General features: G+C 33.9%; 6 protein-coding genes across 10 annotated transcripts in view; 5 read left to right on the top strand and 1 right to left on the bottom strand.

The window, feature by feature from the left end:
• Positions 1 to 6,862: 6,862 nt before the first annotated feature.
• On the top strand, positions 6,863 to 9,728 carry LOC130933095 (putative disease resistance protein RGA1). The gene has a single exon (XM_057862606.1). The coding sequence runs from the start codon at positions 6,914 to 6,916 to the stop codon at positions 9,374 to 9,376; it is 2,463 nt and encodes an 820-aa protein (XP_057718589.1). The 5' UTR covers positions 6,863 to 6,913; the 3' UTR covers positions 9,377 to 9,728.
• Positions 9,729 to 28,420: 18,692 nt separating this feature from the next.
• Positions 28,421 to 38,374, top strand: LOC130933449 (insulin-degrading enzyme-like 1, peroxisomal). 2 transcript variants are annotated; one of them, XM_057863065.1, is made up of 25 exons: positions 28,421 to 28,795; positions 28,874 to 28,949; positions 29,742 to 29,809; positions 30,888 to 31,053; positions 31,143 to 31,186; positions 31,652 to 31,703; positions 31,886 to 32,008; positions 32,096 to 32,208; positions 32,302 to 32,464; positions 33,198 to 33,290; positions 33,514 to 33,599; positions 33,734 to 33,820; positions 33,934 to 34,037; positions 34,784 to 34,886; positions 35,020 to 35,115; positions 35,196 to 35,385; positions 35,500 to 35,561; positions 35,953 to 36,057; positions 36,287 to 36,488; positions 36,577 to 36,785; positions 37,127 to 37,251; positions 37,335 to 37,386; positions 37,467 to 37,553; positions 37,662 to 37,784; positions 37,907 to 38,374. In XM_057863065.1, exons 1-25 carry the CDS (start codon positions 28,670 to 28,672, stop codon positions 38,147 to 38,149), a joined length of 2,898 nt encoding a protein of 965 aa, XP_057719048.1. In that variant the 5' UTR covers positions 28,421 to 28,669; the 3' UTR covers positions 38,150 to 38,374. The 2 variants fall into 2 exon arrangements, with proteins under 2 accessions (XP_057719048.1, XP_057719049.1); XM_057863066.1 differs by lacking the exons at positions 28,421 to 28,795; positions 28,874 to 28,949; positions 29,742 to 29,809; ... (1 more) ...; positions 31,143 to 31,186; positions 31,652 to 31,703 and having other exon boundaries at positions 31,890 to 32,008; positions 32,302 to 32,399.
• Positions 38,375 to 38,924: 550 nt separating this feature from the next.
• Positions 38,925 to 42,572, bottom strand: LOC130935921 (uncharacterized). Of its 2 annotated transcripts, none has more exons than XM_057865850.1 (9): positions 42,380 to 42,571; positions 41,763 to 41,909; positions 41,612 to 41,661; positions 41,456 to 41,525; positions 41,251 to 41,356; positions 40,801 to 40,867; positions 40,562 to 40,637; positions 39,505 to 39,800; positions 38,925 to 39,259 (listed from the first exon to the last, which is right to left on the bottom strand). In XM_057865850.1, exons 2-9 carry the CDS (start codon positions 41,881 to 41,883, stop codon positions 39,176 to 39,178), a joined length of 870 nt encoding a protein of 289 aa, XP_057721833.1. In that variant the 5' UTR covers positions 41,884 to 41,909; positions 42,380 to 42,571; the 3' UTR covers positions 38,925 to 39,175. The 2 variants fall into 2 exon arrangements, with proteins under 2 accessions (XP_057721833.1, XP_057721832.1); XM_057865849.1 differs by having other exon boundaries at positions 38,927 to 39,259; positions 41,763 to 41,925; positions 42,380 to 42,572.
• Positions 42,573 to 42,794: 222 nt separating this feature from the next.
• Positions 42,795 to 46,469, top strand: LOC130932686 (cytoplasmic tRNA 2-thiolation protein 2). 3 transcript variants are annotated; one of them, XR_009067515.1, is made up of 8 exons: positions 42,795 to 43,160; positions 43,352 to 43,700; positions 43,849 to 43,935; positions 44,204 to 44,325; positions 44,464 to 44,542; positions 44,841 to 45,235; positions 45,552 to 45,662; positions 45,776 to 46,468. XR_009067515.1 is itself a non-coding variant. In XM_057862080.1 (8 exons), exons 1-7 carry the CDS (start codon positions 42,865 to 42,867, stop codon positions 45,598 to 45,600), a joined length of 1,377 nt encoding a protein of 458 aa, XP_057718063.1. In that variant the 5' UTR covers positions 42,795 to 42,864; the 3' UTR covers positions 45,776 to 46,469. The 3 variants fall into 3 exon arrangements, 2 of the variants coding, with proteins under 2 accessions (XP_057718063.1, XP_057718062.1); XM_057862080.1 differs by having other exon boundaries at positions 45,552 to 45,600; positions 45,776 to 46,469; XM_057862079.1 differs by having other exon boundaries at positions 45,552 to 46,468.
• Positions 46,470 to 48,524: 2,055 nt separating this feature from the next.
• On the top strand, positions 48,525 to 49,867 carry LOC130936044 (tRNA-uridine aminocarboxypropyltransferase A). Its single transcript, XM_057866013.1, has one exon. It carries the CDS (start codon positions 48,546 to 48,548, stop codon positions 49,308 to 49,310), a length of 765 nt encoding a protein of 254 aa, XP_057721996.1. The 5' UTR covers positions 48,525 to 48,545; the 3' UTR covers positions 49,311 to 49,867.
• Positions 49,868 to 71,329: 21,462 nt separating this feature from the next.
• LOC130935144 (villin-3) overlaps positions 71,330 to 71,752 on the top strand; it is a 10,030-nt gene continuing 9,607 nt past the window's right edge. Inside the window, exon 1 of the mRNA XM_057864724.1 lies at positions 71,330 to 71,666. The gene's annotated coding sequence lies outside the window, so the exon portion shown is untranslated. The remainder of the gene's footprint in view (positions 71,667 to 71,752) is intronic.

Below are 71,752 nucleotides of genomic sequence, written 5' to 3'. Positions count from 1 at the left end.
CTTTAATCACCAACGATCTCCTTCTTCTTCCTCGCCGGTGATATCTCTATTTTAAACCAATCAGATTGATAAAGAGAGTGCGCGCCCCAAAAAGAAAAAAAGGAAGAGAGATAGAGAAAGTCAAGAATTGAATTGAATTATAAAATTCTTCTTTAAATTTATTCAGTAAGCTCTTGATTTGAAATGTTCATTCAAATTTTATGTTTGAATTCAGATCCCAAGACAGAAATAATCCGCCCAAAGCCAAATTCTTCTTATTATTTATGCTTTGAAGTCTCTATTTTATTTTTATCTTTTTGAAGGTCACTTATCATATAGTTAAATTGAACACTTGTCAAATAACTAAACTTAGCACTTGTTAAATATTTAGTTATAATACTTATCAATTAATTAACCTATTATTACTATTCTCCTATTATATATTATATATTAAGAAAAATTATCTGGTGTTCCTCCGACAAAAAGCGGAACACCATATTCAAGGTACGATCAGGTTGTCTAGACTTCTTTTGTCGTGTAGTGAGTCATAAAATGGCAAAAATATCCCTTATTATATGAATTTTTTATGTAAATACCCGCAGATGTAAAAAATTTGTAAGCTAGCGGGGTTTTCGAAGCATTCATCATACCCATAGTTTGTGGCTTTGTGTATAAAATTCACCTCTAGTGTGTACCTAGAAATAAGGTTGGAGTCTTCTAGATGCCATGATTAAGGCGTATGCAAATTTTTCTATTTTTTGGTACCTTACCTCTGTCCCTTATAAGACTTTGCTGGTGAAATAGATAAGGTGCTGCCCGACCTCATCTTCCCGTATTAGAGCCGACGCTACTGCCTTTTCAGCGACGGCTAGGTACAACACCAATTCTTCTCCTGCTTGTGGCCTGGTAAGGATGGGTGGTTCACTTAAGAATTTTTTAAATTCTTGAAAAGCCTCTTCACATTCAGAGGTCCGCTCAAACTGGCATTCTTTTATGAGCAGTGAAAAAAGCGGTAAGGATCTCAAGGCTGATCCTGCTAAAAATCTGGACAAGGCTGCAAGTCGGCCATTCAGTTGTTGGACTTCCTTTAAGCAAGTCGGACTCCTCATTTATAAGGTAGCTCTACATTTGTCAGGGTTAGCCTCAATCCCCCTTTGTGTGAGCAAAAAACCCAAGAATTTTCCTGCCTCTACTGCAAAGGTACATTTGGTAGAATTTAGTCTCATCCCATGTCTTCTTATAGTGTCGAAGACTAGTGAGAGATCGGATAGAAGGCAGGTCTCATCCTTGGTTTTCACCAGCATGTCGTTCACATGAACTTCCATTAGGTTTTCGATGTGAGGTGCAAACATCTTGTTCATCAACCTTTGATATGTGGCCCCTGCATTTTTTAATCCAAAAGATATGACCACGTAGCAGTAGTTTGCTCTGGGTGTGATGAATGATGTCTTTTCCTGGTCTGACTTATACATCAGAATTTGGATGTACCTCGAGTACGCGTCCATGAATGATAGGTACTGGTATCCTGAGGAAGAATCCACCAAAGAATCAATGTTGGGAAGGGGGTACGGGTCCTTAGGACACGCTTTGTTGAGGTCGGTGTAATTGACACACATCCTCCACTTCCCATTTTGCTTTTATACCAGTACCACGTTTGCCAACCATGTCGGATACTTGACTTCCCTTATGAACCCGGCTTCTAGGAGAGCTTGAACTTGTTCTTCGACCACCTGTGCTCGTTCAGGTCTGAGCTTCCAACGCCTTTGTTGGATAGATCGGGACCCAGAATAGACAGCCAGCTTGTGCGTCATGAGCTCGGGGTCTATTCCAGGCATATCGGACGCTTTCCAAGCGAAGAAATCGGAGTTCTCCTGTAGGAGTTTTATGAGGTCGGTCTTCAACTCCGCTCTCATATTAGCTCCTATGTTGGTATTTTTTTTGGCTTCTTCTTCGATTTGGACCTCTTCTGTCTTCCTTTCGGGTTGTGGTCGTAACTTTTCTCTTCCTCGAACTCATCCGAGTTCAATTGCATTGACCTCTTTACCTTTGTCTCATAGGTTCAAGCTTTCATTATAGTATTTTCTTGCTAACTTTTGATCTCCTTTGATGGTGGCGATCCCTTCCTGTGTTAGGAATTTCATGCAAAGGTAGAGAGTAGAAACGACTGCTCCCAACCGATTTAGGGTTATCCTTCCAATTAGAGCATTATAAGTTGAAGTTACATCGACGACAATGAAGTCAATGCTTAAGGTTTTGGACTTCAATCCCTTTCCAAAAGTAGTATATAGGGAAATGAAGCACAGTAGCTTAATGGGAGCATCTTCTAATCCGAAGAGAGTATCTGGATAGGTTTTTAACTCCTTTTCGTCCAATCCCAGCTTATCAAATGCCGGCTTAAATAGTATGTCGGCTGAACTGCCTTGGTCTACCAAGGTTCTGTGCAAGTGGGCATTGGCAAAGATCATAGTGATTACTACTGAGTCATCGTGCCCGGGTGCGATGCCATGTCCATCTTCTTTAGTGAAAGAGATTGCCGGTAGATCGAGTCCATCATTCTCGACTTGGTAGACTTCTTTTAAATGTCTCTTCCGAGATGACTTGGTTAGTCCCCCTCTAGCGAATCCTCCCGAGATCATGTGAACGTGTCGTTTTGGAGTCTGCAGGGACTGACCTCTTCGTTCGGTGTCTTCGTCGTCTCTTTTCCTTTTTTTCGTGATTGTCCGACCTTTTCACGAGATATCTGTCCAACCGGTCTTTCCTGGCTAGCTTCTCTATCACATTTTTTAGGTGGTAACAATCATTTGTTGAATGTCCATATAGCTTGTGGTACTCACAATACTCGTTATGGCTTCCTCCCTTTTTATTTTTTATTGGGCGCGGGGGAGGGAGCTTCTCGGTGTGACAAATTTTCCTGTAAACATCCATGAGAGAAACTCGTAACGGAGTATAATTGAGGTACCTTCTGGGCTTCTCGGATCCGACTTCTTTTTTCTTGGCCTCCCTCTCTTTTTCCTTTGACCAGTGAGGGTACTCAAGTCGCCAACTCGGTTCTCATAGCCTGGAATTTCCTTCATATTGATGTACTTTTCATCTCACTCTTGTACATCGTTTAGGAAAGTCGGATGTCTTTTTGATATGGACTGGGAGAAGGGTCTTTCTCGGAGCCCATTGACTAGTCCCATTATTACTGCCTCAGTGGGCAGGTCTTGGATCTCCAAGTATGCTTTGTTGAATCTCTCTATATAGTCTTTCAGAGGTTCGCCGACCTCCTGTTTGACCCCAAGTAGGCTGGGTGCATGTTTAACCTTATCTTTCTGGATTGAAAATCGTGTAAGAAATTTGTGCGAGAGGTTGTCAAAATTGGTGACCAACCTAGGGGGCAGGCTATCAAACCACTTCATGGCTGCTTTGATCAAAGTTGTCGGGAAGGCCTTGCAGCTGGTAGCGTTCAAGGCGTCGGCCAAATACATCCGACTTTTAAAGTTGATGAGGTGATGCTTCGGGTCGGTTGTCCTTTCGTACAGATTCATGCCAAGGCTTTTAAAGTTTTTAGGAACTCTAGCCCACATGATGCCCTCAGTGAAAGGATCTTCTCCTCTCAATGGGGTATCTTTCCGAGCTATGCAGGAATCCTTGCTTCGAATGTTGGATTCTAGCTTTGAGAGCTTCTCCTCCTGCTCTCTTTGCCTTTTGATCTCCTTCCTCAGGCTCCTCTCTGCTTCGTGCTGTCGCTTTAGTTCCTACTTCAGCTGCTCAAGTCAACCCTGGTGTCCATGCAGCAATCCTATGAGGTCGGCGCTATGAGGTTCTTCTGCCCCTTCAGGGAGACGAACCTCGGATGGGATTCTCCTTTGGTTTTGGTTGCCAGAAGGACCTTAATCATGTGGTTCCTCTGTTCTTGGAGGAGGTACTACTAGTGCTTGGTCGTTGTTGACTATGTCTTAGTACTCTTGATCTGACTCAGACGTTGTACGTCTGTCTTCATATTGATCGTCTGCCAGGTATTGTTAGATCCCAGGTCCCCGACAACGGCGTCAATGTTCCGAGGGTTACCTGAAATCGGATGATGATTGGGCTTGTTTGGGAGGCCCAAGCGTTCAAGGAAGGTGGTCTCCGACTTGTTCTACGTCAGAGAGCCGCTGTCCGAGTTTTGTGTTTGAAAGGATGGGGGTGGTACCTGCACGACACTCCGATACCTAAGTCAGCAAGGGGTTAAGCAAGTTTTTAGTGTATTGGAACTTAGATGTACCTGAGTATGTTAGGGTATTTATAGGAGATGAGCCAATAACCACCGTTAAAGTAGTTCCACTTCTGATGGTGGATAACCGTCCCTTTATCTTAGGGCTGTTGAGATCTCTCTTCTAGAAGTGGGTGAGAGATTCGGGGAGGCAGTTACTTATAGAGATAAGTTTAAGCTGCCCGTTTTCGTCGAACTCGACCTCCTCAAAGAGGTTGGATATGCAGTAGAGGCCACTCTTTTAATTGGGCCTTTCAGCTTTATTGGGCCTGGCTTATGTTTTGGGTTAGGGTATGAACAATACTCTTCTCGTTAGAAACAAGTAAGGTGAATAATGATACTTTCAAATCCAAATTAAAATATTTTCTTTTAATACAAATATATTTTTTAAAATAGGACATCTTTTAATTATATTAAACATAAAAATATCAAATGATTCAAGCCTTAAATTTCTCATAAAATAATCTCTAATAATTTATTGAACATTATTATTATTATTATTATTATTATTATTATTATTATTATTATTATTATATTATTATTATTATTATTATTATTATTATTATTATTATTGAGTGACTATATATATATACTTTTTATATTATAAATACATACTCTTTTTTGGACGGAAGACTGTTACGTCTAATGGAAAAAAATGTTGAAAATTAATCTGTGTATTAATTTTTCTTGAGAACTAAAATATATGTTTTTAAAATTTTTGAGATGGTAATTATTCTGCCAGAAAATGAACTGAAACTGATTTATCTATCGGAATAAAATTTTAAAGATATTTTTGTGTATTAATTTTTTTTAAACTAAAATATCCACTTTAAAACTTTTTAAAAAATAATTTAAGTAATTACTCTTTAAAATATAAAACTAGGAGTTAATGACGAAAGAGGATTTAATATTTTTTTTGTTTTATTTGTTTGTTTTTTTACTGAACTAGGTCATTGACTCATTGATCGTTTTTTAATATTGAGTTAAAATCGATTTGAGCAAGTACAATTTAACATGAAATAAAATTTGCTCTTGAATTATCTTTTTTATTCTCATAGCAAAAATAAAATAAAAAAAACTCTTATGAAGAATTATTTTTGTTAAAATCTGCTTAATTAAAATTGTTTTATATTATAGTATCATATTCATTATTGAAATTAAAGCAATATGACCAATGTTATTATTTGTTGAAATTTACCAAAATATTTTATCTATTCTTGAGTTGAAATAGCTATATTTTTACCTAAAAACGTTTCATAATTTTTTGTTAGTTTAAGTGTATAACAAAACGGCTAAAAATAAGAAGAATGCACAATTGAATATACAATATCTTGTCACAACGATAACAAACTTATTAGTCTGAAGTAATTTATAATTTATTTTCTATTTAAAAATAGATAATAAAAAATTTAATAAGAGAATATAAGATACAATTTATATGTATCATTTTTGCATAAATACCATTGTATATTTGTATATAATTATTCATGATTCCTCTGAAAAAATTCCTTGTATTTGGGTTTTTATTCCGTGTCTTAGGGAGTTTTGCTACAATTAATTCTGACAAAAAACGAAGGTAAGCCAAAAAAATGAAGAAGAAGAAGAAGACATGTAGTAACTTTCATCGATGTAATTTTATTATTAAATCTTATAAAAAAGAAATTATAATTTATAAAAAAAAATCAAAGAGTAAATAGAAACAAAATAATAATATTTTATAATTGATACAAAAAATCAAAGAGTAAAAATAATGTTTCATAGGAGAAAAAAATATTACCAAATGAAAGAACAATAAATAAAAAAATGAAATTTTCTTATAACATATATAAATTTTAACTCTGAATATGTTATGAAATGCAAAAATATGTAAAATAAAAAAGAAAGGAATGAAATTATATTTTTTTAATAAGTTGAAGAAATATTAATAAAAATATTAAATTTGATATTAAAATAAAAAAATAAAAACAATGAATAAAAATCTCAAATTTAAAATAAAAATATTTAAGATCAAGAAATAAAATAAAAAAAAATTTGATAAATAACTACTCAAATATTAATATGACAATAAATTATATCAACTATCATATAATTAAATTAATTGAATTAAATAAATAATATAATTAATTAATTATAGTTAATATGGTCAAATAAATATTATCAATAATTTGATAAAATCTCAATCAAATTAAATAAATAATTAATTATAACACTTTTAAAAGTTATTAAAACAAAATCAGTTCATTTATTTCGGTCAATCAAATAATTAATATAATTAATTAGTGATAGTTAATATAATCAAATAAAATATTAAATAATTTTATATTTATCTCAACTAAATTAAATAAATAATTAATTATAATACTTTTAAATATTATTAATGTAATCGATTAGGTATAACTAATCCGATGAAATAAAATATTAAATAATTTGATATTTATTTTAATCAAATTAATTAATTAGTTAATTATTTAATTAATATATTTAAGAAAACAAAAAAAGTATATCAAGAAATATCTTAAAAAATATGCCACATGTGACTATGTAGGATATGCTATTAAATTTTTTTTTTGGTGACTAGGATATGCTATTAATTAAAGAATCTCAAATGCATGCTATTACAGTATTATTTATTTTGACTCGCCTTGATCCTATTTCGAGCATTCGGGACTAGCATTTGGTCTTCTTGGATCAGAAACAATGGCGGAACCTGTCCCCTTCGGCATCATGGAGAGACTGATAGCAGATCTTGCTTCACCTGCACTTGATGAAATCCGTTTGAAGGGCGGTTTTTCCGACGAGATGAATCAGTTGAAAGACACTCTTGTATTGGTCAAATCTGTGCTGCTGGATGCGGAGAGAAAGCAAGAAAATAACCGACCTCTGACGGTGTGGCTCAGGGAGTTGAAAAATGTCCTCTGCGATGCTGACGACTTCCTTGATGATATTCAAACCCAAGCAATACGCAATCATGTGGATAGAGCCTGCAAGGTACGGCAATTCTTCACAACATCTAATTCTACTGTTTTTCGCGTTAAGATGGCTCGAAAAATGAAGTCACTGAAGAAGAGACTAGACATGGTTGCAGCTGATATGAGTAAGTTTGCTCTAGAAGCAATTGATGTTGATAACCACGTTTCGCATAGGAGCAGGGAAACGACCTCTCCCGTTGTTGCAGATGTGAATGTAATAGGACGGGAGATTGATAAAGAATTTATCATAGACCTCCTAATGCAGCATAATCCTGAAGATGATGACGAACGTATCCCAGTTATTCCCATTGTGGGGACGGGAGGACTAGGAAAGACCACACTTGCTCACCTTGTCTTCCGTGATGAGAGGATAACTCAGTCTTTACCATTGAAATTGTGGGTGTCTGTCTCTCTGGACTTTGATATCCAGCAATTGATTGTTAAGATCATCAACTCTGCGAGTCCTCATTTGCGCCAATTGAATTTAAAAGAATTGGACATGGAGCCTTTGATACGTCTCCTGAAAGATACGCTTGCTGGTCAAAAGTTCCTGCTTGTCTTGGACAATGTATGGAATGAAGATCGTGTTAAATGGATGGAGCTGAAATTTTTAATTGAAATGAGCAATAAAGGTGGTAAAATCCTGTTGACAACACGGAGTTCTAAAGTTGCTTCTATGATGGGTACTGTACCTGCTTACAAGCTACAACCTCTTTCCGAAGGAAACTCAATGTTTCTCTTTCTTGAATGTGCATCCAGAAACAGGGAAGAGAAAAAGGACCCGGATTTGGTTATGATTGGAAAAGAAATTGTGGGAAAATGTAAAGGGCTTCCTTTGGCCATCAGAACACTGGGGAGTCTACTACTTTCTAATCGTACCAAGCATGAATGGGAGTCGCTGAGAACTAATGATATTTGGAATTCGGAAAGCATTCTTCCTGCACTTAAACTCAGCTACGGTCAAATGCCAACTTATTTGAAGCAATGTTTTGCTTTGTTCTCCCTTTATCCAAAGGGTTATATTTTTCTTAGTTTTGATGTTGCTTGTCTATGGGGGGCTCTAGGTTTGCTTCTACTGCCAAGCCAAGGTAAAACTTTGTTAGATGTTTCAAATCAATATTTGAGTGAATTGAGTTCCAGATCTTTCATTCAGGTTGTTGAAGACTGTGGCACTTTCTTTTATTTTCAAATTCATGATTTAGTTCATGATCTCGCATTACTTGTTGCGAGAAATGAATGCGTGCTAGTCAGTTCAGACATGCAAAATATATCAGGAAATATTCTGCATCAATCTTATATTGAAGATGATTTGCGTGGCATTTTATTCACACAAGGAATATTTCGTGTGAGAACCATACTATCTCCTGTTCATGGAGTGGGAGCCAAGGATGAAGTTTTGTTGAATGCATGGATATCTAGATACAAATCCTTGCGATTTTTGGATTTGAGTGATTCTACTTATGAGACTTTGCCCCAGTCCATTGCTAAGTTGAAACATTTAAGATTTCTCTCTCTCAGGAACAATACCAAAATTCAGAGGCTGCCTGCTTCAATTTGCAAACTACTAAATTTGCAATCTTTGCTTCTTGATGGGTGCACGAAGCTTGAAATATTGCCAAAAGAATGGAGAAATTTGATCAATCTCCGACAGCTGGGGATAACCACAAAGCAATCTGTTTTGCCTGAGAGTGAAATTGCAAAGCTGAGCTCTCTTGAATATTTGTGTATTAAAAAATGTGACAAGCTGGTGTCCTTGTTTGTAGGGAGAAAGTTGCCTAATCTTCGAACTTTGGAGGTTGATAGTTGTGAGAGGTTGAAGTCTTTACCACTTAATGTTAACCATTTTCCTCAATTGGAGACTTTGGTAATCAACAAGTGTGGTGATTTGGAATTCTCTGAGGAAGTGCAGAACTCTACCCTGAGATTAAAAGTCCTTTATCTTCATTCTTTGCCACAGCTGGTGGAGACCTTGCCTAGTTGTTTTCAAGGATCGGCAAGCACATTAGAAGCTTTGGCTATTAAAGAGTGCAACAGGCTGGAGTCACTTCCTGAATGGCTGTCAACTCCAAGTTCATTGAAATCTCTTCAAATAACAAATTGTCCTAATTTGAAGTCTCTCCCCGGTGACCTTCATCGCCCAGCACTTAAATCATTCCAAATCAGTGATTGTCCTAGATTACAGGAGATGTAGACTATTGGCAGGAGATATCTCACATCAAGAAGACATCATAAAAGGAAGATGAAGAAAAATTGGAGGAAGATCCAACTCTTCATTGCCGAAATTAAACTATAAGTGCCTTTGTTTGTTCAAGTTTTCCATTTTAAATAGTTGTTCTTGTTTTGTTTTCCATAATGTACACTTGATCAGAACTGCACTTGGATTGTCTGTTTCATGTACGACATTATGACAACATCTCTTTTAGCTTCGTGTCTTCTATTCCTGGGTTGTTCTTTTTCCATCAAACTGCAAACACTCCTTCTTAGTGTTGCCTTCTTTGAAATTTGCTACTAATTAAATGTAAAGTTACAACCTTCGGGTCAGGGAGGGATATCTATGAGAAATAAAGTTTTTTTCTTAATTTATTTTAACCGGTTTCTTTAACATGATTGAGTAAATAGACAATCAATATAGAGAAATTTTGGAAGAATTTGGATAGCACTATTTGATTTATTGTGATAACTAAGACTGATGTTCAAATGTCTTGTATTTTTCTTGTTCCATAATGTGTAATTGATGTTCTTGTTTCTTTTTGGTTGATGTCTTTGATGATTGTTTCAGTTTTTGTTTGTTGGTTTTTGTAATAATTGGGAATTTTCTTTATTATATACGGTAATTTATTGAATCTGATTTAAATGTTTGTCTATTGGTTGAAATTTTCTGCAAAACAAAGTTACAATTTCAAAGGGGCATACATATATGAAAAATTTATTTAATTTGCTGAAACCCATATTGAAGTACATAGTTAGCAATGATAATTAAATAAAATAGAATTTCTAAATATTCTTTGTGGAATTATGCCAGTACATGCACCAAAGCCATTGGTGGCTAGCTTTTCAGCTTATGCATAAGTCTGATATGTCTATCACAGACATTTAAATATGCTGCTATATGTGTTGTCTTTCTTGGCCCTGATCCTCCTGAAATTAGAATTCTTTAACTTCAAATCTTGATTGAGATAGATGGTATAACACGAAAGCTGCATGATATGGACTAGAGTTGTGAGGTCAATTGACACAATACATTAATCACCAGCTATTATAAATGTTATGGATTATTTGATGCAAGCAATGTAAAATATCTTTGGCAAGTTTCATGCTAAACTACACTAGAATACTAGTAGAGAAAGAACGGGACATGGCAAAATTTCAATGCTTCTGCTTTAGAACAAGAAGGCAATTTGGATTGATGTTAACAGCATAGAGCATTAAAATACACAATTCTAATCATATAGAAAGAAGGACAAAGGTGATGCTATCATTATAGATCTTGGTAACAAAAATACAATTTTAAAGTTATAATTCCTTGTCTTAAGGTTTGACTTCAGGAAGACATTATTCCGATTTAAAATGCTTAAAAGAAAGTCAAAGAAAAAGGAAGTGTTTAGCTTTTTTCTTAGAGTATGTAATAGTAAGATCAAAGAATAAGAGGATGAGAAAAATTGGAGAACAGCAGTGTTTGCTACTTCGATTTGATATGTTGCAGATTCATTCCATACTTGTGATTATTATTTGGAAAATATGAAAAATCACCTGAAATTTTGAATTATTATTTCATGATATTTCTTCGGTGTGTACCTTCAGTATATTTGGATTAGTGTTAATATTGTTTCTTCTCCACTTGATGCTGCTTAGGCCTATCGGGCGGATAATGAATTCCGAACTGTATTTGGAATGACAAAAGAAGCATTATATAAATTGCCAAGATGGAAGCAAGACATGCTGAGAAAGAAACATGAGTTGTTTTAGAACACAACGAGTTGGGACATTGGTGCTGCTATTGCATCCCAGTACACTATATTCCTCAAAGAAATTCATGTTGGATAGTTTGGCTTTATTGTTACAATACCATACTTGGATTCCTCCGATAGATGCTTTTTCAGCTTATTTAATGGCTTAGTTCCCCGTCTGAAGAAGCACTCTCATATGCATTTCTAAGATGATTGAGCACTTGCTTCTCAAGTTCTCATATTGTCAAGTAGCACCAACCATTTAATTTGCATTGCTCTGGGTCTAGGAAGTAGGAATTCATGGGTCTCAAAAGTCAACGCACACACAAAAATAATAATAATAATAATAACAACTAGAGCTAGTTTTGATTTTTGAAGGCATATAGATACCAAATAAAATACTCAAAATTAGAGAGCGAAAAAAAAATACTCTATCAAGTATCAATTGTAGATAGTGGATATTAGAGGAGTAACACACTTAAAGTAACAACTAACAAGTCGAAAGTTGACTAGTGTTGATTTAAATATAAAATAAATACAAATGGAATATATATATATATACTCAAAATTAAAATGTATGTATTTGTTAACCTAAATAAAGTTATATGCTCAAAATCAAAATTTATGTATTAAAAGAAAAATTATATAATCTATCTCAAACATATGAAATACACAAAAATTTATTATGATCTTTGCATGTAGTACGTTTAAGAAGCAATTCGTTTAGCATCATAATAATAATAATAATAATAATAATAATAATAATAATAATAATAATAATTAAGCAACAAATTTGCAAAATTTTGTAAAGTTTGAAATTGAAGCAAAATTTGTGGACCTTCTTAAATTTTGACTTTTAATATCACTATCATTACATTCTATATGTAAATAATACCGTAATTAAAAAAAAAAGATGTAGTAGAAAAAAAATAGTGGTATAACTTTGTTTAGGTTAACATACATAAATTTTGATTTTGAGCATATAACTTTGTTTAGGTTAACAAATACATACATTTCAATTTTGAGTATATATATTCCAGCAAAATGTGATAATGTAAGAAAAAAAGGTTTTAGAATAGAAAAGAATAAGAGAGATTTTGAGAAGAATTAAATGAAAGAGATAATTTTATTGAAAAAAATTTTAAGAAGAAAAGATACAATTGCTAATTTTTTGTTTGTCAATTACATTTCTATTAAAATTAGTAGTATAAAAAAATATTTCAAATTTAATATTATCAAGAAAAAATTTAAAAAAAATTATATAAGGACTAATTTGATTAATTTTTAAAATTTTAGGGATGAAAATGACTTACGTCTGAACTTTCAAAGACTATTTTGATTATAAATAACATTTTTACATGTCAAGTGATGTGTCATTGATCTGATACGTCAACAAATCATCTTGTGACACATGGCATTAACCCACCACGTCATCATGTGTCACGTGACACTTAACGTGACACGTCATCATTCAACTGACGGAAGGACTAACGTGACCAAGTCGTGTATCTTTCGAAGACGATTTTAATTAACTTTATCTTTTGAGAACTAAAATAGAAATGAGAGTATCTTTTAGGAACGATTTTGGCTATTAACTCAAATAAAAAAAGAATGGAAAGGTTTCAATTTCTAACTACCAAAATCTCTAGCGCGCACAAGGACTTTGGCCAATTCATAACTCCTATACCTTGTTTTCCAAGTACCTTGATCATTAAGGTTAAACAAATTTTATAGGCCACCAAAATATCCAAGAAATATGCTCCACTATTTTAGCTCTCTGCCTCTCTCTTATTTCTTCCACCACTCGTCGTTGACTCTGCCACCACCGCAGTCGTGAACACCGCCTCAACCACCACCACCATCTCGATCCTACAGTGACAAACTCTATCTAAAACAAACCCCAAAACCCTTTCTCTCTACAAAAGAAAAAACACCCGAAGAAACCATTTTTTTCCCTCCAGAAAAGCCAACCATTGAAAAAACACACTCGTGTGTGGATTTACATACGTGTGTTATAATTTAGAGATGAGCTCTTTGTATAATACTTATATGGTGAATGCTACCCAACCCCCTCTCAAATAACATGTAAGTTACCCTTCATTATGTGTCACATTGTAATTGGTCCTTATCTTAACCATAGTTGGGTTATTTTATAATTTATTATTCTTAAAATATTAAAGCTCCACTCCCGTTAATTGAAGCACATTCCACTCCTTCATTCTTTGTTTATTACTTCATCACCTAGATTTGGTCCTTCCAAGTACCGTTGCGTTCGTAACAAGAAGCGCTAACTTCATCGTCATGCCCTCCCACACAACCTCTCTTCCCAGTATAGTATAGCCAGTGCCTCTTTTTGGCGTGAATCACTGCTTACCCACATAATTAATGGTTAATTTGGTTATTAAATTTTTTTATTAAAAAAATATATCTTTATTTAATTACGTGATGGAACATATATTTATATGTAAAATATAATAAAATACATCTATTCAAAGTATTTAAAAGTATAATTAAAATCATAAACATACAAATATAATAATAAAATTTGTACTCCAAAAAAATAAACATATTTTTTATCATACATATATTATTTAAAAATAAATATATTATTAAAATTAATAACAGAAATTTAAAATGATAAAATTTAACTTTTTTACCATATTTTTTTATAGTATTTTTATTTTTTAATTTTTAATTTATTAGTACTTTATTATTTAATTAATAATTAAACAAATTATTTTTATGAAAAATTATTTTTTATATTATATTAGAGAAGAGACCAATTTAACAGTTTAAAAAATAAATTGTATAAATATTTAAGAGATAAATATGAAATACATACTTAAATAATGTTTAGTTTGGTTATTAAATTTTTTTATTAAAATAAATATTTATTTAATTACATGATAGAACATATATTCATATGTAAAATATAATATAATAACTCTATTTAGAGTACTTAAAAGTATAATTAAAATCAGAAAAAATATATTTTTTATTGTACATAAATTATTTTAAAAAATAATAAATTGTTAAAATTAATAACACAAGTTTAAAATGATAAAATCTAACTTTCTTACAAGTATTTTTTATAGCATTTTTATTCTTTTAATTTTTAATTTATTCGTACTTTATATTTAATTAATGATTAAATAAATTATCTTCATGATAAATTATTTTTTGTATTATTTTAAGGAAGAGATCAATATAACAGTCTAAAAATAACGTAAAAATGATTTTTAAATAAAAAATAGATAATATTAAAATTTTTAAATACAAAAGTAAATTATATAGATAGATATTTAAGAGATAAATATGAAATACATGCCTAAAATAAATAAAACAGACAAAAATAATTCTCTATTTCTCAATAGTACTTCCATTTTGTCTGTTTTATTTATTTTAGGTATGTATTTCATATTTATCTCTTAAATATTTATACAATTTATTTTTTAAACTGCTATATTAGTCTCTTCTCTAATATAATACAAAAAATATTTTTTTATAAAAATAATTTGTTTAATTTTTAATTAAATAATAAAGTATTAATAAATTAAAAATTAAAAAAAATACTATAAAAAATACGGTAAGAAAGTTAAATTTTATTATTTTAAATTTCTGTTATTAATTTTAATAATATATTTATTTTTTAAATAATATATGTATGATAAAAAAAATATGTTTATTTGTTTGGAGTACAAATTTTATTATTATATTTATATGTTCATAATTTTAATTATACTTTTAAATACTTTAAATATATTTATTTTATTATATTATATTTTACATATAAATATATGTTCCGTCACGTAATTAAATAAATATATATTTTCTTAATAAAAAATTTAATAACTAAAATTAACCATTAATTATATGGATAAGCAGTGATACATGGCAAAAAGAAACGCTGGCTATGACTAAGGGATAATGCACTAAAGAAATAGAGGTTGTGTGGGAAGGCAGTAGATGGCGATGATGTTGGTGCTTCTTGTCACGAACGCAATGGTGCTTGGAAGGACCGAATCTAGGTGATGAAGTGATAGAACAAAAAATGGAGGAGTGGAATGTGCTTCAATTAACGGGAGTGGAGCTTTGATATTTTAAGAATAATAAATTATAAAATAACCCAACTATAGTTAAGATAAGGACCAATTACAATGTGACACATAATAAAGGATAACTTACATGTTATTTTAGAGGGAGTTGGATAGCATTCACCTACTTATATGATAGTATATGATGGGTATACTACCATAATTGCATTTGAACGTCACTATAATTTAAAACAAAATTTGACTTTCTAAAAATGGTTCTTCTATAAAATAAGAAGTAAAGTATTAATATTTCACATTTCACAAAGTAAGGGAACTTTTTTTTTTAACGACATAAACAATAAATAAAAAAAAATAATTTTAATTTTAAAAATAAAATTTTGAATTAATTAAATATAATCCTTGTTAGTGGGCTTAAAATGCGATTCGTTGTTCACGTTGTTTGCATTTTTATTATTCACCTAACGGAATTGAAAAATAAATCAATACAAGTACATTATTTATAATTTTGATTAATTTTTTTAACAATTATATTAAATATACACAAAAAAAATTAAACATTAAATCAATTCTTTCTAATAAAAATACATATTAAAAATAAATAAAATAATATATATTTATATTTATATATAAATATATATAGTAGTTAAATTGGGTGAACACGGGTAGCGGATATTCGATTACCTATCCGAACCCGAATTGAATCAATTAAATTGGTTCTGAAACCAGCGAATAATCAGATCCAACCCAAACTAAACTAATGGCTCTCTCTAATAATTGATCCGGGCAATGATTCTGGAGATGTGAAACCCGAACCAATCCATAAACCCGACCATATATTAATTAAATAAAAAAATAAAAATTTAAATATATATATATATATGCCTTTTAGTGATTTTGAATTTCTCACCCGAAAATTCTAACACTGGAAGTGGCGCCCTCTTACCCCATAGAGTAAACACTAAAGTAGCGTTTGGTGGAGAGACAGAGACGGAAAGACTGAGATTGAGAGATAGAGATTAAGAGACTGGGATTGAAATAAATCTCAGTATTCTGTTTGGTGCAAAATGAGAGATAGGAATTGAAACAAGAATGAAACTCTAATTTAATTTGCACAAAGGGTAAAATTGGAATTAATTAATTGAAATGAAAGTATTTTAGGTATAAAATGTTATTAAAGTTTCAGTCTCCATCTCTAAAAATTTCAGTCCCCTGTGTCCCTACTTTTTGGAGGTACTGAAATACTAAAATTTTAGAGACAGAGACAGAAATTTTGGTACCAATCTCTAAACTAACAAACACGATACTGAGTCTCAGTCTCTCAGTCTCTGTCTCAGTACCTCAAAACAAACGCTACCTAACAGAACTTCTTAAAATCCCACCACCTCACCGTTACTCATGCAACCAACTTCCTCTCCATCGGTGGCATCTCCGTCAGCATTGTCTTCCGCAAGACTGTGAATATGGTCTTCTATTGATTTTACATGTTTATCGTCTTAATTGGTTTGGTTTGATTCGGGTATATACACAAAAAAATATAAATTCAAACCAAATCGAACTAATTACAATTCAATTGGTTTAGTTCTAATTTCAACATAAATCCGAACTAACTTGATCCGTGCTCACTCCTACAGTTATTTGGATAATTACTCTGTCAAAAAATAAATTATGAACTAATTTTTTTGTCAGAGTAAAATTTTAAAAATTGATCTGTCTATTAATTTTTTTGAAAATTAAAATATTCATTTTTAAAATTATTAGAGCATGATTTAAATAATTACTTTATTTTAAATTTCTTAAAATAATTTTTTTATTATGTAACAAAAATTTTATTTAATTTACATATAAAAACATTTAATGAGAAATTTGAAGATTTAAAATATATTAATAATTTTAAATATGTAAATTATTAAAATAATACTCAAAAAATTTTAACATTTACAAAAATATTCCTAAAAATATGAGCAACGCATCAGCTCCTAAAAAATGATTAAATTTCACAAAAATAACCAATCATTAATTAATCATGTATTTTTTGTCGAGAAAGTGAAAAAGAAAAAGTCTAGGGGACGAATAATTTTTATGTATTTTAACCAACATTTAACTATTAAAATAAAAATAAATAATTTTTTATTATTAAATGTAATCTCACACCAATTAAAATATATTAATGACCAATTAATAATTACAAAATACTAAAATTACTGACTTCTAGCATTCTTAAGTGAAAAACGCTAACTCGACAAAAGTTAGTAATGAAACAGCAAACCCAATTGTGACATGTCACTAAGTTTTACATAATTACAAAAGATACCCCTCATGTTTAAATTTGATAATTTAAAAATAACCCCAACAATTATAAAAATGCCTCAATAATTTAAATTCATTCACTCAAAATCCCGTCCATCAACAATTAGTTGAAGAACAATCAGGCATTCAGGCTCTTTCTCAAGCTAAAATCACCATTGCAGTTTCAGAACAATAACCAAACTTTCTTTCACTCTAAAACCACCCTCAATTTCTCTCCCAAAAGTAACAAACCCTCTGATCCCATCGTCACAGTGTCACAGGCTCCAGCTCTGATCCCTCACCGTTGCCGTGTTGCCTTCGCCAACCGCCGCCGCCACTCCATTCCGCTCTGTTCTTCGTCGTTGCAGAACTCCGATAACAACTTGACAGCACACTCTCTTTCTCAGAGTTCCCAATAAGACTATGTACAGCCAATCTACTAATACCCCGATCAAGCATTATTTTTTGGCTGTAGCTAACCAATAATATTTTTTAACAATGTGAATAATAAAATTAAAAGAATAAATTAATCTTAACTTTAATTAATAATATTAAATTAAAATATAATATTTTTTAGTTAAAATAAATTAATTTTAAAATTTATTATTTATATTATTTAAATAAATTATTAATTATTTAACATTGCCCTTCAATATACCAAAAACAAAAGGAAAATATTTCAAAGAAACATCCCAAGTTGAAATCACAGGAAAGCTATCAGCTAATTTCTAGAAGAGTTTCAACTAACAGAGCTCAAAGCATTTTACTAAGTTTATCTCGTGTAAAGCATAATCATAATCATATTTTCTTAAAAGGATTGAAATTGCAGCGACATAATTTTGTGAACATTGATTCACTTTTTCACACCTAAAAATGGAATTTATGCGTATCGTTAATTTACTCAAAATATTTAAGTCAAGGAAAACTTGAAAAGTATAAAAAAGATAAAAATAAAAGTATATTAAAATTGACGTTGCTTTCTTCGCCCTTGGCTATACCAAGTAAAGTCAATTATAGCTTTGCTTTGTTCGACGTGATCAATGGAAAACGGTTCCTCAGTCAAATGTTAAGGTTAATGATTTGAAAATTTTTTATTCAGGGATTTTGAATTTTTCGAGTAATTTTTTTTATATTGGAGGAGTGTGTGAGTTGTGCTTGGTTATGGTGTATACAGGTGTTAGACATAAGTGTGGGACAGGGAGAAATTGGACCGTCCGAGTTCTTTGTTAAAAAATTCGTTAATCATAAATCGGACCGTCCAATTAGTTTTTTTTTTTTTATTCATTTAACATGAAATCGGACCCTCCGTTTACAGTTTTTATTTTTGTTTTTTTTTTCAAAACTAAAAACGGACTCTCCGTTTTTCATTTGTTCTTTTTTTTTTATTTTTCCTTTAAAACAAAACGGACCCTCCGTCTTTTGTTTTTTTTTTTTTTATAAAATCAAAACGGACCGTCCGAGTTTTATAAAAAAATTATTTTTTTGTAAATCTCCTCTAATCGGACCGTCCGAGTTCCTTACTCTAAATCGCTCGGTCCGATTTCAGCCTCCTGACACCACATGCAGGAAAAGCACCCCTATTCTCTATAATGCTGTTACACCCCAACCCTTCTTCCATATTAAAAATAAAAAGCGGAATTTTTCATCTTGTAAATTTTAATAATAAATAAAAATATCATGTAATTATATAATATTGAGAGTTTGTCATTTCAATTTTCATCGTTAACCCTCGTCAAATCAGCATTTTATAATCAATCTAATTTTTTTGGATTTTTTTTAAGAGTTATTTTTGTTAAGATAAAAAAATTTTGAATATTATTTTAATAGTTTAGTTAATTTTAAATTTATAAAATAAAAATAAAAAAAATTCAAAATTAAAATGAATCATAAGTAAGAATTTAAGAGCCAATTTAAATTACAGTTGGATTACACATTCATATAATTTTCTACCTAAATCCATTCAAACTGGTCCAACACAAAAAAAACTCATCCCATTAAATAAGCGTGTATTCACGGACTCAATTTTTTTATTATGGAACCCATGAATGTAATGTACCTGGATATGGAAATAGGGCGTGCTAGACCAAATTGTAGGACAACTTTATGTGAGTGGCAGGGATTAAAACTCGGACCGTGTGAGTTCTGTGTTGGTAAAAATTGCTTAACAAATCGGAGGGTTCGATTTGGCAGAGGGGAAAATTTTGAATTTCACCCTCTCGCAAGCAATAGCAACAACTGGCGTCTTCAGCGACAATGAAGGCACGACAGCAGCACTTCCTCTCCGAGCGGCTTGACGGCGATGGTGACGATGCTCAGCACGACAACGGCGACCCTGACCAGCATCAACGACGGCTATGTGATGGCTCCTGGCTTTGATGGCGGCAGAACGATGAAGCTCTAGCGGCGACGAAGGCAAGGTGCGGCGACTGGGCGACACTGGCTCCGACGGGGGCGAGGCAGAACGACAACCCAGCAGCGGCGGCTCCCTCTCGCGCGTCATGGCTAGCGCTCGCCTCTCTCTCCCTTGGCTCCTTCCGCGAATGCTCTCTCTCCCTCCACGGTCCGACGGTGGCGGTGAGGTCCAGCGCACCGGCGCGATATTCTCTCTCCTCTTCTCTTCTTCTCTGATCCTCTTCCTCTCTCCCGTGTGTTTGTGTGCGCGCCCTTAGGACCCGTTTGGTTAGTGTCTATGTCTATCAAAGACATGGACACGGTTACACATGTTCAATGTTTGTTTTGTAAGACATAAAAATAGAGAGACACGGTTACACACAGAGATACACAAAATACACGTATTTTGTGTCTCACTGAAATGATGAGACACGGTGAGACACAATTTAAAATTTAATTTTGGACAAATTTATCCTTAATATTTTTTTAAAATTCTAATTTTATCCTCATTTATTTAACCTTTTTAGTCTCTTCTTCTTCTACACTATCTCAGCCTCCTTCTTCTTCTCCTTCACGCACTTTTATCTTTCACTATATCCATTTTTTTCTTCATCCTCCACTGCAACTACTTTCTTCTTCTGTTTCTGATCTTCCCTTAACCCTCGAATCTAGCCACAAAACTTCTTCTTTTTTCTTGAATTTGACCAACAAAACTTCTTTCACGTCTCACTATAAAATTCCTTTTGTCTCCGTGCCTCTTCTTTGGCAGTCATGGATGTCACCACGTCACCCCATTTTCGCCATTACAGGTCGTCATTGCCACGGGTCTCATTGTGTCACTGCCATGGGTCTCATTGCTTCACCACCATTATTTTTCAGATCTATTCCAGCTCCCTCTTTTTTTTTTTTTTGTTAGATCTGCAGTTTGTCATCACCTTCTTTGCTTCTATCACTTTTTTCTCAACCCTCATCACATCTCTCTCACTTTTATTTCTGTTTATATTTTAATTGCTGATCAATTTTTAATTTTTAAAATATAATTATTGAAATTCTTCATTCTATTTCAATTTTTAATTTGAATTGTTAAATTAATAATTAAGTTTTTTGATGATATTGATTTGGATTGAAGTTGAAAAATTAGCATTGGTGTTAGAAACAAATGATAATGATAATGGCAGTGATAATTATGTTTAGGATAAAATAGACATTTGAATTAGATATTGTGTCTTGTGTATCATCACCAAACACAATAATAAAATTTGTGTATATTTGTGTCTATGTCTACTTGTGTATTTGTGTTTATGTCTTTGTGTCTAAATGACACTAACCAAACGCAGCCTTAAAAGGGGTGTGCGGCGGAAAAGGAGAAAAAATTTAGGGTTAGGTCAAAATTAGGTTTAGAATTTTAATTCGGGGATCTGGGGTTTAATTTGAGTAAAGTAATTTTAATAAAATTGGGACATAGAATATAAATTTTGAAATCTAATTTAATTCTTAAACTTACTTAAACATATTATTTGTTGTATCAAAATACTAATTGATTAAAGATAAAATACTTTAATTGAAATTACAAGATAATAAGATTAATTTTCTTTATTTCTAAATTAAAGTATTGAATTATAAAATATCAACTATTTAAATTAAATCATATAAAATTCTTATTATTTCATAGCTACTAACGTTATAATTTAAATATAGAAAATAACTCAATAATTATAAAATTGGATAAGAATCTTAATTTATTTTAAATTCAATTAATCAAAATTTGTTTTAATTATTTTTACTAAAATAATTTTTGAAATTAAAGTTACAAATAAATAATTGAATTTGAAATTAGTTTATAATAAACTTTTTCAAAATTTCTGGATCTTACATATGGTATTCTTAGGTCTTCCTCTGCCTTTCACCCATTGTCCATCCTCCATCTTATCCCACATGTCCAACTCTCTTCTTTATATCTTCGTTCCTTATTTTATTCAATCGTGTATGACCGCTCATCCATCTCAACATCTTCATCTCTGCCACACTTAGCTTATGTTCGTGCTCCCCTTTAGCCGTCCAATACTTTGTACCATAAAGCATAGCTGGTCTTTTAGCAGTGCGATAAAATTTACCTTTAAGTTTTAAAGGCACTTTTTTGTCACATATAAAACCAGATGCACTCCGCCATTTTGACCAACCTGCTTGGATCATATGATTTACATCCTGTTCAATCTCTCCGTTTATCCTGTATGATGCACCCAAGATACTTAAAACTTTTAACTTTTGGTGGGATGTTTTCTCCAATCTTCACCTCTATATTAGGGTTTTTCCTTCGCAGACCGAACTTACATTCCATATATTCCGTCTTACTACGGCTTATGCGCAGGCCTTACACTTCCAGAGCGTCTCTCCATAAGTCCAACTTCTTATTTAGGTCTTCCCTTGACTCTCCCATAAGGACAATATCATCGGCAAAAAGCATGCACCATGGCACAGGCTCTTGAATGTGCTATGTGAGTACTTCCAAGACTAATGTGAAAAGATATGGACTTAAGGAAGATCCCTGGTGTAATCCTATATCAATAGGAAATTCCTCTGTCACACCACCTTGAGTCTTCACACTTGTCGTGACCCCATCATACATTCTTTAATTACACGAATATATGCGATCCTTACTCTTTTCTTTTATATAAGACCTCCCTTTGCACCCTATCATATGCTTTTTCCAAATCAATAAACACCATATATAGATCCCTTTTATTACTACGATACCTCTCTAGCATCCTTCTTAACATGTATATTGCTTCGGTGGTGGATCTGGCTGGCATAAAACCAAATTAGTTTTCTGTTACTTGTGTCTCTTTTCTCAACCTCCGTTCTATCACCCTTTTTCATAACTTCATGGTATGGCTCATGAGCTTGATTCTTCTATAGTTTTCACAACTTTTTATATCCCCCTTATTCTTGTAGATAGGTACCAAGGTGCTCTTTTCCCACTTATCCGGCATCTTCTTTGACCCTAAAATCTCATTAAAAAACTTGGTTAACCAATTGATACATTTTTCTCCAAGGCCCTTCCAAACTTTGATCGGGATATTATCAGGTCATACCGCCCTGCCATTTTTCTTCTGCTTTAGAGCCTCTTTTGCCTCAAAGCTTCAAATCCTTCAGTAGAAGTCAAAGTTTTGATCTTATTCCCTTATGCATAACCGACCAAGGCTCGGAAGAGTCTTATATTCGTCATTAAATAACTCGTAGAAGTAGCTCTTACACCTTTTGTAAACCCCGAGTAATTAGTGAATAATTAGTTAATAAATTAATTATTAATCAAATAAGTTAGAAAAGGGAATTTTTTGATTTAGTGAGGTAGAACTAATTAAAATAAGAATTTGACACTAATTTTAAAGGATTTGGCCCAAGATTGAGCTGAATAGTCCAAACTAAGTGAACCAGGTCCAAGTGGGCCCAAGCCCACCAACCCAATCTATATATAAACTTGCCTTCAGCCTTTCCTCCCCTTCATTATGGTCATCCACGCTGAGGAAAGAAGGAGAGATCAAGAACCCTAATCCTAAATCCCTCCCAACTTCAATCGCCCATAACTTTTGATTCGCAGCTCCGATTGACGACCCGTCAGCGGCCACGCGTTCGTCTTGGAATTCTCTATAAAACCTATCTAACAATGTGGTAAGAAACTTGAGTTTTTATGCCCAGTTATTCCCCTTTTAGTTTCGTGATTTTGAGGTTTTGATTTTTGAAAAATTATGTGATTTTGGTGTTTAGGATCAAATTAGTTTTATGGGCTTGCTGGGTATTGCCCTAAATCTTTGTCGGTAAGGTAAGGAACCTTTAAATCTTGTGAACCATTAATGATTTTGAACCCTAGTTTGATTTTTGTGGTATTTATTTGGAATTAGAGTGAGATATATGTTTTGGAGACAAATTCGATGATATCAGTGACTAGAAAGCAAACTGTGGAGGTTGGATTTTTGTTCGGTGAGGATTTGGGGCTTTGGACACTGGAGAAACGGAGATAATTGAGGTGCTTCGACATTAGGGAGGAATCGACTAAGGTATGGTTTTAGTTTCTCGTATTTAATATGTAAAGTTTTGTGAAAATATAGGCTAGTTGGCCATAAGTTAGGTTGAAGCATGTATGTATGTTAGGAATTAGTAATCTTAATGAAATGTCACGTTATCTTGAAGTTGGGTTGTTGATTGGCAATTATGTTGAGGATTGATGAGAATAACTAATGAGAATTGTGAATTGTGATAGTTGACGAGGATATTGAATGATGATGATGATAGTAAGATGACTTGTGAATTGTGTTGTATTGGTTTGTGAAATTGTATATGATAAAAATGCTAGGAATTGGATATTTACATGTGATAGAAGAGACAAAATAGGTATAAGATTATTTTGTACATGATTAGTGCTGGTTTGGGGTGTGAGTTATTGGCTTTTGAAAGAAACTTGGTGAAAATAGAGGTTTTAGATTTGTTAGAAAAACTGGTTTTTGACCAAACTTTGGCAAGACATAACTTGACTTCCGGATTCCCAAATAATTTCAAACTAGTTTGGTATGAAAATTGGGTTCGTGAAGTTTACGTCGTTCGAAGAACGGATGAAAAATATTTTAAAACGAAAGAGTTATGCCCGTCGGAAGTTTAGTGTAAAAAGTGAAGGATGGTCTAGAGTAACTGAATTGAGATGTTAATGATGAGATTAGGGATGACTGTGTATGGCCTGAATGGTCGAGATGTGTGTGTGGCCGGAATGATCGAAAGGGCAAGGTTTGGGTGCGATCCTGCTTGCTTGTTAACTTGAAAATGTATTCGAATGGCAAGTTAGGGACGGAGGTTCCCTCTCTTGTCATGATGGGGATGTGGGGAAGGTGGAAAGGTACTCTCCTTTGTATTATTTTTCCCACATTCTTCTCTGGTTGCAAGGTGGAAAGGCACGCTTCTTCGATGTGGAAAGACACTCTCCTTCGTATCTCCTCCAGGAGAAGGTGGAAAGGCACACTCCTTCGATGTGGAAAGGAACTCTCTTTCGTTTATGATCCTCCTAGAGATGCGCAACCTAGAGATAAATGTCTGGATTAGCTACCAGATGTGTCGAGTTATGGCAAAGTAACCGACGTGTGAGCTCACGGCCAGTAGGACATGCATGCATCATGTTGCATTTGTTTGCTTTGTTTGGGTGTGCATAATTGTTTCGGTTTGCCTATCTGATAAATTCTGTGTTAACTGATAACTGTGATACTTGTTGTAACTGTTATTTAAATGTGTCTGCCTTGTATTTGCTTGTGTTTGTGATTGTCTTTTTGTTTTGAGTACCTTGGTGGTGGACGGGTGATAATGTTGATTTGATTTGAAATGGGCCAGAGGTCGGGTTAAGTTTGTTTGGGCTGGAGGCCGAACTGGTTTGATTTGGGCCATAGGCTGTGACTGGTTGGGTCAGTGATAAGGGTTAGATTTGAATGAGACAGTGAGTGGATTGTAATTTGAGAGATTAAGTTAGGATTGAGTTAGAACCTTAAAAACCTTAGATATCTACCCCTGCTTATGGTTTCTGTTTTAGTTCATTTAGAATTATAATCTGAGTGTCGGCATTTTAGGATTGCCTTTGGCTTTCCTGTGATCTTATTTATTATATATGTGGGCACCTTAACCATACTGAGAACCTCCAGTTCTCATCCCATACAATATTTGTGGTTTTTCAGATGCATGTTGAGAAGCACCACTCTGTATTCTAGAGACGCTGATGAAGCGAAGAACTCTTGGGACTCAGGATCGTATCTTTGTTTATATTTATGTATATATATAAGATCTCCACCTTGTATTTTATGTTTATCCCTCTTAGAGGTTGACTTGGAGAAACAGGTTGTCAATTTTCTATTTTGGTTTACTTTTGGATTTATTTGTGTATATGTATATATGCTTTGACCGGTTCTAGCTTCGCGAGCTGAGTCAGAAGCCTTGCTATATGTATCTATAGAATTCTTCTCTCATAGTTATCATTTACGTGAGTGATGCGATTTTCTATTTAACGTTTTGCTTAACTCTTTTTCACAGGCTTCTAGTTAAAATTTCTTTCAACTATTATTACATATATTTTTACTTTTAGAGGTTGTAATACCTTGCCACCTCAACTTTATGACTTAAGCATAAGATTCTGTGTGGTAGGGTGTTACACCTTTTATTATTCTTCTCCTCTTGAGCCAACACCTCTCCGTCTTTATCCTTTATGCACTTAACCTGATCCAAATCTCTCGTTCTTCTTTCACGGCTTTTTGCGATTCTATATATACATTTTTCTCCTTGTTTCGTGCCTAAAGACTGGTAGAGACCCTCATATGCTCTTGTTCTTGCTTCACTTACAGCCACTTTTGTCTCTTTCTTAGCTGCCTTATATGTTTCTCAATTATCTACATTGCGGCACAAAAACCACTCTTTAAAACACTCCCTTTTTACCTTTATCTTTTCTTGTACACTTGCATTCCACCACCAGGATTCCTTATCTCTTGGTCCTATCCCTTTAGATTCACCAAAATTTTCTTTTACTGTTCTTCTGAAAAATCATGCCATTTCCCTCCACATCTCCTCCGCGTTTCCATTCCCATCCCACTTTGCCTCTTCTCCTACCCGTCTTAGGAAGCTTCTTTGTTTCTCACCTTTCATCCGCCACCACCTCATCCTTGGGTTCTTCGTATGATATCTTTTCCTCAACTTTTGCTTAACGCAAAAATCCATGACGAGCATCCTTTGTTGTGTTGTTAAACTCTCTCTCGGGATAATTTTACAATTAATGCAAAATTTTCGGTCGACTCTCCCAACAAGAAGAAGTCAATTTGAGAGCTTGTCATGTCACTCTTATAGGTTATAAGATGTTCGTCTCTCTTTTTAAAATATGTATTTGTGATAAGAAGGTTAAAGGTTAAGGAAAAGTCTAAAATAGTTTTACTCTCGACATTGATCTCCCCGAAACCATGGCCTCCGTGAATACTTCCATACCCAGTCACTTCTCTTCCAACATGCCCATTTAAATCTCCCTCTAAGAAACTCTTATCTTCCAAAGGTATGTCTTGGACCAAACTCTCTAAATCCTCCCAAAACCATATCTTGTGTTGTTCGTCCGAACCCACTTGCGGTGCATGGACGCTAATCACATGAAAAGTACCTCCCTCTACCACAAGTTTGACAGAGATGATCCGATCTCTCACCCTCTTGACATCCACTACGCCCTTCTTCCAATGCTTATCCACAATAATACCTAACCCATTTCTATTCTTCACCTTTCTTGTATACCAAAGTTTGAATCCAGAAATAGGGGTGTTTTGCGGTGCGGTTTGGATCAATTTTGAGTAAAAAACTCATCCAATTTGAATACTAATTTTACTTGCGGTGCGGTTTGGATTGGATTGGATTTGCGATTTTTGTCAATTAAAAAAATTAAATACATATAACAAGTCTCAACATCAAATTTTAAATAATCAACAATGACATAACAAGGCTCAACAATATCTTAAAAAGCCAACGATAACATAACAATAGAAATAAAATTATAGGTTAGTTAAAATAAATAAATAAATAAATAACATTTTGAACATAAAAGATTTATTAAATAATAATAATACATGAATAATATAAAAATGTATAATAAATTGAACATGTTATAAATATAATTGTAAATATAATAATAAAATAATAATATTATAGCATATTATGCAGTTTGAATTGGATTGGATCGGTTATGAAAAGTAGATCCGAAATCCGATCCGATCCAGTGGTTTGCAAAAAATAGAATTCAATCAAATCCGAATTAGTGCGGTTTTAATCGGTTTTTGATTTGGATTGGATTGGATGAGCGGTTTAATTTGGATCGGTTTGAATTTGAATACCCCTATCCGGAAGTATCCAACTCCCTATCCTTCACACCAGCCCACTTTGTTTCTTGTAGGCACATAATGTTAATCTTTCTTCTTGTTATGGACTTATGGTGTCCACCACTTCCATGGATTTTTCTGTTAGGGTGCCTATGTCCCATGTCTCAAATCTCAACCTTCTGTTGCTCCGACTTTTACCTTTTACTTTGTGAACTAGTTTATTTACCCTCATCTGTTCACGAAATCGCGGAAACCCTTGCTCATTTAACACTACATTCGGGTACCCATGCAGCAGCTCTTGCTCATTTGATACTGTACTCGAGTTATACAGTGCATTGCTTTCGGGCAATGACCTAATTTTAGCCCAATAACGCATTTGATTCATATTAGGAAGATTCGACTAAGTTTTTATATTAGTTGTTGAAAACCTAACACAACTTTTCTCCTTTATCCGGGTTTGGAACCGATTATGTAACGCAAGTATAAGATAGACAGAATTAGAGGTAAATTTTAATATGCTTATATTTACTATAATTATAAAATATTGTTAATTTAAAGTTATATTTTTATACTTTAGCAACATTTTTTTAAAAAAATTATTAAATAATAAAAAAACGTTACTTTAAGTTTAGTAAATTTTTTAGAGCAGTATGGTCACCGTAACCGTAACCAATATAGAGATAAAGAGAGAAAGAGAGATTGAGTGTGATAGAAGAAGACGACGACTACTTCACTAACAGTCCACTCTGCACCACCACCAACCACACACTTCACTTCACATTATCTCAACCAAATTCTATTCTGTTCTCTAAATTCCCGATTCTCCCAATTTGAAATTCAATAATTAAGAATAAACATTCGCACTGTTAGGGTTCTTTCTTCACTCTCTGTGAGCTGAGAAAGAGAGAGAACTCAACAAGAAGAGGAGGAGGAAATGGTAGCGGGAATGGAAGGAGCTGCAGAGATCGTGAAGGCACGTACGGACAAGAGGGATTACAGAAGGATCATCCTTCCCAACTCCCTTCAGGTCCTTCTCATCTCCGATCCCGACACCGACAAGGTATTCTCTCTCTGATTTTTTATTTTCATTTTTTGATTTCAATTTTATTTGGTTGATTCTTGTTTTGGCTGTTTGCAGTGTGCTGCTTCCATGGACGTTGGAGTAGGTTCCTTCAGCGACCCTGCTGGCCTCGAAGGCCTTGCCCATTTCCTAGGTTTCTTTTTCTTTTTCAATTAAGTAATTTGTTCTTTTTACTCGTTGCATGTTGATTTGGATTGGATTCTTTGTTTGCGGTTAAATGTGCTCTTTGAATCACGTTCATCCAAGATAGGCAATTATCATATTTAGCCTTGCTTTAGTTGAAAATTATAATGGGGAGTTAATGATAGAAGCTATTTATCGGTCACTTTTAGCACTATTGAATATCGATATTCCCTGTTCATAGTCGATTGGTGGCAAGTAGCGGAATGGAGTGGAATATAATGAAATAAGATGGAGTAGATGGAATGAAGTGGAGCGGAGCAATATGATTGTTCCACTATATTGTTCATTTGCGTGGATATTTTAGTAATGGAAAGGAGTAATATTCCATTCTGTTGTTTAGATATTCCAACGGAGTGTAGTAAATGTTGTGGGGGAAAAAGTTAGCAAATAGCAATTCACAATCATATTTCTCCCAAATTAGGGGAAGAAAAATGAGGAGAAGTTGTGGTATTGGATAGAATCTATTACCATTTTCCATATCATTCTATCCATTTTATTCAATCCAAACAACGGGACTCGTTAAAATTCCATCCTCTCCCATTCCATTCCACCTTGTTCCACCAATATGTAGCTCGATTAGGAACTGAAGATATTAATGTTTGGTGTTTGGATTATTGTTATATTTATGCTAAAGAGTTGTGTTATGAGAATTTAAGATAATTGTTTCTTGTGGTGGGGTGTGGAATATTTATACCTTTTTAGAAAATTTAATTTTTGATGTGCCTTTTTTCATGGTTGACAGAGCACATGCTGTTTTATGCCAGTGAAAAGTATCCGGTGGAAGATAGCTACTCCAAGTATATCACTGAGGTAGAATTAACACTAAAAAAAATGTCATTCCTGGAAGTGTTTATGAATTTTGATATTGGTACTTCTCTTTATGAAGTGATTGATTGATTGTTTAGCCCTGCTGCCATATGTATCCTGGTTGAACTCTCCAGTTTTGTTCCTCTCTAGCTGTGAGAACATGAAAGCTGAAAGTATCCATCCTTAGCATATAGCACAATGTTATTAATGCTTGTGGTTAGGATATGACGGTCATATGAAAAGTTGAAAACTGTTGAAATTGAGTGTGCATTGCCATTAGGGTATCTCTGAGCATTTAAGGAAACTGAGATGTAACCTTTCATTTCTGTCCATTGAGTATATCGGAAACTAAAATTAATATTCTGCTGAACTCTTGTGATTTTGGGCCTTTGGCATGCTAATTTATTTATTTATTTTAAGGAGCCTTTTATTTTGTGGCTTTGGCTGGGATTTGTCTTCTGGTGTTGTTTTTAATTTATGTTAGTAGCTATCAATACAAGTACTATTGGCAGGGTAAAAGTAGATCTGCGAAGGAAAATTGCATATATTACCAACAAAAGCATACTTGCTAGAGCAATATTTTCATCTTGCTAAGATACTAGTGCAATACTTAATAATCATGAAGTCCTGATTTTGACCCTCGGACTTTACATGTGTGATTTTTTTTGCATTTGGGCAATTTATTTGGATGGAATTAGTTTTGTATTAATTGATTTGGTTAGAATTTATTTTAAGGTAAAATGATTTGTATTTGTTAGTTTGATTTCAAAAATAATTTTTAAGATAACAATTTTTCAGTTCATTGATTTTGAAGCCTAAAATTGATTTTCAGCATCGGTTCAACTTTAAAACCAAACAAATTGGAGAGGGGTAAGAGTACCCACAATTGATTTTGAAGCATTAAAAGGAAACCCCTTCTCTTAAACTGAGCAAAATATAACACACATTGTATACTGATGTCTTTCATTTTAATATTAGAAGCTAAAACTCTTAAATTTTTCCATTTTCAAAAAGACTTCCTGACATCTGTTTGCTAATCACTTTTGCTTGATTTTCTATGCGGTGTGTCTACCTGACACAGCATGGAGGAAGCACAAATGCATTTACATCTGCTGAGCATACCAACTATTATTTTGATGTTAACACAGATGGGTTTGAAGAGGCCCTGGACAGATTTTCCCAGTTCTTTACTAACCCATTGATGTCTCCTGATGCTACCACAAGGGAAATTAAAGCTGTTGACTCTGGTAAGACAATCATTTTAACTTCATTTGGTAGCTTTAGTTTTATCTCCCTTGACATATCTATATCCTTTTCTTTGGTCCATTTCTTGCAGAAAACCAGAAGAATTTACTATCTGATCCATGGAGAATGAACCAGGTATATGCTTGGTAAACTTGATTGTTTGATAACAGAATTCAGAAGTTTATGTGCAGCAATGTTTTTCAAGATTTTTTACTTTGAGTATGTACTTTTGGAAGTAGTTTTCATTTCTGGATGTGTTCCATAGCTTTTATTAATGAAATCAAACTCTCTGAAACTATTTCTTTTATCATTATTGAAATATTTGGATGATTGGTAGTTGGAGGATATAAGAATATGGAAGAACCATTGATCCTATCCTCAGCCGCAAAGTTGAGGAATGGACAAGGAGATTGGATTTCTTGTCTTCAACCTCAGATTTATGAATCTTAATAAACTTCAACTCGTATTTATTGGGTCAAAGTGATTATTCATCCCTACTAGGCAAATAGCCTAGTTTTATTTGCTAAATTTTCAGTTCTTGTCGTTCATCTGTTTTAATTTTGCTCTGTCTCTCCATGTGAAACATCACAATCTGTACAGCTTCAGAAACATCTCAGTTCTGAAGATCATCCTTATCACAAATTTAGTACAGGTCAGTTATTGGTTTGTTTTTCACAATGTAATTTATGAGTATGCTTAACTGTGGTATAACTTATTTTGGAAATTTCCCCCCTCTCCAGGTGTAATCAACATTATGAGGGTGATAATCTTCTTAGCATCATAAATTTCTTGTAGTTCTAAAATAATTAAATAAACTTTTTTTTCTGTGTACAGGTAACTGGGACACTTTGGAAGTTAAACCAAAAGAAAAAGGATTAGACACAAGGAATGAGCTTCTCAAATTCTATGACCACCACTATTCTGCCAATATAATGTGTCTAGTTGTATATACTAATGGTAAACGATATTTTTCTGTCAGTTACAGTTTCTACTAATTATTTTCCTGAAATGGCTGATACAATAGTTATACATTGATATTTTCAGAAAGCCTTGATAAAATTCAAAACATTGTGGAAGTAAAGTTCCAGAATATTAGAAACACCAACAGAAGTTCTTTCCACCCTCCTGGTCAGCCATGTAAATCAGAGCATTTGCAGGTATACATGTTCTGTTTATGACTCGATGGTAATTCTAGCTGGCTCCTTGTGTGCTGATTCTAATGCAATTCCTGTTTTGCCTTCCTGTTTTAGATTCTTGTCAAGACTGTCCCAATAAAGCAAGGTCATAAATTGAAAATTTTATGGCCGGTGACCCCTGAGATTCGTCACTACAATGAGGGTCCATGCAGGTATCTTGGTCATCTTATTGGCCACGAAGGAGAAGGGTCTTTATATTACATCTTGAAAACATTGGGTGGGTTCTGCACATCTGTTGGATATTTTGTTATTAATTTTCTGGAATACTTAAATTTAATTCTTTTATATACTTAAAAATTCCTATGGTTATGTATCGGCATTTTATGGGCTGAAATTGTTCTTGAAATAGTTTTCACTTAGCCTTTTCCTTGTCTAATTCTATAAACTATAAGCAAACATCCTCTTGTTCCTTCCTTTTTATTTGACAGAAAAAGAAATTTATGGATATGAGAGAGAAGAGTACATAGAGAGATGATAAGGCATCTTTGCAAGAAAGAAAAAGAATACATGTAGTTTGTACAAGATTGACCATTGTATCAAAGCAGGCCAATCTCTCTGCATATAATTTCTATTGTCATTGTAAGACTAATAATGGATCCTTTGAAATTTTGGGTTTTGGACTTGCAAGCATATATTATATATAAGTGCCACTCCTTTTGCAGTGTATATAAATACACACTGGAAGTTAATAATTTAAGTTAGTGTCCAGAAATATATTTTCTATGTCTCTTCCTTTCTCCAACAGTCTGTCACTACTTGGAGCCAGGGCCAACTGAAAACTCAACATTTAGACCAGCTTGACTTACGCAATGCAGTTGTCCTTATGCTCATCATGGATGTACATATGATCTTCAGGGTTCTGGATTAGGGGTCTCCTTAATAATAAGTTCATCCAGACATATTCAAGCTTTTATGTATTTTGAAATGTCTCATTAAAATCCACTTTGCAGGATGGGCTACGGGCTTGTCAGCAGGTGAATCAGATTGGAGTTTGGACTTTGCTTTCTTTAAGGTTTCAATTGAGCTTACAGATGCCGGACATGGTTAGATTTCTCTTCCCTCCCTAATTCCTCTGTCATTCACTTATTCGTTTGTACATTTCTTCCCACATTCAACAAGTATTTTCATGATTGTAATTGCTGTAATCAACATCATTGACATTGTTAGTATTATTGTCGTTGTTATTAGTCATGCTAAATTCAAAATACGTGAAGCATCGTTCATTGATTCTTTAACCTCATTCACTCTTTTGGCTTCAATCTGTAGAGCACATACAAGATATCATAGGGTTGTTGTTCAAATATGTTGAACTTCTACAACATTCTGGTGTTTGCGAATGGATATTTGAAGAGGTATGGATATAGATTGTGTTTGATTGCTTAATATGTCCTCTAGAACTGGTTTTTATTCATGCTTTCTAAATGATATACTCTGTTTTTGCACCTGGTTTCAATTGATTATAATGCAATTTTGGATGTCCATGAAGCTTTCAGCTGTTTGTGAGACCAAGTTTCATTATCAAGACAAAATTCCTCCAATTGATTATGTTGTTCACATTTCATCAAATATGCAGGTACTCCATTTCTTTTCTTTTGATGATTAAGTTCCAATGTGATAATATGTTGTTGGCAATAAATCCTTTTTCTTAGAAATTGTAATTCTAATGCATCTGCGTTATTTTTTCAGTTATATCCTCCAAAAGATTGGTTGATAGGATCATCTTTGCCTACTAAGTTCAGCCCAAGTGTTATCAAAATGGTTCTAGATCAGCTTTCTCCAAACAATGTCAGGTAAATGCACTAAAATAAAATAGGTAAAAATCTTATATTTCTAAAAGCCTAAGTTGTTACATCTGCAAAATTACCAAAAGAGCTTAAGTTATAAGGTTGAGATTCATGAATGGTTTTTTATCTAAAAAGAAAATCCGTATAAGATTGTTGTAGGTGATTTTGCAAGACCATGATTATTACTTGACATTACAACAGCATCTATAACTATATAGCCTTATGTCACTAGGTGTAGTTGACTATAGAGATTTCAAAAAGTTTACTTTGGCTTGTCGATGGCCTACCTAACACAACTCTCCTCTTTGTAAGAATCAATGGTTTTTCAAATTAACATATACTCCACATTGATTTGATAAAAATGTGTTTTAAAAAAAGATTTAATTACTGATTGGTTGAGGGTAATTTGCTATGGCTTTCTCCTTTTGAGAAGATTATGAAAGGACATCTAAGGTTGATCCAACGAGCATGCATTATGTTCTAGGGGTTATGACTGAACTTGGTTGTTAAGATTGTAAACTATGTGTAGACCAATTGAGGAGCTTGATAAAATAAATTATAAAGTTGATTTGTTTTCATTGTAAATATAGGCTAGCATTGTAAATTTGAAGCTTTTTGCAATTAATATTTCAATTTTTTTATGTAAGTTATCTATTTTGTTTTTTCTTATTTCTATTGTTGTGATTATTCATTTATATCCATTGGCTGTGGCCTTGTTACAGATACTAATCTAACTCTTAACTATCATATAGAATCTTTTGGGAGTCCAAAAATTTTGAGGAGCATACTGATAGGGTGGAGCCATGGTATGGAACTAAATATTCCATTGAAAAGATTTCCAGCTCTGTGATTCAGGTCTGTGTTGATATCATTAGCTATGCTTGATTTTTGGACTGAATTGAACACAATGTTCATTATTTCAAGTTATATAGTGAAACTGTCATGAAAGAATGGAACCTGACGGTCCTACATAAGCTTCTATCTGCAGGAATGGGTGCATTCTTCTCCTGATCAAAATCTGCATCTTCCGGCTCCCAATGTATTCATTCCCACTGACTTGTCACTGAAGCCTGTGCAAGAGAAAGTATGACATATATAATTATTTCTATTTATCTAGGATTCCTACATGAGTATCTTGACTAAGTTATTAATATTTTGAAACAGGTAAAATTTCCAGTTTTGTTAAGCAGGTCATCATATTCTGCCTTATGGTACAAGCCAGATACATTGTTTTCCACTCCCAAGGCTTACGTAAAGATTGACTTCAATTGCCCGTATGCTGGAAGCTCTCCTGAGGCTGAAGTTTTGACTCATATTTTTACACAATTATTGATGGATTATCTGAATGAATATGGTGGGTTGCTAGTTTTATTCATTGACTTCTTTGTAAAGAGATTTTTGCAATAATGCATCCATTTTGTTAGTAAAATACAAGTTTAAGAGGTTCTTACTGTGAATCTGTTTTTAGCTTATTATGCCCAGGTTGCCGGTTTAAATTACGGTGTGAATCACACAGATAGTGGTTTCCAGGTATCTTTTTTCATATAATTTTACTTTCAAGGTTACAACTTCTGTTTTGAAAATTATATAAATATGCTAAGATATTGTGTGTTCATATCTACATTTTTATGATAATTGACATAGAGAGTGGTGATAATTTATTTTAAATATTCATAAGTGGGATATTGATTATTATTAATTTAAGAGCAAAACTATATGGTTTTGGAGTTTACTGCTGCTGCTTCGGATGCTTTGTATGATAAAATTTGTGGGGGGAGTTGAAAGAAAAACAGAAAAGAGAGGTAGTGAGGAACTTGATTTACACATTCATAATTTTTATGCTCGTTATTTTCCTTCCTGTCTTTTTAGTATGTTATTTCCACATCTTCATAAAAGATAAAACTGCCATGATATCTTTCAGGTGACTGTCCTTGGTTATAATCACAAGTTAAGGATTTTACTTGAAACTATAATTGAAAAGATTGCAACATTCAGAGTGCAAACTGACAGGTTCTCAGTTATTAAGGTATTGTATGAGGATTGAATTGATTCTTGTAGACCATGGGTTGGTTGATTCTTTGGTAGTGCCTTTGCCTATTTATCTCTTTCCATTTAAAATTGGCAGTTATTTTCTTCAAGTTTATTCCGTAATAAGAAAATATATTTAAAAAGTTGAGTCTGCAATATTTATTCTGTAGTTTATCCATGTCATTTTTCTAAACAAAAATATTTGTTTTTACAAACCCATTTATCAGGAAATGGTAACCAAAGAGTACCAGAATTCCAAGTATCAACAACCATATCAACAAGCTATGTACTATTGCTCGTTGATACTTCAAGATCAGACCTGGCCTTGGATGGAACAGCTAGAAGTGCTTCCACTTCTTCAGCCTGAAGATCTTTCAAAATTTGTACCAGCTATGCTCTCAAGATCCTTTTTGGAGTTCTATGTAGCAGGTTGTTATTTGTCTCTCTTCTTTTGGCTCCGTACTGTTTTGTTGCTTTCCAATTCAATTGGGCTTAAAATATTTAGCATATTTTACAGGAAATATTGAAGGTAATGAAGCAGAGTTAATGGTTAGACACATAGAAGATGTTCTCTTTAAGTGTTCAAAACCTTTGTGCCAGCCTTTATTTCCATCTCAGCATGTAACAAATCGGGTTGTTAAGCTTGAAAGTGGCACGAATTACTTCTACCCATCAGAATGTCTTAATCCTAATGATGAGAATTCTGCTCTTGTGCATTATATACAGGTAGATTTTCTCATTTTTGATAATTGTGTTTTGCCTGTAGAGTCCCCAATAAGGAGAATACATCAGATGGATTATAGCAAGAGGGGGACCGAGAAAAACCATAGCGAAAAATTATTAAAATAGATTTAAATTTTAATGATTTAAACATGAATATGATTCATGCTAGAGAATGGCACCATTAAATCCATGTAATCAACAACCCTACTCAGTGTACAAGGCTCAGTTTCTCAAGTATATGTAGACTTGTATTTTTCCCTTAACTTTGGCCGTATCATTGATTAGATGAATCCTTGTTCTTGTAATTTGTAGCCATTGTTCACCCACTTGAGAGAATTTTGCAGGTTGGTCGAGATGACTTCAAGCTGAATGTTAAACTTCAGCTTTTTGCCCTTGTTGCAAAGCAAGCAGCCTTCCATCAGCTTCGATCAGTTGAGCAGCTAGGGTACATTACTGTGCTCATGCAAAGGTATGTATGATTTTAGCATCTGATACCCATATTCAGTATAAAGTATCTCCGTGTGTTTCAACTTATGTTTTGAATGCTTGTAGGAATGATCGCGGTATACGTGGGCTGCAGTTTATTATCCAATCCACAGTAAAGGTAGTTGGAGATATATTTAAATCATTTTGTAAACAATGTCCTGGTTGCTTCATGCTAATAATATTCTGCTTCTTTCTCAGGGTCCTGGAAATATCGATCAAAGAGTTGAGGCATTTCTGAATATGTTCGAGGCCAAACTACTTGAGATGACAGCTGATGACTTTAAGGTCTTCTGGATGTTTTTTAACTGTACTTTCTATTGAATTGTTATTATCTGTTGTTGGTAGTTGCATTGAAAATACCTGTTGTGTATCTGACTTCTCAACTGTATGCAGAGCAACGTAAATGCATTGATAGATATGAAACTAGAAAAACACAAAAACTTGAGGGAAGAATCAGCATTCTTCTGGCGAGAGATTACTGATGGAACTCTGAGGTTTGATAGGAAAGACTTTGAGGTATGAATACAGTTCAAAATACAATACATGTGTCAGAAGAATACGCTCAAAACTGGATTTTAGTTATAGAGCATCATGCTTGTACTGAATTAGCTATATTCTATTGTGTGGCTTTGGCATAGGTTGAAGCATTAAGACAGCTTACTCTTCAAGATTTGATAGACTTCTTCAATGAATATGTCAAAGTTGGTGCACCTCAAAAGAAGACTTTAAGTATAAGAGTTTATGGGAACCTCCATTCCGATGATTACAAAGCAGAGACTTCTCAACCAGACTCAGCTAAAATAGAAAATGTTTTCAGTTTTAGAAAATCTCAGTCTCTTTATGGCTCTTTCAAAGGGCTTTCTGGGCAGATGAAATTGTAGGGATGCTTTTTCTCACCCCATATCTTTACTACCTATAAAGAAAGAACACTCATAGTGACTTAAGTTATTCATTTTCGTAAAATGATTCCCTCATTTCACCGAAAGGTTAGTTTGCACAAGTGCGATTTATCTAGCTTCACATCACCATAAAGGTTTTTGTAGACTTCACATCACCATAAAGATATGATTACCATTTATTGACTTATGTAATCAATTGTCATATAATGATGAGTTACCTTTTTTTTTTTTTGTTACTTCATCGAGTTGTATAACAATAATAATTGGATAATAGGAGATAATGCCTGAAATTTGGGTATGAAGGAAACTAGGCTTTGATATGCAAGTTGTGCAGGGGTAAAATGATCTTTTTTTTAACAAAGAGACTATTAAGCGATCCCATTAGTAAAAATATCGCTAAATTAAATTAAAAGTGAAATAACTTGGGTTTCAGTTCTATCATTGAACTCTACTATTCTCTTTAAAGAATTGATTCTTTTTCCTTAAAAGTTTACAAATTAACTTACTCGTGGAATTCATGTGAATTTCTGCAAATGATTTTATTCTAATGAACTTCATTGAAAAAGGAATGCCTTTTCATTTATGGTCAGTAGTCCTACACTTGGCAATAATATTAGTTATATCACCGATGCAAAGGCAGCCATATGTCATTTTTGTCTTTCTTTGTAAATTGGGAACATCAAATAATGGTTGATTTGATGTGATCAAGATCTAGAATACAAGCAAAATCCAACCTGTGAGGGATTACTTAGTTTTGGTGAATGTCATTGTAACTTTCCAATTACTTATGTTTGAACTTGCATCTACCAATACAAAAAACTCCAATAAATGTTTTTCTACACACCTTTGAAAATTCCGTAAAAATATCAACCAAGTAACTCATTTAGAATAGTATTGAAACGTGTCATAGATTGAAATGGTTGAAAAGGAAAAATTTTAAATAAAGTCTTAGTAACTGTGATTCAGAATATACAAACCATTCAAAGCCCTGAAATTTGACTCCTAATTCTACTCAACTTGCATAGTAGAATTTGCTTCCTCTAAGATGCCCTTTAGTTCCTTTACTCTTTGCCTAGTCAATGCAACACAGTCCTGAAAGCATATCAATTACAATTATCAACTTCTATGAACACCATTTCATCAATCATACATGTATGTGTAAATGATTTATACAGGATACATAATAAACTCTCCTAATCAAGTACAAATTAGAAATTAGATGGAAATTTTAATAAATGGAACATTTTGGTATGCAGAATCAAAATGAGACGAGCAATGTTTATGCTATAGTTTGAGAAGGTTCACTTTGTTAGTGCTGTCACAATTAGCAAACCAACCTGGATAGCAGATGTGAAGGCAAGAACTGGGCCACCAGGCTTGTAAAGGGATACAAGTTGGCCAGATGTATCTAAAGCTATAGTAACCACGGTTTCCATAACAGATTCTTCTTCAGCAGTGGGATCTACCAAGATGTAGTTCTTGTGGAGTATGCACGTCAACGAGAATGGAATGCTTCTTAGTGTAAGATTCCTTTTCTCTTTATTAACTGGCTCTTGTGCCTTCTTTTGTCCATCATCCTCGGACAAGAGCACTATTTTGCCATCATCATTCATTGCAACGGCAGGTATTTGCACTGTCGACATGGAAATTTATGTAAGGAAAGCAAAACTAATAGTACATATAATTAAAACAGTGGCTCAAATCAACAACACCAACAATAATACATAGATTTTATCAGCATAAAATCAGAATAGTCACTGGTAAACTTGAAATTTGATTTCCATGCATTTAAGAAATGTATAAGTAATGGCAGGTGGGATGTATCATTTTAATTGGTCTAATGCATAAAAAGAAAAATGCAACTAGATGCTGCATATAATAATGAAGAAAGCAAGATTTTGGTAAGAAACAATTAGTAATAGTGTTCTCAACATCAATCATTCAGTTCTTAAAAAATCAGATAACCACAATATATACACATTTCAATAATTTGGTGGGCCTGATAAGATTAAAATTATTGCGTTCAAAACTCGACACTTGCATTTTGATATTCCAAATAATTTTAGAAGACAGAAATACATACACACATATAGATATATGAGGTCAAAAGACGTCATTGTAACACACAATAAATAAAAGTATAAAACATGTTCATATTCTATGTCAAGTGTAACTCTTCTAGAACACTTGACTCAATTCATGTATGGTGTACTAAGAGGTAGTCACAGACCACACCTCATATTCTTATCAAGATCTCCAAACTAGCATGCATTTGTAAGTATTAACATTCTTTACCAAAAACCTAAAATGCAGGAAGTATCATTTTGCTGTTTTTATAGGATGAAAGTCATATATGCTCTGAATGATATTCATAATTAAATAAATGACACTTACAATGAGATAAGGCAGCTACTGCCGAAAGTAAAGCTGCATCAAAAAGAGCACCATCAGCATCCAAACAATAGACATCCTGCATGATAACGAAGGCAGTATTATGTCAATTCAATAAATTGACAACCATGCAATCAGAGCAAACAAAGACAGGGTATCTCACATTAAAGTTGGAGTTTTATCCATCCTTTTCTATGTTTGCTCTGTGAAATTTGATAAATGCAGTCCATATAGAAGCTTACCAAGTAAGCCATCCATGCAGCTTTTCCAGTAACCAAAGACAACTCTTTTAAATCAATACTTCCAGAACTGGAAGAGAATAAAAACAATAGGGTCAATTTTGTTGATAATTGAAATACATTAGATATATTAGACAATTAACAAGGAGGGACGACATGATCAGTTATGTAATCTAGATTTGAACATGGAATTCAGTGTAAAAAACAATATAATTATGACTTCAAATCTTGACTTATATTAAAATGTATAATTTGGTTTGTTAGTTGAACAAATAATTACTAGACTTAAACATATAAACAGTTCAATTTGCAAAATAACGGAGAAAGAGAAAAAAAAAAGGAGGGGGGGGGGGGGGGGGGTTGAAGTGACGTTGGTAGTTGTTAGTTCAGCTTGCTCATTGCAGGATCACAAATATGGAACCTAGCAAAGTGATAGGAAAGAAAACAACTTGCCTGGAAATAGTGTCAGACAATTGCTTTGAAATAACTGGTGCTGCTTCAGCAGGCCTTCCAGGTCTAACAATTGGAGAACAAATTGGAGGCATGTGGAAATCAATAGCTGAAATAGAAGAGATAACATGTTTAAATATCGAAATATATGATTTATGGATAAGACTACATAATTACAATAAAAGTGTCACCGCTGATGATAGCCAACCTATACATCCCTCATCTGGTGATTCCAAGGATGGAGTCATAACTTCCATCTTAATAGCGGTCAGCATAGTCTAAGCAAGGAAACAATTAAAAAGACTCAAGAACCTGCTTAACAACGATACCACACACACAAATAGATAGGAGAGGAGTAACTGACAGTTGATCCAATCTTTACAAGTGCTGAACCGTTAGCAGATGCAACAGCGCCTAAACAGAAGAGTTAACAATCTCAATTCCAATTCTCTTATGACTAACAAGCCACATAGAAGACAAAGATTTGGTAAATTGTAAGTAAAATGGCAACTAACCAAGAACTACAGTTGTATCTCTAGCTTTCCCAAGTGATCTACCATCAGGACGTATAGCTTCGGCAAGATGACGCTCAAAATATTTAAGTGGGAAAAGGCGCCTAAAGGCATCAACCTCCATTTCTGATGAAAGATCCTTGGAAGCATCTGGAAATCCCATACTCTTTTGCATATTTAAATAAATAAACAAAAAGTAATGTAAGAAACACATCTACTCATCAGAGCAATGAGAAAGAAACAATGCAACTGCACAAAGAGTTGCCATCCATGAAATGGTGGTAACAGTGACAATACTAAAAGTTAAAAATTAAAATTGCAACTGTTTTCTACTTCTAGAGGTTCTACCATAAATTATTCTGGAAATGCATAGGACCCATTATTTACAACGTAAAAAACTTACGTTTTTATTTCCACCTAAGAAGATAACAAGAAACAAAAGATCAAATGAAACTCAATGAAATGTTCCACAGGTACAAAATCTCACATAACAAAAAATCAATGAGGAAGAACATTCAAACAAGAATAGGAACTCAAATTGCAACGTAGAAATGCACAACAATAAATAATTAAAAATCATATATTAAAAAAGGCGCGAATAGCTGGGAAATGGTACTGACTGTATAAGAAGCAGCAGCTTGCCAGAGAGGAGGTGGACGACAAGAATGTCCAAGCCGATGGTCGTGCCGGGGGATCCGCCGGGGTGGTGGCGGTGTTGCCAGAGGCGGTGGCGCCGATGGTCGGAGAAGAGTGGTGTAGGGTGCGGCTGGTGTTTGGCGAGTGAGGAGCTTAGGTCTCCGTAAATGAAAGCTCTAAAGTTCTTTCTCTTTTTTTTTATTTTTTTTTCCAATGTTGCGTGAAAAAAAGGCCTAGCCCAGGTGAGGCTCAAGCCAATTTATTTTTTATTTGGGCTGAAAGTGCCAATAATTGTTCTCTCATATTTGGGACTTCCTAAGCCCATTCTCATTTTACAGCCCAATCAAAATAATTTCGAAAGGAAAAAAAATTAGACTAAACTTCTGCAGTAATATTATTCCTAGCGAGAATTGGGGCGGTTCCGAAAAACCCTAAACCCCGGCGACTGAAGAAGCTCGATTCAACGTCAATGGCGTGTAACGGCTCTGGTTGCCAATCCGGTTGCTACAAAGACGAAGAAGAACCGAAGCGTGAGAATCCAGCAGTTCCAACAAAAACCGATTCAGCGAGCAATGGGAACATCTGCGTCAAGTGCAAGCTGAACGACTCTGTTTCGGGTTACGGCGGCATCGACGATGGTCGCTTCTGCGCTGATTGCTTCAGGAGCAACCTGTTTGGGAAGTTCAGATACGCGGTCACCTCGAACGCCATGATCTCTCCCACCGATAAGGTCCTTGTTGCATTCTCAGGTGGCCCTTCTTCAAGGTCAGTTCAATGAAATTTCTTAGTTTGTTTGTATGAATCAGAAAATCTGTGTTTTTACTGTGAACTCTTAGAAGCATGATAGAAGATATATTCGCTTTACTTTGTAAAAGTTCTTTTTAGAAGCTTATCCAAGTTCATACTATGATTGGTCATGTTTATAGATGATGAAAATGTATGCATTTTCTGTTTAGGATAGCTTTGCAGTATGTGCATGATTTGCAAGAGAGGGCACAGAAGAATTTTGATGCCTGTAGAGATAGGTCGTTGCCTGTGTTTGGTGTTGGAGTGGTGTTTATAGATGAGAGTGCTGTTGTGCCGATTCCTTCTGGTGAGATGGATGAGGCGGTTGGATTTGTTTCTTCGGTTGTTTCGTGTTTAGCCCCGCCAAAGAAGGAGTTGCATGTTGTTCCTATTGAGACAATTTACTCGTCCAATTCTAGTGACGGAAAGGACAGGCTGTTAAAGATTCTGAATGCTGTGAGTGATCCCACTGGAAGGGAGGATTTGTTGGTTAATATTCGCATGTTGGCACTTCAAAAGGTTTGATTCTGAACGCCATAATGCCATACACTTATCTCATCTTAGATAGAAGCTTGTGCCTTGTGGATGTATGTGTGTGTGTGTGTGTGTGTGTGTGTGTGTGTGTGTGTATGAAAGCAGCTAATTTAAAATGTTTTACATTATGCAGGTTGCTTCTGAATTTGGTTATAACAGACTTGTTCTAGGATCATGCATTTCAAGAATTGCTTCTCATGTCATTTCAGCCACTGTGAAGGTTTGTTGTGGATTTTGAGTGAGCGAAGGTCGTTAGTCCTGTAGCCCATATATAACCATTAAATGTGAATATCTGTGTCATGCTTCATTCATGAGAATGCCAAATTGACTGGTCCATGCCTAGTTTAAGATTCTTGTCCACATTGTTATGAATAAAATTAATCTTTCAGCTTATACTCTGTTGTAGTTCTTATATATGTTTCTTGTTTCAACCATTCTACATAGAAGATGACCTGATAGAGTGCATCCTTCTGTTCATGTTTTTACAGGGTCAGGGATATTCATTACCTGCAGATATACAGTATGTTGATGCTCGATGGGAAATTCCAGTTGTGCTTCCTCTACGTGATTGTTTCGCTCAAGAGATCAACATGCTTTGCCGCCTTGATGGGTAGAAAATTGTTTCTTTTGTGTCATGTTAAGTGTTGTATCATATATTACTTTACTTTCCGTGTATTCTTTAATGTGCCAGACTCACTGAGTTGTATAATCGATTGAGTACATGTCTTTGATCTGTTTGGCAGGGCAGTCTAAAGACTTTAAAGTTGTCTACAAGTCCAAGCTCTACCATCAATGGCTTGGTCTCATCATTTGTACAATTATTGCAGGTATGATTTGTTGCACCTTGTCCTTACCCTTCTATACAACAGAGACACTTTTGAAGCTGGGTTTTAAAAATAGTAGGTCATATGATCCGTTTAATTAATACCTCAGTTGGAGCCAGTGATTCCCTTTAGACTCCTCTTGTTTTAACATATAAAGTTATCTTAATTGGTATACCCATATACAAATGTGCATACATGGGTATGGGTATGTGTATGTGTATTATTGTAATTGAATTATATGTTAAAGTCTTGTTTACAGTAGCTGTGGCTTTAAGTTTGGAAATGAACTCCATTTTTGCAGGAAGAAAACCCATCTAGAGAGAGCACAATTGTGAGAACAGCTGGGAAACTCATTCCTTTCCAATTTAACAAGATTCCCGAGATCACTGATGGTCATGTTCCCTTGGCAACTCGAAGACGCCAAAAGAGATATAATCTCAAATCGAATGAATCTGTTTCCTCGGAATCTTTCTGTCCTCTCTGCAATAGCCCACTTGATAAGTCTGAGATTGTTAATCGAAGCAACCATGATAATGGTAGCACTGGTGAATTTTTTTATGCTGCTTGCTGTTCTAGTTGTCAGTATCAGATACTTCCAAGAGATTCCACGACAATGGAGCAATTTTATACGGATTTACCCCAATCTATAGTTTCCAGATCAGAGGAAGCAAACAATTGTAACTTGAGTCTGCTAAGGTGAGTGACTGTTTTGATGTCAAGATCAATGGATTGCATTTCAAATTCAGTTATATCTCATGCTTAGCTATAATCACTCAGCCTTCTTTAAAACCCTTACTGTGGTACTGGTCTACTGGGTGCATGTTAAATCAAATTTGAGCTCTTGCTTATTAGGCAAATATTTACTTTCTTCATATTGCAATTCTTTTTACTGTCATGATGGTCTTCGCTGGATTACATGTAGACCTGAAAATTCTACTCATCTTATGCTAGGAACTATCGATCACAATATTCATTGCATCAAAGTTTACATAGCACTATGCTTTCTTTTCAGGGAACAAATACAAGATTGCTTGCTTTCAGATGATGAAGAAGAAACTTAGGTATACTTTCCCGGTTTCCCCACATTGAGGCTCTTAGTTTGAGGGCATGAATTCAAGTTTTGGTAATTGAATATTTGAATTTACGATTTTGAGTAACGTACTACAATTTTTGGCTTATGGCAAGAGAGTTTATCTATGGCATTAAACATCAAAATCTACTGGCCTCCTTCAACAGAAAGTTAAAGTCTTGGATTCATGAAGTGAACAATTCGAAGAGTGACAAAGCTGACCACAGATACTTGTGCCTCATGCGTCACGCGGGGTGTTCAATTTTCCTCATTAAGAATCGCTTTAAAGCTACTTCAAGTGTTAATAAACAGGGTTGGATCATTTTAATTTTCCCCTTATTATTATGTGTGTATATTATTTCATTGAAAAAGTCTAGGGAGCCAATGACTTAAGCGTACAATGTGTACAATGGAGGTTTAAGAAGTATTAGAGATATGACCATTAGTGTTATATTGTCCTGTCAGGTTACGCTTTTGGGATGAGTGGTTTCAGATATGGTATTAGAGTTCTAGATTCGAAAGGTCAAGAGTTCGATCCTTGGTGAACCCCAAAATCAGTTTAATTTTTTATTGAGATGTTTATTATCCTTGGTATCCGGATGGCTATCCTTGGTATCGGATGGTTATTCTAGCTAGTATGGTGATGTTCATTTTATTCATGGACCAAAAATTTAGCTCATTGTACACATTGTACACTTAAGCCATTGGCTCCCTAGCACTACCCTATTTCATTAAATGACATTGTGGTAGTGTACTGTAACTTAAGTTAAAAGATAGGTTGGATCACGACCCAAATAAAGGAAAGTGGAAAAATTATTCTGCAATTTTTTTGTAGCTAGCGATTTCTTCTCCCCATTAACATATTTGACGTTTAGTTAGTGCTATCTTTGATAAAAACTTGTCTGAACTAAGTTCGAGATTTTTGTATGAACATGCACGAAAAACATCTATAATCGGTTATATATAACTAATTCAACTGCCACTAAATATATAAACAACTATGAATCATTAATTACAGAGGATCACTTCCAATTTGGCAATTTCTACCAAAATTTATGCCATTTTGAGTGGTTTAGTGAAGAGGGAAACAATAACGGCTAGTTTTTTATTTTTATCTAAGTTGGAAACTGTTAGTTTTACTACCGATACTTTCATAAATAATAACGACGTAATAATATTGACTAATTTTAAAAGTTACATCACACATGAATAAAATAGACTACATTACGTACGGTAATATATAATAAAAATAAAACATACCACTTAACTCTATGAATACAAGGAACCATTAAGTAAACCACTTATTGATTATTTTTTCACATGCAATCTCATGTAGAGCTCGTCGTCTTTCACTCATTGTAGATGTGTCAGCATTAAGTATTTGCATATCCATTTCTCTTTCCCTTTCTTTAGCTATCCTTTGCATATCCATTTCTCTTTCCCTTTCTCTAGCCATCCTTTCCATTTCCATTTCCATTTCCCTTTTCTTTGCATTTATCTCCATTTCTTTAATATATTTCTGAGTTTGTAAGTCTTGTTCTTTCATTGCCGCTTGAATTTGTAACTCCTTTTCTTTGATTGCCATAATTTTTTTCCTATATTGCCTCTCCTCTTCTTTTTCTTTTTTTCTATTCATTAGTTCCTTTTCTCTAAGGTTGTTAATATCTTTCATGAGAGATAGTTTTTTAACAACCGATAATTCCTTTTCGCTAAGATCTTCACACATTTGTACTTTTCTCTTACCCTTTCTCTTCTTCTTTGATCCTTGTTGGCGAACGGGAGAGTCCACACCGGTTTTCATAACCAACGGTGTTTCTGTATTTGATGATGATGAGTATTGCGAATTTGGACTAGATTGTATCGGAATATGAAGGGACGGATTAGAAGAGCCACCAACACCAAATGAGTCATGTCTCGATGCACTGAATTGAGTTTGAAATGGCAAGGATGTTGGAGTAATATTTTCGATAAAGGGGTTAAATATGGATGAAAATGGAAAATGTAGTGTTTGTGAATTTTGATTATGTGGTTGAAATATAGGGAATTGATTATTATAAGGAGCTTGAAAATTAAAATTAGGAAGATTTTGTGGATTTGGATTTTGAAATGTATTTGATAGGATGAAGTTTTGATTTGGAATCTGAGAGTTTGAAGATTGAGATTGAGTTTGAAATGGCAAGGATGTTGGAGTAACGTTTCCGATAAAAGGGTTAAATATGGATGAAAATGAAAAATGTGGTGTTTGTGAATTTTGATTATGTGGTTGGAATATAGGGAATTGATTATTATAAGGAGCATGAAAATTAAAATTAGGAAGATTTTGTGGATTTGGATTTTGAAATGTATTTGGTAGGATGAAGTTTTGATTTGGAATTTGAGAGTTTGAAGTTTGAGATGGTCGGATATTTAAAATTTGAGAAAAATTTTGTAAATAATTAAAAAAAGAGTTAAATTGGTTTGGATCCATATTTTTGAGCAAAAAATAATTTCAGTAGAACTTTAATTTCATAAACTTTGAAAGAAGATGAAGGAAGAGTAGAAGAAATTGTGAAAATAAAAGTATATGTAAGTAGTATATATAGAATAATAAAAATAACGGCTAGTTTTGCAACGGCTACTTAACGGCTAGTATTGCAACGGCTAGTTTTATAATATAATTAATATTTTAAATTTTATAAATAAAAATAAATAATCCAACCAAAATTTATTTTATAAGGTGTAAAAATTAAATTTATTTTTTTATGTAAACAAATTTAATTAATTATAATTTAATATAAGGATATAAACAATATTTAATATTAATTTAATATATTTATTTCTATTAATTATGATTTAAATAAGGCCCAACTTTTTTACCGTTGGAGTTGGTCTAAGTAGAGTTAAATTTTAGAAGTGTTATGTAAATGATTAGATGAGTTTTGAGAATTTTGACGTGGAATGCACTGCATGGCACCAGAGAAAGAAGACGACGGCACCGCCACGTCGCCGGAACCACAGCCGTCACCTAGCGGCCGCTCCATCTGCTCCTCCTGCCACCGCCCTAATCCGGTATGCCTCTGCCACGTGCTTCCCCCTCACCCCATCGAAATCTCCACACAACTCCTCATCCTCCACCACCCTCACGAGGCGCACCACAAGCTCTCCACAACTCCTCTCCTCATTCGATCCCTTCTCCGCGCCACCGCCGTCACCGGCCGCCGTCTCCGCCCCGGCCTCTCCCCCTTGCTCGACCGATCTCCTCCTCCTTCCGTTATCTACCTCTTTCCGGCAACATCCTCCACTCCGGCCGTCGACATCTCCGACCTGAACGTGCAGGACCTCACGCGAAACGGCGAGAGAGAGCTTGTGTTGATCGCGTTCGACGGCACGTGGAAGCACGCGCGTGAGATGGTGAAGGCGAGCGAGGAGTTCCTCCAATCTAGGTTCGCTGTTAGGGTTTGTTTGGGAGTAGATGAGACCGTGAGTGGCGGAAGCATCTACGATTCGGAGTTAATTCTGAGAAAGGAACCGTTTTCTGGTTGCGTGAGTACCATGGAGGCCGTGGCTAGGGTTTTGAGGGTTCTTGAGCCGAATGGAGTTGAAGTTGAGAGCATGCTGATTGAGATTTTGAGGGAGATGGTGAGGTTGCAGGCTGGGTTCTTGAAGCCGATGAATCCGAGGCCGAAATTGCTGAAGAAGGCTAAGGAAAAAGATGAGATTTGAAAGCTTTAGCGATCTCTTTCGTGGAATTCAACTGGTATATCGAAATTGGTTCGCGACCATCGTTTAAATTGCGGCTGCGATAGCAATGCCATTAGTGCAATCGGGAGAAACTGCCATGATTTAGTGCTCCTGTGTTGCAGAACTGCCATGATTGCTGTTGCTGACTGAAATTATTTGCTTGTAATCAAATGGCTATGGCTCAGTGAGTAAACTTTTCTGTGGCAATGTTTCTGCTTTGTCACTAAGCTGATTATAGATGCCATTTGGTCAGTATCATTTCTTTGTTATGCCAATGCTTTGGTGTACAATTCTTGATAGTTGATGTGAAAAGAAATGGAAAATTGAGCTGGAAACAACAAAGATGCGTGGGAAAATCGAAGTTTGGGATCAATTCATTTTTATTATCATATTCTTCCCATATATCATTCGAATGAGCTGAAATTGGTTTTTCAATATCACGACATTCTACAGTTTGCCGGTTTCTTATGTCCCTTCGAGTTCGAATAAGGACAAAAACACTGAATTTTGTTGATTCAGTTTTCATACATTGACTTCGTTAGTGCATGATTATTGATTAGCAATTTACTTTTACTTGTCTGTTTTTGATGTGCTGATTTAAGCTCGATAACTGTATACAGTAATATGGTTTTGAAGTTTCTAGATTACTCATTGGGATCCAAGTCATCAATCTTTTGACAGAGGTACATAAAAACAGCATATTGAAAATTTGAAAATCTTAATAACAGAAGCTATATTTAAATGGAACAGAAATGCAGAATACATGACAGCAAAAAAGCTTATGCTCTAGTGATTAATGTGCATGTCAACCAGTTTGAGTAATATGGATTATTATTATTATTATGCTAATAAACTAGATATCACATTATTGCAAAAGTCAATCATCTTCCTGATGGTCACTACTGAATGAGTTAAATTGCAATTTGAAGCTGTAAACTTTTTAGAAAGCTGAGTAATTTGGATTTTACCATGTGAACAAATATATTGCTGATCTTGGTAGTGAAATTCAGTAGCCATGGTTGAGTTTACTTATCTTTTATTTTGATAAATCATGAATGTGGTAGTTCATATATCTGTCATCCTGGGAATCTGGGTTTCCACTTTCCGGTACTAAGTTGATGACTTATACAATTTTACAACCATTTGTTATCTCTAATGTGCTCTGCTTTTTGGCACTCTTCAAGAACCCATTAGAGAGAACAAACGGTTGCATCTCTGTATAAGTCAAATAAACTTGGCCTTTGGAATCCCAGATTTGCAGGATCACTAACTTCCAATATGAACTTCCAGCTTCATGATTTTCCAAAACAAGACGAATAAATAGAAGCTTCATGAAGGAGCAGATAAAAGGAGAAGGTTTAAGGATCACTCAGATACTTTATTAGAGAAAGCGACAGTTTCATTGCCATAGTTGGTCGAAGCCGGAGTTCAGATGTGTCTGCCATTTCTTTATTATTATAGAAGCCATGTCAAAAGCTTCAAAATGACATAACAAGATGCAAAAGAACTAAAATATACGCATTGGGGTCACCAGAGGGTGACCTTCACATCCAACCAAAATACCACACTTGGCATTAGCAGCTGAAATATGTTGAAAGTACCCAAATTCCCAAATCCACCCATTCCTAAACTCTTGATGACCTACCTCATAATGAACAAGTGGTAGGTTCATCACTAATAATATGAACATGGATTCAGTTTGACTCATTTGGATCTGCTACTGGTTGGTGTCTGTATGTGTGTGTATTGTTCTGTGCTTTTATAATGGTGTCAAAGCATCCAACATTCTATTTCACAACCCCAATCACAAAGTAAAGTATAATTTGAACAAACCATCGAAGGAAAGGAGCCAAGGAATCCTTCCTGAAAAGTGGTGTTTGAGTCTCAGTTTTTTCAAGTATAATAGGTATTCTTTTTGTTTGCTTGTGTCATAGCATGGTGAAGATTCATTGCCCTAAGATTTAGCATAGTATGTTAAAGATACTTAAAGTTTAAATAGTGGCAATCTTTCAACTATTATAGTCAGGAAGACAGTTCACAGAACAGTATAAATATATGTCAAATAGGCCTGAATCAAAATTGATAAATATAAGTGTTCTTTGCTAGGCCAACAAATGTTTGCTTGAACTTGCAACTGAAATATTTTTAGTATGTCGAGATACCTAAGTATAAAACACTAGGAATTCAATATCTTTTAGGCCTTGAACATTTTAAAATAATTTGAAAATAAACCAGTGATGCTAAACAGAAAGGACCCTTTTTTCTTCATAACAAAATATTAGGGTGACATTATGAAAGAATTACCAGCCAAAGGAGCCCTTATGGCGACAAAGAGGATTCAAACTCACATTCTTTTGGAATATTTCTGAGTCTTTGTCACATGTGTCAACTCTTTTTATCGGACAGACTTAATTATAAATTCTTGTGTAAATTTATAATATTCCCAAGATAATTTGAGTACATATATTCTCAAATTTAGATTATGAAAGTGTTAATTACACATCTGCAGAATTTAGTGTCCCCCACATTTGATCCCAACTTAATTAGTAGAATGATCCTTGCAATTCGGACCTTAATTAGGATATAATTGATTGGCTTATACTTTTAATAACTATATATCCAATAGGTGAAGTTGATTAGCTCTAATTAATGTCTTGCATCTCCACAGTACTTTCTAATACTCTGCCTAATTTTTATTCGGTCATTTTGTTTTTAAGTAACAAATCTGAATATTTGAAACTACCATCCATCAGAAATGAATAATACCTTACAAATAAGGTTATATAAAATTCTAAGGGACATACATATTATTTTATTTGTGTACATTTAATTATTTATGTACATTTATAAGGCCATGATGGGATTAATGGCCTTGATATAATGATAAACCATATTACATGGAAGTACAGTGCTTGTTCCTTCAGTTCTCATACTCTAGACAAATTATTATAACCATCTTCATAAGTACATGATTGTGCATTATGTCCAATATTGAGACTCCAAATATAATTCTTGATGACCAAAATCACAAAGATGAACACTGCAGTAGGGATGCAATAGATTCCAACCAACCCCAAATGCAATGTTAATGTTGCAGTAGCATCAAGTAGAGAGTAATGGTGGCCAGGCTTCAACAATATGATTATGCAGAGTGAATATATGGTGAGAAAACCACATGTTACCAACCCTGCAACTTCATAATTCCCCTCTTGGTGTTTGTGTCCAATTCCCATAATCACAAAGGACATTACCAACATCACCATAACCTCCCCAATAGACTTAAAGAGAAAGTGGTTAAGGTACCTCTCATACACTTTGGTCAAGAAGCTAAAGAACATAAGCAAGATTAGGAACACAAAGTTCCCAATATTTGCAGCCACAAAGAAGATTAAAGGAGCATGAATATGTGTTCTGTAATGCTCAGTTTTCATGTAGAAACCATATGCTAAGAAGAAGCATAATTGGCTTATAAAGTAACATATTATACGCATTGGTGTCACCAGAGGATACACATTTTGTGTTATCCATATCTGGGGTGGTGTTGGTGTTGAAGTAGAAGCATTATTGTTATTATTATTCTCCCACAAATAGTGTAGCACTTGTCTAAAGGAAACAATGTCTATTTCTGATTGGTTTCCACTTTGTGAATTGAGAATTAGATCAATACCTGATGGCATAGTTGAATTGGTAAGTGGATTTTGGGTAATGTTTCCAGGGTCAGGAGGAATGTTTAATGTAGATTCATGCTGCAAAAATTCAGGGTTTGATGGAGGAGTTGCTTCAGATTTTGAGGATGAACTTGACATTTGGAATAATATATATGATATGAGAAAAAGTGATGAGGCAACAGATTGTTGGTGTTATAATAATACTTTCAGATTACTAGCTGAATTGTATTGTATTGTATTGAAATTTTATTTAGGCCTTTTGCTAATTAAGGTTCTTATAATAATTGAGAAGTTTCAATAATGTGTCCCAAGAAAAGCATAACAAGTTAGAGTAGATTAAATAAGTAAACATTCCCTAAAGTTAACTTGAATTTATTGGTAAAGAATTATTGCATGCATGATTCAAAGAAAGTAATCTCTCTTTCTTAAGATATGATTTTTCATAGGAATCTACTAGAAGGAAATTTTACTGTTCCCATCACTGCCAAATTTAAATTTATTGTTAATGAAAATATTTTGATATGAAAATGTCTTTAAGTTAAAATTATAACTAAGATATAAATATGTATTCTAGTAAATAATTTAGTCAAACATATTAAAATATTTAATAATTTTTAATTGGTATTTTTATATGAGATATTTTAGGTGAATATTTATTTTATTTGTAATCATGTTATAAGAAAATTTTACGTAATTATTAATGTGAGATAGTAGTTCTTGATTATTCACTGTAATTTTTTTTTCCTAAATTGATAACTTAGTTTTTTTTAATGATATTCTCAGTCCAATAGGTTAAAGACTAATTCGTCACAAATTGAACTTCATTTAAGAGTTTGTCGCTGCTTAATAAATTACTACATGCACAAGGTAAAATGCAAATCTCCGATACTTATTTAAACAGAACGAAACCATTTGATCAATCAAATGCAATAAAATGACAAAAACAATACAAGAATTTCCTTTTTTGTTGGTTATTGCTTGCTAAGCTAACAAGGACGGAAGGCCCAAACAACAACCACAGAAGAGGCAAATATCAAACTGAAAAAATAAATTAGGTGCCCATTTTAGACCAAAAAAAAAAGTAGTGATCTAGTTTTTGTAAAATATGTCCTAAAATTATCTTTGGAGAATTGAAGCTAATACTTCAAAAATGGTCTTGAATTCACCAACCGGTGACATAAAAGGACTAAGTTGAGCATAACATAACATGTTTTCATAGGCTGAAAATAGAAAAAGGTAAACAAATAATTTAATAGCAACATTCCGCACGAGGCCAGAGAGAAGTTGTGGTATGTAGGGCATGCTTGTTGCAACATATTAAGAAAACAGAAATGCCACAATTCACATGATTTCCTGCTTTATTATTGTGGATTCAAAGCTGCCATACTTGCCACTAGCAAAAATAATCATAATCTAGATATTTGTTAAATGCAATAAATTAATTTTAAAATTGGATTGATTTGAGTGTAATGCAACAAAAATATAAAATAAAGTTAAAAAACATAGTTGTTAGAACCAAACAAATAATCGAACTGATCAGATTACATTATCACTAATTTATTGGTTGAACCAGTTTGTTTTATAGCTTTTGTTTGTGAAACTAAATTATCATACTTGATTTGATGATTTTGGCTACTAACTTTTGAATTAATTAATAATATATTAGTAGACAGTATAAATCATCACTAAAACTTATCATACTTTTAAACCCATATGGATTTGTAGTTGCTCTTTCCAATCCAATAACATCATGATTTCCCTTACTTGCACAATCACTTTTCGCCTTTCCCCTTTTTGCCCTTTGCCCATGCAACCAACCAATAAAATAAATTGAACCTCCCATATAACCCTTTTCTCTTCATTGCTCCATATAACCCTTTATTATATGGTGTTTTCTGTGATGTCTAAAAGTTTAGCATTTAATTGTAAAAAAATTAAATAGTTAATATTTAATTTTAAAATATAAATATTTAAAATTTGTTATAGAAAGTAAAGTTGGCAAAAAATTTATATAATAGGTACATAAAATTGGTTTTATTATAAATTCCAGGTCTCTCAAAAAAATATTTTTTATATATTTTATGAGGGTACGGAGTGTTGAGCGGATAAAGGAGAGTACGAACATAAGTTGAGTATGGCAGAGATGAAGATGTTGAGATGGATGAGTGGTCATACGCGATTGGATAAAATAAGGAACGAATATATAAAAGAGAGAGTTGGAGTAGCACCACCTATTGTGAAAAAGATGGTTGAATCGCGTCTCAGGTAGTTGGGACATATGAGAAGACCAATAGAACACCGAATTAGAAGGGTGGATGAGATGGAAGATGGACAAGGGGCGAAAGGCAGAAGAAGACTTAAGAAGACCATCCATGAGGTGGTCAAACGAGATTTACATATAAACGATCTCTCTGTAGACATGATACATGATAGAGCACAATGATATCATTTAGTTCATGTAGTCCACTCTGTGGAACAAGACTTTGTTATTGTTGTTATTATTATGAGAGTAAAACACTTACAAATTTTATGTTTTAGATATTTATGTACATCTCTAATGAAATATAAACTAATTTCTAGACACTGAAATAGTTAGGTTTACACTCAATTTTCACAATATTAACTAGCAATTGTTAAAGTTTATGTATTTGATTACAACAGCACATTAATAAGAAAGATGATACGGATTATTGAAGTGCAAGTGATAAGTAGTGTGCTATAATTAATATGTTCTTTTTCAATTGACAACAACAACAACAAAATTATTAATCATTTCAATTAAATAATGCTATATTATTAGTGGCAGTTATGTGGACGGTGGAGATCAAAAAGTAGTTAGTCACATTGGCTAGATTGGCGGTGGAAAAAGTAGTGATTAAGTGAACTTGGGACGGCGAAGACGGCAATTTTGGTCACCAAATTTAATCGTTTGCACATAATTTCTTTTTATCATTTTTGTCTAAATAATATGCTTATTACAATTTAAACAACTTTTTTGGAGCAACAAATTTGTGACGGTTCAAACAAGATGCTCTCTGTTGTTCGTACCAATAAACACACTGTTTAGGAAGCTACTCCATTCATGTTTAATTTGGGATGAAATTTTCAGTTAAAATTCAATTTGATTGAATTGAATTTCTTTGTGTCCTCCTTATTATTTGAAGGGGAAAAAAAATACAAATATAAAGCTTTTAGCTTTCAACAAGAAGCTATTGAAGTTGCGAGCAGAAAATAATGGACAATCAACTTTGAAGAGAAAAGCAATGGTTATGTTATTTTCAATTTGTCTCTGAAAAATAAACTCGCTGCACGCCAAAATAAATAAATAATAGTGAACGTATAATGAATTTAATGATGAGTATAAGATAATTTTAAATGTGTATTTAATTATATAATATTATATTAATAAAATAATTATTTTTTATATTAATTATATAAATAATTATTTAAAATAATAAATATAATTATATAATTATATAAAATATTTTATCCTGTTAGTCTATTAAAATTAAATTTGTATTTAATATGTAAAAGCTTTTTCTGAACTCTTATTTTAAATAATAAAAAAATAATTACAAGAAGGATCAAATAATTTTGTAATGGGTTGTCACTATGTAGATTATGACTATATATTTGTGAGGTGGCGTGGGTGACACTCTTTTCTTCATTGCTAATTAACAATTAAATCTCATATGAAATCTCTTCTCATGTGTCTTTATCATATTTATTGTTTAAGGCTTTTTTGTTTGTGCTTAAAAAAATATAAATATTATGTTCACTGTTTTCACCCTTTTTTTTCTCTTTTATTTTTTTTTTACAAAACTTAAATATTAAAAATGAAATAAACTCTTAATTAGTCTCTTTCTGACTTCATATCATAATTTCAATGGTAGCAGATGTGTTAATTAGAGATAACAAAACTCTTCGAAACGCAAAGATCCTTACAGGGACCGTCTCAAATGAAGATTCGACTTTGGAGAATTTTTTTTGCGAGAATGGAGACAAAGGATACAATTTTCCCAAGACAAGCGTGGGGACTCGAGCGAGAATCCCTATTCTGTCTCCGTTAATCTCCGAAATTAATAAATTTATTGAATTATCTTTAATAGTTGAATTATTCTAATTCTCATTTGCATAACCCTTATTCAATTCAAAGATCTCTAACACTGTCCATACTCCATCCAACCTCTCTGCAGCCACCTCCTCGCCACTCTCTCTTTTCGCCGCATTGTCACACCTCATCGTGCCATCATCCTCACTGTGTCGTGCTCTCTATTTGCGGTATTCCTTTTCGTAACTCTGCTGTTGTGTCCATTCTCCTCTCTATTTCCGTGTCTCCCATCTCGTCCATTGCTTTGTCCTCTGGTTCGCCGTTGCGTCTCCCACTGCGTCATTTTGAAAGAAGTCATCAGACTTTTTGTATAAAATCTTACTGTTTTTGTATAAGATGGATACTTACAACTTTATTCATATGAAAATTAATAATTAGTTATAACTATTAGATAAATGGAAAATGAGGTCTCCACAAAAAATGAGCCTCTATAAAAAATAAAGATAAAAAATAATATTCTCTTATACCAAAAAACGAAAATGAAGACAAAAAATAAATCTAAGAGCAAAAATGAAGAGAGAGAGGCATCCCATCTCTATGCTGCTCCGTTGACATCCTAGCTTACCTCAATTTTTCTAAGTAATTAATTTATATATTCGAGTTTTGAAAATTGGAAAATATTATTAGAAGAGAAATTTGAGAGCTGAAGATTTTTTTTAGATCTAACTATCCAATCTAAATAATAGGTCTGAGTTATAAGAGTGATTATGCGTTCAAAAAAAAAATGAAAGACCCACGGTCCCCCAAATACAGAAAAAATCTGATTTTAATGATTTTCTCAACTTTTCATAGGCATATGGTCGGTTTGCAATTTGCAGGTTATTAATTTTTTATGTTATCAACGTTTAAATATAAAAAAATATTTCATGCATATAAAAAAATTAATTATAAAATTAATTATTATGTATTTATATATAATTATATAATTTGACTTAGTTTTTAACATGTGATTCGATTTTTTATTAATAAATTATAACTTAAATATCATAATTTTTTATATTTATTTAAAAATTACGAATTTAAGTCTCACTCCTAACTTAAAAAATAAATACCGTCCCTCATCTGAATGCACGTGTTAGTTTGTATTAAGTTGATCGATTAGTTAAGTCCATGTAAATTTTTATTTCAAAAATAATTTTTAATGTTTTATCCAAATTTATGCTTATCCTTAATATTTAAGAAGACTCTTCAAGAAACAATCCATGAATCTTGTTCCTTTTTCGCCTGATTATCGTTTGAAGATGAAAAAATTTAGTATTTCGATCTCCACATCTAATCCACTTTTCTCTAGATTTTTGGTACCACATTAGCTCTTCTTGGAGGAGGATAGAGTTCAGCTCCTCATGCAAACCTTGCTCTTTAATCCGCTGCTCCGGGTCTTCCCATCTTTCCAGAGACACTTGAATATCATTTAGTTGTCTTTCAAGCTCCCTCTTTTTAATAAACACATTTCCAAAAATCTCTTTATTGAAATTAAGCGCATCCTTTTGGACTTCAAGCAAACTCTTAATAACATCTGGAGCTCCTTTACTCCAAGCTGTATGAACAACATCCCGAAAGAGGGGGTGGGTTAACTAAGCAGCCTGGAATCGAAAAGGATGGTTACCTTTCTTAGCAGTCCCCTCCTTCTTGCATCTAATGAGCAAGGGGCAATGATCAGAATGAAGACGCGCTAACACCTCATTATATGCCTCCGGGAATAAAAGACGCCACTCTTGATTTGGAATCGGAAACAAACTCTTTATTTCAAAAACTTTTCTCTACAAGGGAGGCAGTTAATTTGGATGCCATGGGGGAATTCCCTTGTCCTTCTCTTAGTAGAGAGGCCTGCCAAAAGCTTGTTGAACCAGTAGCTCTCGAAAAGGTGAAAAGAGCTGTGTTTCGGCATGAATTCTTTCAAGGCTCCGGGTCCAGATGGATTTCAAGCTCTCTTTTATAAAGAATTTTGGGAATCTCTTAGCAGTGATGTGTGGGGCTTAGTGAAGAAAGCCTTTGCAGGTGAGAACATCAGTGCGGCTGTGTTTGACACATTCATTGTTCTGATCCCCAAAGTTGAAGCTCCGTCTTACCTGAAAGATTTTCGTCCTATTAATTTATGTAATGTGATTTACAAAATTATTACAAAAGTCCTTGTTAATAGGTTTCGTCCTTTCCTTTCTAAGATCATTGGACCGCTTCAGGGTGGTTTTATTCCAGGGAGAGGAACAACAGAGAATATAATAATTGCGCAAGAAATAATGCATTTCATGAGGAAAACCAAGTTGAAGAAGGGTTCTATGGCATTTAAGATTGATCTTGAAAAAGCCTGTGACAGAGTAGACTGGAGATTCCTTGAAACTTCCTTGATCAAATTTGGTTTTCCTGTGGCTACTATTAATCTTATCATGACTTGTGTGACTTCGTCCTCTTTGTCTATTCTGTGGAATGGTAATAGGCTTCAAAGCTTTAAACCCATGAGGGGGCTGAGACAAGGGGATCCCATGTCCCCTTACCTTTTTGTGCTCTGTATGGAGAATCTTTCTTGTCTTTTATCGCATAAAGTCTCTCAAGGATCCTGGATCCCCGTATCTGTTTCTAGACATGGCCCAAAAATCTCTCACTTGATGTTTGCTGATGATCTCTTATTATTCTGTAAAGCAACAAAAACTCAGGTGACAGAGGTTATGAAGACACTGGATATGTTTACTCAAGCGTCGGGACTGAAGGTGAATATTCATAAATCTAAGGCTCAATGTTCCAAGAATATTTCAGCGAGAAGAAAAGAGGTGCTTTCAGGGATCTCTAGTATCCGATTTTGTCAAGATCTGGGAAGATATTTGGGAGTTAATATTGGTCATGATAGGGCTTCTAGGAAGATGGCGCAGGAGGTCATTGACAAGATACAGAGAAAACTTGCTAGTTGGAAAGGGTGCTTGCTTAACAAGGCAGGCAGACTTTGTCTTGTGAATGCGGTGATGGCTTCTATTTCGGTTTACAATATGCAAGTTTTCCTTCTTCCGAAGTATGCGTGTGACAAGATTGATTATTTGATGCGTCAGTTCTTATGGAAAGGTCAAGCGAATGGGAGAGAATTGCCGTTGGTCAAGTGGGACATTGCTATAACTTCTAAGAAGGTAGGTGGCTTGGGTGTTAGAGATACTCTCTGTGCGAACATGGCTCTACTTGGCAAGTTGGTTTGGGATTGTCTGAATAATAAGAACAAGTTGTGGGTGCAGGTTCTAACTCACAAATACCTCCAGAACTCCAAGGACTTGGGCAGCAGTCATTGTCACAATGCCTCAACTACTTGGAGGAATATTCTAAAGGCTTATGATATCTTAAAAGAAGGATTTCCATGGAATGTGGAAAATATGCAACAATCGATTTGGTATGATGAGTGGAGTCCTCTTGGCAAACTTTGTGAGCTTACGTCTTATGTTCACATATCTGAAACAAATTTTTCTCTTGCTGATTTGTGGAGCAATGGTACTTGGGAGGGGGATAAGCTTGTAACGCCAATTTCTCATGAGGTCAAATAGTTTCTTCACAGTCTTGGGCCTCCTTTAATGCCAGAATCGGAGCCCAGATGGATTTGGTGGCCCGCATCACTAAAAGCCTATAGCTCTCGAGAAGGTTATCGTTGGCTCATGACAAAGAAAGTGAATTCGATCGAAAATAGCAACTGTGGGTGGATTTGGCGCCTTAATTTGCCAGAGAAGATAAAGATGATGATGTGGTTGGGTCTACAAAATGCGCTTCCAACAAATGCCTTCCGGTTCAAGCGTCATTTAACTGATTCGGACAGATGTTCGAGATGCAATGCAGATCTAGAAACAATGGAGCATTGTCTTAGGGATTGTGAGAAATCAAGATGCATTTGGCAAATGTTGGATCCTTTGCTTATTTATTCATTTGAAGGTACTCCCTTGGAATTTTGGATTCGGAAGGTCATGCCGGGCAATGAGGCAATTGTAGGGGCGGGTCTTTGGTGGGTGTGGAGGCATCGTTGCAATGATATTTTCAATAATGGAGATCAGTGGTCAAACTATAAGGTTGTTGCTATGGCTCGGATTACTGCTAATGATTTAAGAAAGTCTGCCAGTACCAAGTGTATAACTTTCAAGGATCGAAGGAGGTGGAAACCTCCAACAGGTGACACTTTTAAAGTTAATTGTAATGCGAGTCTGTTTTCTGATTGGAACCTAGCAGGAATTGGTTGTGTTATTAGAGATTCCAATGGGCGTTGGATTTCGGGTTGTTCTAGTAGCTATCCTCCAGGACCTATCGTCAGATGTGAGCTTTTTGCTGTTTGGAGGGGTTTGATTTTAGCTTGGGATTATGGCTTGAGAGATATTGTGTGCGAAACAGATTCTCTTGACATTTTGCACATTTTAAAAAATCCGGCAAATGGGCTAAATTGTGATGTGGTTGATATTCTTCAGAAGATACAGGAGCTTCTATCAAGACCTTGGGTTGTGGATTTTGAATGGATTACCCGTGATGCTAACGCTGTGGCAGATTGGCTGGCGAGATATGCGATCAAGACCAATCCAACTCATGTTATTTGGTCGGAACCTTGTGATGAGCTTCAGCATCTTATGCTTGTTGATTTAGGATAATCTTTTTTTTTTCTTTGTTTCTTTTTGTTTAGTCACCAAAAAAAAATTTAAGAAGACTCTTGCTTCTCTTTAACCTAAATCGCTACCATCAAGAAAAAAAAATATTTAGTACATATATGACACAACATTGTAAGAAATATTACCACCACAAACACAAAAGAAAACTAGGATAATAACTAATCACCTTCTTAATAAGGACGTGTTATATTAAGATAACAGAATTTAATATATTTTCTTTCTTTAATTTTATATTTATTATTATAATTTTACAGTGAACTAATAATAACTCAAATGATATAATCTCTCTCTACTCACCTAAAAGTAAGGTTGAGTTTGAATCTTCTTATTTATCATAAAAAAAATATTATTATAGCTTTACAGCAAACAATATGCTTAACTTTTATATCTTAAACTTGATACTCTAAAATAACCTATGGAATATACTATTGTGTTGTATATATTCTTTTCACAATATTCTCAATTCGGTCAAAATACTATTTTGGCTCTTTTTAATTAAATATAGGATAAAATATAATTTTTATTTATAATGTTTGCAATTTTTTAAAATATTTTTAATATTTAATTTTATTTAATTTCATTTCTAATATTTTTAAATTATTTAATTATATTCCTAATATTTTTTATTTGAATCAACATTGTTTTTGAAAATTTTTTATTTTATCCCTAAAATTTTATATAGAATTAATGTGTAGGAGTAGTTTTAACATAACTAAAAAATACTAAAGACAACAAAATTGAATAAAACTAAATATTAAATTTTGTATTAAAAAATTATAAATATTAAAGACAAAAAATATACATTATCATTAAATATATTGAACTTGTTTAAGAATGAAATAAGAAAGAAAGAAAGAAAAAATCTTATTAAAAATCTACATGTTATGTGTACTGATTAAATTGAATTTGTCCAATTTTCAGTAATGATCATCAGTATATATTGCACTTCTCTCAACCCTACAAAAATTGCATGCAAATACAACTTCAAAGTTGGCGATCAAAGCATTTGGATGATTCTTTGATCATGTATGAATTTTTTAACTCAATAAATTTATTCTAACTGAATCAACAAGAACTTCTCACCAAATGCAAAACATGCACCATCACTAGCTAAACCTTTTAACTGCAACTTTAAAATGGTTCTTTCTTTTTTCTTTTTCTTTTTTTTTTGGTCTCAAATATAATACTTGGTGTCAATGGAAGAAAGGAACTCTTCTCTTTAAGCCAAAGTGATTTATTTCAAAGTCTTCTCTTAGTTACCTAATGGATGGTAGCTGAATTTGTTGTATATATATACGCTTTCAAATATGATTTGATAAACAATGCTATTTATATATATACTCACTTTTTTAATTAAAAAAAATGGTGAAAATTCAGGTGAAGTTTACTTTACGTGAAATTAATACCTGAGAATCGTTAAATGATTTGACTGATTTGACTAAATTTTCATCCGACAACTCTCAAATATCAACTTCATGTGAAGTCGATTTCAGTTTTCACCAAAAGAAAATATCCAATGCAAATTTTATAGTAAAATAATCATTGATAGTGTTATTTTCATATTCCGCCATTCAATTTTGAGCGGTAAGGTCGCTTAGGATATTAGTATTAAATTTTAATTTTCACAGATTTATGTGTCATTATTAACCAATTTTGTCACTGTTTCAATTTGACATTAAACCTAATAACAAAACAAAGTAATCGTGCAATGAGCAGCCATTAGTCAATAAACACATTAAATTAAATAACTTTATAACTTTATGTGATGTAGTCATTTTATCTTATAATAAAAAGCTACATTATTCTTCAATAAAAAAAAAAGAGATCCCTTTTGATTTTTGTGGTCTAATGGAACATATCTTTCCCCAACTTCGTGGTAGACCCTTTACCTTTTTCTTCTTGTTCTTCTTTTTTCCCCTTTTGTACGAGGACTAGCTAGAATCTCCATCTAGCATACCCTATATAATATATATACACATGAACCCATTTTATAGAGTTCTTTCACCTGAATAAATTCATATAGTTATATTGGATAATTAACGTAAACACTAAATTTTTTATTCACTACATCTTAAGCAATATAAACGTCTATATATCGATGTCTAATAACGGTAAGGTTAGAAAGACAACAAAACAGCTAAAATTTAGGGTAAAAAACCATAATAAGCCAACTGGCTCAGAAAATTACGTAAATACGCCAAAGCAAAAATCGATACAGCAATAAGCCAGATCGTATTTTTATATAATTCGAACCAGGTTGGTTCGAACTCTATTTGTTAGTAAATCGAACCAGGTTGGTTCGAATTATGGTTTTTTTTTTGTTAGTAATTCGAACCAGCCTGGTTCGAATTAGTAATGAAGGTAATTCGAACCAAGGTGGTTCGAATTATAGAGAGAGAATGTCTGCATGTAATTCGAACCAGGCTGGTTCGAATTACACCAATCATAGTTCGAACCAGGCCGGTTCGAACTATGTGTGAGACTGACTGTATATATATGGTTCCAAACGTGAGTTACTCTCATTAGAGGGAGTAGGATGGCTAGTGAGGAGAGTTTTGTTGTTTTGGTGCACCACAGAGGATCTGTTAATAGAAAAACTCGTTCCGGAGTAAAGTTCACGGATAAGAATCCTCTATGTATTGTCATAACATCTACGACGAGTTACGATGACCTTGTTAGCGCTGTACTAATGAAGCTTGGTCTGGAGGGTGCGAAGCGGATAAAGAAGTTTTTCTATCGCATTCCAGTCACGGTGCTACAGAATACGGTGAAGTATGATTGCTTCACGATTAATAATGATGCGGACTTGCAAGTAATGTTTCTCTGTCGGCGGCAGTTTCCGGAGGTGAGGACACCAGAGTTGTTGGCCCGGCTGGTTGATGTTGTATCCAGCTCCGGCGGTTCGAACAGGAATACGAACACTATAGTGAATGCAGCAGGTTCTAGTTCCCGGCCTGCCGTTGCTTCCTCGTCCGTCCCTGTGTACGAACCAGTGGTCCAACATGTCGCCTCCCCATCTTTCGCTGTTGACCTCAATGCCACCGAAGGCGACGAGGTAGTGGAAAGGGAAAATTTGCCGAACGCTTTAGTGGGAGTTGCACCTGTTGGCGTAGGAGACGATTTTTTGGACGATGAAGACGAGGATGACGTCGAGCCGGATATGATTGACGATGATAGCGCTGATGATATTGGAGCGACTGGGCCTGCATTGGAGGTAGGTGGTTCTAGCTCTGGCACACAGCAGTATCCACCACATTTTTCCTCATTGGACTTGGACGCCATGAGACATGAGGGGGTTTTGGGGCACGCTGTTGGATTCGGAGCTAGAGATGCGGAAGGGAGTACTGGTCTGACAGAGTTCCAGGTTGGTCAGCAATTCCAGGATAAAGATGAGGCCCTTTTAAGTGTGAAGACTTACAGCATCCGGCGAGGGGTACAGTACAAGGTGGTGGAGTCCGATCACCGCCGGTATGTGGGCAAGTGTTCCGAGTTTGGGAATGGGTGCACATGGTTGATTCGACTGAGTCTCCGGAAGCGCAAGGGCATCTGGGAGGTCAAACGGTACAATGGACCTCACACTTGCCTGGCCACATCCATCTCTAGTGACCACAGGAGTTTGGATTATCATGTGATTTCGGCTTTCATTATGCCAATGGTTAGGGCCGATGCATCCGTGAGCATCAAGGTGCTCCTGAACGCCACGGCAGCGCACTTTGGTTTTAGGCCGACTTACCGGAGGGTTTGGATGGCGAAGCAGAAATCTATCGCCCTCATATACGGTGACTGGGATGAGTCCTACAACGACCTGCCTAGGTGGGTCTTGGGTGTCCAGCTGACGATGCCTGGGAGTGTTGTGGTCCTGAAGACGAGCCCGGTTCGAGTTGGAGGACAGGTGGACGAATCTCAAGCGTACTTCCACAGACTTTTCTGGACTTTCCCGCCCTGCATCGAGGCTTTCCGTCATTGCAAGCCGCTAATCAGTATTGACGGCACACATTTGTATGGGAAGTATGGGGGAACGTTGCTCATCGCGATTGCACAGGATGGGAACTCCAACATTCTACCTGTGGCATTCACACTAGTAGAGGGTGAGAATGCGGAATCCTGGACATTCTTTCTCTCACACCTTCGACAGCACGTGACCCCGCAGCCCGGTCTGCTGGTTATATCGGACAGGCACAACGGCATCAAGGCTGCGCTTGAGGCCCCTGACGGCGGTTGGCTACCGCCATCTGCGTACCGTGCATTCTGCATACGACACGTAGCGGCTAATTTTGCCCTAACCTTCAAGGGCAAAGACGCTAGGAGGCTACTAGTGAACGCGGCGTATGCGAAGACCGAGGTTGAATTTGATTACTGGTTTGATATCCTGCGATCTGAAGATCCGGCGATGTGTGATTGGGCGAACAGGATTGATTACTCGTTGTGGACTCAGCATCGTGATGAGGGGCGGAGATTCGGTCACATGACGACGAACATCTCCGAGTGTGTGAACTCTATCCTGAAGGGGGTCAGAAATCTCCCTGTAGCATCCCTGGTGAAGGCAACATATTGTAGGCTTGCGGAACTGTTTGTTCGCAAGGGGAGAGAGGCTGAGGCCCAGATGGGAACAGGACAACAATTCAGTCAGCATTTGGTGAAGTGTATTGAGGCCAACATGAAGACGGCCAGGTGCTTCACGGTGACGCTGTATGACCGGGATAACTCCGAGTTCACTGTAGCAGAGACTACTCCGACTGGTTCTTTCTCCTTGGGTACTTACAGAGTATCACTTGCCTCTCGGACATGTGACTGCGGGTACTTCCAGGCTCTTCATTTCCCGTGTCAGCACGCACTTGCGTGCTGTGCATACTCACGGGTCACCTGGACCTCTTACGTTCACAGCGTCTATCAGATTAGCTCGGTCTTCAATGTGTATCGGATGGGATTCACACCTCCCATCCCGGAGGGCTTCTGGCCACCTTACGACGGGCCCACAGTGATTCCAGACCCTGCCATGAGGCGTGCCAGAGAGGGTCGTCCTAGATCCACTAGGATACGGACGAACATGGACGAGGCGGATCCGAATCGGCCAAAGAGGTGCGGCCTATGTCGCCAACCTGGACACACGCGACGTAGTTGCCCACAGGTTGCAGGCTCGTCTCAGACAGGACACCATTAGTATGCATGTTGTTAGTGTTAGCATTATCTACATTAGTGCGCATCTTGCTAGTCTTAGAGTTATTTAGATTATATCCCATGTTGTTAGTGTCAGTATTATTTACATTAGTGCACATGACTTTTAGTTTGATTGTTGCGAGTAGTAATGAATATGGCTTTTTTAATTATGTATTTTTTTTCTTTAAAGTTCAATCATGTATGATCCTGGTTTGTACTTTTTTTGTTATGTTATAGTCTGTTTATCTATGTTTTTTTTTAATTTGTGTTCTGGGACATTCATTTTGTATGATCAATGAATCTTGAAACAGTTTAGCGTTTATTTTCTCTTATTGAACTGTGTCCGGGTTGGCGACATAGGCCGCATCTCTTTGGCTGATTCGGCTATGCCTCGTCCATAGATACACAGCTTAGTCAGTCTCACACATAGTTCGAACCGGCCTGGTTCGAACTATTATTGGTGTAATTCGAACCAGCCTGGTTCGAATTACATGCAGACATTCTCTCTCTATAATTCGAACCACCTTGGTTCGAATTACCTTCATTACTAATTCGAACCAGGCTGGTTCGAATTACTAACAAAAAAAAACCATAATTCGAACCAAGCTGGTTCGATTTACTAACAAATAGAGTTCGAACCAACCTGGTTCGAATTATATAAAAATACGATCTGGCTTATTGCTGTAACGATTTTTGCTTTGGCGTATTTACGTAATTTTCTGAGCCAGTTGGCTTATTATGGTTTTTTACCCTAAAATTTATTTTATTTAATATTTATTAAAAATTATAGTAATTAATAAATATTAAATAAAATAAATTCTTGTTAATTTTAGCTAAATTTTATTGGTTACCAAATATTTTTGCTAACTAAATACTCATATAAGAATAGGAATAATAATGGGGGCGGATTTTTATCCTATTATTCGACCTATTTTATTATATTTAATTTTTAAATATTTGTTTTAATAGTATTCGCGAAAAGTAAATTTTTGTATCTTAACTTGTTTTTGTGGGTATCTGTCTTGTCTTTATTTATTTCGTAATTTCTAAAATTTAACATATAAAATTAAATTCTAAATTTATAAATCAATGATTAAAAAATTAAGATTCAAACACTATATAAAAAAAACTAATAGCCTTTTAATATATCCTAAACAATGGTTTTTTTAATTCACCATAAATTCGAATTCATTCCTATTCCTAAAAAAAATTGTCCTGGAAATGAAGTATATATTTGTAGACTCGAATAGAACTGTGATATTTAAATAAAAATATACTTATTTTTTTAATTATAATTTAAGTTTTTTTTTTCTGTTGAGTGTAGATAATTAAATGTCAAGTAATAAAAACAATTATATATATACATATATGTATGTAGAAACCAAACCCTAGTCTATCAGTCTTGGATTAGTGATTTTATGTGTAATTGTCAAACATCCAAAAGGTAATTAAAATAGTGCCAATTTCTTTGTGTGTATGTGTGAATTACTTAGCTGTATATATACTTATATAGATAGCAGATCGGTTAGCATAGTCATAACACTGATATTGATACACTACGAATCTTTTCTGTAGTAATAACTACAAAGGTTCTTTCATTAGCAGATTCCTATAAATCATGGTTCTTGATGGCTCATCTAACCACATTCAATTTATTAAAGCTGCATTTGAAAAAGAATCTGAGACTGATTGAGAGATACAAATTGAGAAATAAAAATTAAATTAAAATTTTGTATTATGTTTGATTTTTAAGATAAATATAGAAATTTAAAAGTATATTTTAAAATTGAAAAATTATATAAAAGTATTTTTTAAAATAAATATTATTAAAATTTTAATTTTATTTTATCTTTAAAATTTTTAATCTCCTGTATTTTTATTTTTTAGAATTATTGAAAAAACTAAAATTTTATGTCTTGTGACTGAAATTTTAATTTCAATTTTTAACTACCAAACATAATATTAAATTTCAATCCTCCAATTTCAATTCTAGTATAATAGTATCTAAAAACAAACTCTATCTAAAAATATTTATATAAAAAATTGAATATAATTGCCTAATATGTGTATGTATATACTATTTTTTTTTTATAACACTATCATATACTATTAATTAATTAACATGAAAAACTAGAATATTTAATTTGTTAGGATCGGACTAGTTTTCATTTCATTTATGAAAAAAGGAAATTATTATAAAAAATATTGAAGTAGTGTTTGTATTGGTCCACCTACTTTAGGGTTGCTTTGCTTCATCAAATTAAACATATAGTAGCCATCAGTAGTACATTTCTCACCAGCTCTCATAAAGTATAAATTATATTATTACTGGTAATAACGGAAATTAAATTCAGTAGGTTTACACTAACCAACCACACTTATATTATAGTCCAACTATTTTGTGCTTTGTTTTTTTCCTATTCACTTTCTACTTTTAATTCATCGTCATCGTTAATGTTAATGAGCAATAATTTCCACTAAATTCAAAGATTCCATGGTTCAGAAATAACCTAAACCCTCATAACTATTGTATTAATATGTATTTTTAATATGTATTTGTTATTAGTTTTTTTTTTTAAATAGAATTTAGTAGCTAACATAATAAGAATATAATAATAGATAATTTTTAATGTATTTAATATATTAAAAAGTTAATTTTTTAATAATTTTTAGTCAAAATTTTTTTATAGTACTTTTAAAAGATGTTCTTAAGATGTAGGTTAGCAAACCTTTTTAAAATAAATATTTAGTTTACTAGTTGAATGCTAACGTAAGGTTTCTTTGCATAATGAATGTATATAAATAAAAAAAGTAAAGTAATAATTAGATTTTTTAATTAATTTTAGATTAATTAGTTTTTGAAAAAAAAATACTAATTAAGTTTTTAAAGATAATAAATGATAAATATGTATGTTCTTTTGTCAATAAATAGTACAAAAAGAAATAAAATTGTTTATATATTTTGTTATTTACAATGATGTATGTCTTTTACTACCACATGAATAGAAAAATAATGTAATTTATATTCATTTATTATCTTTTGAATTTTTATATATTATTTATTAACTGTTTTTTATTTATCACATATTGTATCAAAATAAGTGTAGTTTCACTTTAAAAATTGTTATATACATGACTTATGTTTTATAAATAGATACGTCAAAATAATTAAATAATTAACAGTATATATAAGTATCACTATTAAATTTTAGTTGATAAAGTGATAGAATGCCATCATATATATATATATATATATATTCACTCTTTATTATTTTAAAAGACTAAATTGATATTTTTTTAAGAGATTAATTAGTTTGAAGTCGAAATCTTTGAGACTCTAATTCTCACTTTACTCTAAATTAAACTTTACGTTTTATTTGCCAAAAATACACATAAGAAAAAATAAATCTAAAGACATCTCTTTATCTTGATACAATGATAAATATATTAAAATAAAAAAATGAAATCCAGATTTGATTTTAGAGAAGTAGTCTAGCTTTCTTTTTCCTAAGGTGGTGGGGCGAGCGTGAGAATGGGATTGGGATTGAGTGAATGCTGGACCATGATTTCATTTCTTTCGGAGGTTGAATGTCGTTTATATGCAAAATGGATAGGCAATTCCATGTCACAACAAAAAAAACTCTGCTGTTCCATCTTCTATGCCTTTCTCATTTGATGTTACACATTATTACAACGTAAATTTCATTTCGCACTCTTTCTATCTATTGCTAAAGGAAGAGGTGGAAGAGGGAGGAGGATGAAAGAAAAAAGAAAAAAGCAAAAATTTGCAGAATATAGGGAATAAAAGTTAGGACTTGGTTTAAAAAAAAAGGGATAATTATTATTGATGTGGTATTCAAAAAATTTAGTCGTTCCTAAAAAAGATTTTTAAAAAATGTTGCGGATAAAATACTTTTAAATAATTTAAAAATACGATAAAAATAACTAATAATTATTATATTTTTTATAAGTGACAAAATTTTTTTTGTATTTAACAAATGATTTATTTATTTATTTTAAATTTTTGTGTATATTAAAAAATATAAAAAAATTAGAACAAAATTTTATCATTATATTTTTTATTTTTTAAAAAGATGTGATAATTCATAATAATTTTTTTTTAAAAAAGTTCGCTTGACATAAAATTAAAATTTTTTTAATAATAATTATAAAATTTGTATCAAAATTTAATCTACAAATTTTTTAATTTTATTTAATATTTTTAAAATTTTTTAAGATTTGGAGGCGAAGGCTGGCAGAGGACTGACGATCATTCTTTTAAAAAATGTTTGGACGGTTTCGTCCCTTAGTACGGCAACACTTGTCTATGTCTTTCGAAGTTTCGCTCCTTTTTTCAATTTGTGAAATTAAAATAATAGAAATATAAATAAAATTAGTAATAAATTTTATTTCTTTCCTCTAATTTGGTTTCACCACCCTTTTTACCTCTGAGGATCATAATTGGTTTCATCTTCATAACAATCAGTCACTCCATAACCCCCGTTCTCCTCCTCCTCCTTCTGCAACTCTCTCTTGCAAATCTCAGAGGCAAGAAAAGAAAAGAAAAAGTTAGAGAGAGAAGAAACAGGAAACACCAGAGGCAGCAATCAATAATAATTCACTTTTTTTTTTCGTTGTTTCCAACACGCACACTCTCTCTCCCTTTTCTGCCAGCTCTGCAGCTTTGTCGTCCTCGTCAATTCTCTCTCTCTCTCTCTCTGACACACACACAACACAGCCATCATCATTCTTCGCATACTCTCCTCGGAGCCAGAGATCTCAATAGGTACCTTCATCACTTTCTAGTTTCTACTCACTCACTCACTCACTAATTCCTCTTTTTCTTTCGTCACCCTTGATCTCTTGCTTTCG

The sequence above is a fragment of the Arachis stenosperma genome, chromosome 6, assembly GCF_014773155.1.
Source record: "Arachis stenosperma cultivar V10309 chromosome 6, arast.V10309.gnm1.PFL2, whole genome shotgun sequence".
NCBI classification, from domain to species: Eukaryota; Viridiplantae; Streptophyta; class Magnoliopsida; order Fabales; family Fabaceae; genus Arachis; species Arachis stenosperma.
Note: the sequence above shows the minus strand (reverse complement) of the source record. Positions and strands in the feature narration are given on the sequence as shown.

Coding starts and splice junctions, on each gene's coding strand:
- LOC130933095 (XM_057862606.1), top strand. CDS start 6,914: ATGGCGGAACCTGTCCCCTTCGGCATCATGGAGAGACTGATAGCAGAT.
- LOC130933449 (XM_057863065.1), top strand. CDS start 28,670: ATGGTAGCGGGAATGGAAGGAGCTGCAGAGATCGTGAAGGCACGTACG. Junction 28,796..28,873: donor CCGATCCCGACACCGACAAG/GTATTCTCTCTC, acceptor GGCTGTTTGCAG/TGTGCTGCTTCCATGGACGT. Junction 33,821..33,933: donor ACATTTCATCAAATATGCAG/GTACTCCATTTC, acceptor TTATTTTTTCAG/TTATATCCTCCAAAAGATTG.
- LOC130935921 (XM_057865849.1), bottom strand. CDS start 41,922: ATGGGATTTCCAGATGCTTCCAAGGATCTTTCATCAGAAATGGAGGTT. Junction 41,526..41,611: donor TTGTAAAGATTGGATCAACT/GTCAGTTACTCC, acceptor TTCCTTGCTTAG/ACTATGCTGACCGCTATTAA. Junction 40,868..41,250: donor TTGTCTGACACTATTTCCAG/GCAAGTTGTTTT, acceptor ATTCTCTTCCAG/TTCTGGAAGTATTGATTTAA.
- LOC130932686 (XM_057862080.1), top strand. CDS start 42,865: ATGGCGTGTAACGGCTCTGGTTGCCAATCCGGTTGCTACAAAGACGAA. Junction 44,543..44,840: donor CATTTGTACAATTATTGCAG/GTATGATTTGTT, acceptor CCATTTTTGCAG/GAAGAAAACCCATCTAGAGA. Junction 45,236..45,551: donor TGTAACTTGAGTCTGCTAAG/GTGAGTGACTGT, acceptor CTTTCTTTTCAG/GGAACAAATACAAGATTGCT.
- LOC130936044 (XM_057866013.1), top strand. CDS start 48,546: ATGCACTGCATGGCACCAGAGAAAGAAGACGACGGCACCGCCACGTCG.